The sequence below is a fragment of the Rhipicephalus microplus genome, chromosome 6, assembly GCF_043290135.1.
Source record: "Rhipicephalus microplus isolate Deutch F79 chromosome 6, USDA_Rmic, whole genome shotgun sequence".
Classification (NCBI taxonomy): domain Eukaryota; kingdom Metazoa; phylum Arthropoda; class Arachnida; order Ixodida; family Ixodidae; genus Rhipicephalus; species Rhipicephalus microplus.
This window is the reverse complement of record NC_134705.1, coordinates 161,508,719-161,569,666: the sequence shown is the minus strand read 5'-3', so window position 1 is coordinate 161,569,666 and position 60,948 is coordinate 161,508,719. Positions and strand designations below refer to the sequence as shown.

The 60,948-nt window shown below is 49.2% G+C and overlaps 5 protein-coding genes across 5 annotated transcripts in view; 4 read left to right on the top strand and 1 right to left on the bottom strand.

Moving 5' to 3' along the window:
- Nucleotides 1-939: 939 nt before the first annotated feature.
- Nucleotides 940-14,641, top strand: LOC119168379 (iris). Its single transcript, XM_075867891.1, has 6 exons — nt 940-985; nt 1,363-1,631; nt 4,299-4,430; nt 10,541-10,864; nt 12,494-12,766; nt 14,432-14,641. Exons 1-6 carry the CDS (start codon nt 940-942, stop codon nt 14,639-14,641), a joined length of 1,254 nt encoding a protein of 417 aa, XP_075724006.1.
- A 1,202-nt stretch (nt 14,642-15,843) lies between these two features.
- On the top strand, nt 15,844-26,213 carry LOC119168380 (iris). Its single transcript, XM_075865557.1, has 3 exons — nt 15,844-16,400; nt 24,577-24,765; nt 25,680-26,213. The coding sequence occupies exons 1-3, from the start codon at nt 16,122-16,124 to the stop codon at nt 25,989-25,991; spliced, it is 780 nt and encodes a 259-aa protein (XP_075721672.1). The 5' UTR covers nt 15,844-16,121; the 3' UTR covers nt 25,992-26,213.
- A 149-nt stretch (nt 26,214-26,362) lies between these two features.
- On the top strand, nt 26,363-30,374 carry LOC142766066 (iris-like). The gene is made up of 2 exons (XM_075867889.1): nt 26,363-26,669; nt 30,102-30,374. Exons 1-2 carry the CDS (start codon nt 26,481-26,483, stop codon nt 30,372-30,374), a joined length of 462 nt encoding a protein of 153 aa, XP_075724004.1. The 5' UTR covers nt 26,363-26,480.
- Nucleotides 30,375-47,333: 16,959 nt separating this feature from the next.
- Naa20A (N-alpha-acetyltransferase 20 A) lies at nt 47,334-53,190 on the top strand. Its single transcript, XM_037418665.2, has 6 exons — nt 47,334-47,489; nt 47,772-47,796; nt 49,776-49,866; nt 49,967-50,096; nt 50,514-50,650; nt 52,957-53,190. Exons 1-6 carry the CDS (start codon nt 47,437-47,439, stop codon nt 53,040-53,042), a joined length of 522 nt encoding a protein of 173 aa, XP_037274562.1. The 5' UTR covers nt 47,334-47,436; the 3' UTR covers nt 53,043-53,190.
- Nucleotides 53,191-57,270: 4,080 nt separating this feature from the next.
- Nucleotides 57,271-60,948, bottom strand: part of crn (pre-mRNA splicing factor crn) — a 15,531-nt gene continuing 11,853 nt past the window's right edge. The window contains exons 13-14 of the mRNA XM_037418666.2: nt 59,059-59,151; nt 57,271-57,664 (exon numbers count right to left, since the gene is read on the bottom strand). Coding sequence (XP_037274563.2) covers nt 57,479-57,664; nt 59,059-59,151 — 279 coding nt within the window. The 3' untranslated portion in view covers nt 57,271-57,478. The remainder of the gene's footprint in view (nt 57,665-59,058; nt 59,152-60,948) is intronic.

Below are 60,948 nucleotides of genomic sequence, written 5' to 3'. Positions count from 1 at the left end.
CGGAAGGTAAGTCTATAGCAAATTAGTACGACACGAAGGAAGGAAGAAGAAAAGAAAAACTAAGAGGGAAACCAAAAAAGGGTTAAAACAGCTTGAGCTCAGAGCGCTGACCCCCTGGTAGCACAGTAGAGTGTAGCTAAGTATATCCCAATAAACGAAATATATATGTTTCCGAAATGTAGTCCAAATTACAATACAGGCCAATGATGGTGGCGGTTTGGGCTTGTTGGTATGGCAGCATGATCATATATGGTAGCGCCGACAAAGGACACCGACAAGAGAAGGCACATCCTGTGTTGTCCTGAATGTGCTTTCTTTTGTCCGTGTCCTTTGTCTGCGCTACCCCATATTATCATGCTACAATACAGGCGTAGAAGAACAAATCGTAGTCGTCATATCACAACACTAATCGGAGTTGTTCCGTTATAAACTAGATATGTTAGTGTCATGTTCCTTTGTTGCGCGGTTCAGAAAAGTTAAAAGCTGAAGTTTTAACGTAACGATTTCCGCGATACGTTATATACACTTCAACATGTACCGCACTTCAGGTTGACGTACAGTAAACCACAAATGATTACAGATCACGCAAGTGCATGGCCAAGGGCACTTCGAGACCTCTTCGCTACGTGAGCGGCGAGCTATAAGCAGCAGCGCTCGCACGCTCAAAACGCAGTCCATCCCTTAATTGACGCTACTTTCCTACTGGCCACTAATATTGCTCACCTATCACTTTTTTGACGCGACGCTTACTTTTGCAGCCGTGGCGTACCGAGAAGAGTCTATGAGCATAGCTGTTATCGATCACAATCTTTCTCGCGAAGCGATATCCACTTAACGGCACACCGACGCACGCCGTGTAAGTTCCGTCTCTTCAATTAAAGTAGAAGTGTGACGTTCATGCGGCATATGAGCATCCTTCGTGAAAACAACGAACCAGTAATGTTCTGTGCAGCAGTACGGCGCCACGCGCTGGACATTGTAACGCGTAAGTGCGGTTAGGGCTTAACCGACTGAGGGTCGTTACCATGTTCGGCCGCTCGGCGGCGAATGTTGATGACGGGATAATGGCAACCAGCATTGCAACTGGGCCTGCAGTGCTTTCGGTGCATTAGTGCTAAAGGCCTGACCCCCAAGTCCGCGTTGCAGCCCGGCAGCGTTTGCCTTTTCAACGTTCTCTCCCTGTGGAGAGTGAGGGGAGCGCAGCTTTTCGTAGACGCGTACCCTCTCTCTCTCTCTATGTGGAGAGGGCGCGGCGCTGAGTCAGAGAGACAACGCACTGCAGCGAGTGACAGTGACGTAAAAACAGCACGTGTATATACATCTTCTCGGTCTAAAATGATGCATGCACGCGTGCGCGCGCAGCAGCAGCGCACCCTTCTCCCCCTCGTTCAGCCGAGCTGCAGCCCGTGCAGGACTGCGGTCGGCTGCTGAACCGGCTAGCGGTGTCCCTGCTGTCCTTCATGCTGGACGTGCCGTCTCGCCTCCAGTGGAACGTCCTCGTGTCGCCCATCTCGCTCGTCAGCACTCTGGCCTCGCTCGTCGCCGGCTGCGAGGGACTCACCAAGAAGGACATCTGCGACCTGCTGCGCCTCAATCCGCCAGAAGTCGAGGCCATAGTCGACAGATTCAAGGTTGTTAAACTGCCGCTTTTAACGGCGAAGGTGTTTTTAGTTCGGCGTAAAATGTCGTGAGCCGAAACTATTATGGCCCTGCAGCGGCAACGCACATATCTTAGTCATCTAGTGCATCTTCTGCTTCACTGCGGGAATGCGTACGTCGATTTTTCCACCATGACCCGCAATGACTCTGATGCGTGGGAGAACGAGTACAGAGCGATAGGAAAAAAAAGAGATACGGAAAAAAAGAAAGAGCTGAATCATCGCCACAAAAAATTTTTCAACAGGCGGGATTCAAACCCGGGTACGCTCGATCCGGAGGCGAGCGCCTATAGTTACTCGTCCATCCAGACATACTAACAGAGAACGGCATAGCCTTGCATGATGTAGTGTAGCAAGGGGGTGGGAAAGGGGAGTGATCGTGAGAAGAAGAGAGAAAAAAGGGAGAGATCTAGTGTAAAGCATAGGCCAGAAATAACAGATGACAAATAGGGAGAACCCCCCCCCCCCCACACACACACACACGAGAAAAAAAAAGAAAGGCAAGGAAGACCAATGAAAGAGTTCGAAAGATGTTGACAGAAAGAAAGGGATAACATACGAAAAAACAGACACGAGAAAGAGATAAAGATAAATATTTATATAAAGACAGACAAAAAATACATAGAAAAACACAGGGATAAAGACAGAAATACAGCAAGAAAGATGACTTGAGATACTCAGCAAAACAGTAAAATCCGGGATTGCATCCATGGGTGCCCATCAGCTCTGCTCTGTGTTTAGCATTGCGCTTTTGGTGCAAACTTCGCTAGTCCTTTTTTTTTTTTAGCTTAAGAGCCTTATTGTATCCTGTCCTTCAAAGGGGTAGTACAGTGGCACATCAAATCACTTTAGATACGCAAACTCTTATTTGAGAATGTTATTGCCAAAATTTGGCTGCCATGGGTTAATTACTAAAAATTGAAATATGCTTAAGTATCGTGACTAGAATATCGCGCACGGACCGCAGCACGCGAGTAGCAGTGCGACATCACCTAGTTGAAGTCTTCTTGCGTATTTTGGTCACATTGGTTCAGTGAAATTTTCTGAGACTAGCTGTACTTACTCTTTGTATTAAAAGCAATCATCTTTACAGACAGACGATTGCATGGGGCATAGCAGATGTCGTCAAAAGCTATGACGTCACGACGAGCTAGTGCGAGAACTTGAAGGCGGCGGCGCCACCTGTGCTTTCTTCTCGCGCGTGTTCATATGGCTTACCCAGGGCCCAGTCACGGAAATCGAGTGTAGTGTTCTCGGTATTTAGAAAACCGTAGCCTACTAAGACCTGGAAAATCGTTTTTATATGTATTTTTTCAAGGGCGGCAGGTTGTGCTGGCCACCTTGCTCGCATAAAACAAAACAGAACAAAAAAGCCGACTGACAGGATGTATGCATCACAGTTGCTTCTGTTGCGGCCATTATTCATAACATCCTGAATAAATAATCACGACTGAACACACGAGCGTCACTGACGCACGCTACGCAGTTCAGCATACGACTGCAAGGTCAGTCATGCATCATAGCAAACCTGTAGCGGTTTTTTTTTCTTCTTTAAAATTGAGGAGAAGCGTTCAACCATACATTACGCATGTTCGTGTGTGCGTTTGTATGCGTGTGTCTATACATGCGAATGTGAAACTGGTGATAAGTAACAATTATGTCTGGGGTATGGTAGCACAGAGGCCGCCGGCTTATGCAGGCTTACGTCGCGCTATGCACGATTTTTACTTTAAAAGCCTGCTCGTGCTTAGTTAAAAGAACAAACAAAAGACATTAGCTACAATTAGCAAAGAGTAAACCGGGCGGGGCAATCGCCTGCAAATTATGCAAGGCTGGATCCACCAGCTTTACAACATCCTAATCCTAACGGATTTCGGTTAGGTGGCGGGGGCGAAACCCCCGCAACCTTTCCCTCTACACCATGCAGTATATCGTTGCGAGAGATTAAGCGAGGGTCGCGTAGAAGCAGGACAAGCGCACCACTTGTCCTGTTTGTATGCGTCCCTCGTTTAATCTCTTGCACCGCCTTGATGCGCGACTGTTCCGCTGCTGTCTGATTGAAGTGTTCTCGTGTAGCATTCTGTAAGCGGCAACCGGCCAATTGGTCTCCAGTTCTTTTGTACGGATATTTAATTGTTGACCGAAATCAGTACTGACATGCTGTCACTTGTTGGTCAATATGAATACAAAGTCCTTGAATACGGCAGGACTCATGATCGTCACGAGATTTCAACAACAACAACAACAACAACAACAACAACAACAACAACAACAACAACAACAACAACAACAACAACAACAACAACAACAATAATAATAATAATAATAATAATAATAATAATAATAATAGAATATGGAGTACCGAAACCTCAATATGATTACAAGGTACGCCGTAGTGAAGGGATCCGGAAATTTCAGCCATCTAGTGTTCTCATAGTAAACTGACATTGCGCAGTATACACGGAGTCTCCACCGAAATGCGACCGCCGCGGCGGCGGAATCGAACCCGCGACCTCCGAGTCGGCAGGGGAGCAGCGTAACAGCTGATCCGACGCGGCTTCCTGTAACGGAGTTTTTGGCACGCGAAACCCGGCAGTAATAATCACCACGAGGTAATTACCACCGATTGGACTGGCGCAGACGGAATCGGCGGAGCACACGTTCTACGTGGCCAACCGGATGTTCCTGCAGTCCAACTGCCCGCTGCTGGCCACCTTCCGGTCGCTAATCGAGACCAAGTACATGACCACCGCTCAGAACGTCGACTTCGAGGTACGCGCGCGCACTCTATATAGGGAGTTTCGGAATACCGTTTGCGAGCGCTGCGGGCGTTGAGGGCGCCACATGAGTGTTAGAATAGCGTTTGCCCTGCTGCAAACCGCAGCGCACGATTGCAGCGACACCGTAGCCTCGAAGCCAGCGTTTGCGGGCCGCAATAACTGCACGCAATTTCGGATTTTCTGCGTGCGGTCCGCGAACGCCGACTCGCGTTACGACGCTTGCGCAGTGGCAGCGACCGCACCGCAAGGGCTCGCGGTGCGCTATTCTGGAACTACCTCTTATTACACCGTTAACGGCATTCTCTCGTCCCACTGGCTGAAGTTGGCGCATGCTGTAGCATGCGCCAACTTATACCGAACTATAGCATACGCCAACTTATATATACCGAAAAAGGAAATAATCGTCGCAACAACAGCCTCCCCCCCCCCTTCCAAAGAAAAAAAAAGCAGCGCGAATTTAGCGAAGATGCCTAAAATTTTTCATTCCTGAATTCCCGAAAATACCTTTAACTATACGCTACTCAATGTTGAAAAGTTACTTCTGTAGCGAAGCCTCCGAACTATGAAATGGGTCGAACTCTTGCGTACCTTCTAGTGGGGCTACCCAACAAGGACGCAGCTCGCGCTGGGAGCCCGTGCTTTGCTGTGACTGTCGCCATTGCATATTCTCGCTCGTTGCCGGCTAATAAACGCCTTAACAATTTGGTGGAGAGTGCTGCGATCCCTGTCTATGCCTTTGGAGCTACGATCACGTACCCTGCCATCTACTATGTACCAAGACGCTTCTCAGCAAACGCCTCCTCCAATGCCACCCCCTTGTCCCGGTGTCCCCAGAATCCGCGATCCACCCATCTTCACTGGCGCTGATGGCACTGACGTGGAGGACTGGCTCGCCATTTACGACCGCGTGAGCGTCCCCAACAAATGGGACGAGGACGGCAAGCTGACAAACTTGGTGTTTTACCTTGCCGGTGTCGCCAGTTTGTGGTACAACAACCACGCGTCCGATTTTGCCACCTGGTCCGATTTCAAGACCGCAATCGTCAACGTCTTCGGCCGCCCTGCTGTTCGCAAGCTGCAAGCCGAGCAGCGCTTGCGTGAACGTGCTCAGGAGGCTGGTGAGTCATTCACCAGCTATATTGAAGATGTCCTGGACCTATGCAACAAATCCAATCACACCATGTCCGAGTCTGACAAGATCCGAAACATCATGAAAGGCATCGACGATGATGCCTTCACGATGCTGCTCGCCAAAAACCCCGGCAAGGTGGCTGAGGTCATCACACTGTGCCAGAGCTACGAGGAGCTCCGCCGGCAGCGTTCGATGACCCGACGCTCCCCACCACGAGCTGCAACGCTTGCTGGCTTGGAGGCCAGTTGTGACCAAGTGGCGTTGATGGCAGAACTGAAGTCCTTTATCCGTGAGGAAATCGCGCGTCAGTTCTCCCTCCTGCCCTTTTCCCACCAACCTGCTGTTCAACAATCGGCTACTACCCTTCTCCCTCCCATCCGCCGAGCGATTGAACAGGAAATAGCGGAGGTAATGCCTGCTTACCACCCCCAACAGCCTCCGGCTCCTGCGTCCCTGAGTTACGCGCAAGTGGTCGCCAGGCCACCCCAAGTCGTTCAAGCACCCGCCCCTCTGACCTACGCTGAAGCTGCTGCACGACCTCCGTCCGTTGCAGCGGGTATGCCCGCTACGTATGTTGACGTAACCCCTCAGCCTCAGCTTCAGTCCACCATGCAGCCACCGTTCCGTCCATCAGCCCTTGCGACATGGGTGAGACCTACCCCGGTGAACAGATGGCGCACACCCGACAACCGGCCCATCTGCTTTGCCTGCGGTTACGCCGGTCACGTGGCCCGTTATTGCCATCGCGTACAGCCGGCTCCAATTTCTTCACCTGTTGCTGGCCAACTCAGCCGTCCTTATCGCGAAGAACCGCCGTCTATGCCCCCTCGATCTCGCCCAGGTCCGTCTCGAAGATCACCGTCTCCACGACGCCGTTCCCTGTCTCCCATGCGGCCAAGTGCGGCATCTCATGAGCGGGAAAACTAGTCGTCGCAGTCCCTGAGGCAAGGACTGCGACGCTATCGCAATGTGAAAGCCCTCAGAGCAGCCCCTCGAATGTCATTGACGTGCTTGTGGACGGTGTTTGTGCATCGGCTCTTATTGACACTGGAGCTGCCGTATCAGTTATGGACGAAAAACTCTGCCGCTTACTTCGAAAAGTGACGACGCCACTTTCTGGGTTATCCCTTCGTACTGCGAGTTTGCACCGGATTCATCCTACAGCAGGGTGCACAGCTCGCGTTGTCATCCAGGACGTTCTGTATGTCGCCCAGTTCATCGTCATTCAGGCATGCTCTCAAGACGTCATCCTGGGATGGGACTTTCTCTCCCGCCATGACGCCGTCATCCATTGTGCCGCTGCCGAAATTGAGCTCTCACCCTTCTCGCATTTGACGCCAGAAGACAGTCCCCCGACACTGAGCAAGATTCTAACGAGAGACGATACAACAGTGCCTCCAAACTCGACGACGGCTGTGTCTGTCTACTGCGCTGGTCTCTCCGACACCATTGGACTTGTTTCGCCATCTGACCGCGCTTGCAGCAGGAAAGGGTTGCTAGTACCTTTCGCGACCGTGCAGGTCAACCAGGGCAACACTGCTATTTTTGTAACCAACCCGTTCCCGTACGCTGTTACCTTGCTTCGAGGGGAATGTCTCGGCAGAGTGGAACCAGTCGACGACGCACAAGTCCTGGACGTACCCGATGACACGCGCGCTCCCAGGTCGTGTACCATCAATGCTGTTTCCACTTCTGATTCGTCGTCTGCTGATGTATTTGGCCCCTCCATCGCCGACAACCTTACGGCCGTACAGCGTTCCCAACTTCTGGACCTGTTACAAGAATATCGTTCTTCTTTCGATGTCGGGCGAAGTTCTCTCGGTCGCACGTCCGTTGTTACGCATCGCATCGACACTGGTGACCATCCACCTTTACGGCAACGTCCATATCGCGTGTCGCCTGCTGAACGTCGAGTAATTAATGATCAGGTTGACGATATGCTCCGACGCGACGTTATTCGGCCCTCCGACAGTCCATGGGCGTCTCCTGTTGTTCTTGTTGCGAAGAAAGACGGTTCTGTGCGGTTCTGTGTAGACTACAGACGGCTCAATAAGATCACTCGCAAGGATGTTTATCCACTGCCACGCATCGATGACGCGATTGACAGCCTTCATGGAGCCGATTTTTTTTCTTCTCTCGATCTGCGCTCGGGGTACTGGCAAGTACCCATGGCTGACGACGCTCGACCAAAGACCGCCTTCGTCACGCCAGACGGCTTGTACGAGTTTAACGTCATGCCGTTTGGTCTATGTAATGCACCTGCGACCTTTGAGCGCATGATGGACACCATTCTGCGCAACTTGAAATGGTACACGTGCTTGTGTTACCTCGACGATGTCATTGTCTTTTGCTCCGGATTTCTCCACGCATCTCCAACGTCTGAAAGAAGTTTTCGCACGTGTGAGCAATGCCGGCTTACAACTAAATCTGAAAAAGTGCCGCTTTGCAGCACGGCAACTCACCATACTGGGGTACGTCGTGTCCAAAGACGGCATTCTTCCTGATCCTGCCAAGCTTCAGGCCGTGGCCGAATTCCCCAAACCTGCATCTGTCAAAGAACTGCGTAGTTTCGTGGGCCTGTGCTCATACTTCCGACGCTTCATACGAAATTTCGCCACGATCATATCACCGCTGACGAAGCTCCTTGGAAGCAACGGGCCCTTCAATTCGTGGTCATCCGAGTGCGACGACGCGTTCGCGAAGCTCCGCCATTTGTTGACGTCGCCTCCCATTCTACGCCACTACGACCCTACAGCCCCAACGGAGGTGCACACGGACGCCAGCGGAGTAGGCCTCGGCGCTGTCCTGGCGCAGCGAAAACCCGGATTCCCTGAATATGTCGTAGCATATGCAAGCCGTACGCTCACGAGAGCCGAGAAAAACTACACCGTCACGGAGAAAGAGTGCCTGGCGATCGTCTGGGCTCTTACAAAGTTTCGACCTTATTTGTATGGTCGCCCATTCGATGTCGTCACCGACCATCATGCACTATGCTGGCTTTCATCATTGAAGGATCCCTCAGGCCGTCTCGCCCGTTGGGCTCTTCGCTTACAAGACTACGATATCCGCGTGCTGTACCGCAACGGACGCCAGCATGCTGACGCCGACGCCCTCTCGCGCTCCCCTCTGCCTGAAGGTGATGTGCTCTGCTCAGTATCCTCGGCTGCTGTTTCTGCCATTGATGTTGACATCATCGCTACCGAACAGCGAAAGGATAATTGGATCGGCCCGCTCATCGACATGCTCTCTGACCCATCCGCAACGCCATCCACGCGTGCATTGCGTCGTCAAGCTCACCATTTCGCCATTCGTGACGGCCTCCTACACCGACGCAATTACGACGCCGACGGCCGGCAGTGGTTACTCGTGATACCCCGCAGTCTGCGGTCAGAGATATGTGAATCATTCCATTCTGATCCGCAATGCGCGCACTCTGGGGTATTCAAAACCTACCATCGCATTCGACAACGCTACTTCTGGCGCGGGATGTACCGCTATGTGCAGCAGTTCGTTCGCTCTTGCCTCACTTGCCAACGCCGTAAACCGTCAGCCCACATGTCGCACGCCAGTCTACAACCGTTACCTTGCCCTGACCGTCCCTTTGGGCGCGTAGGTATCGATTTGTATGGACCACTTCCTCTGACGTCGGCTGGTAACCGCTGGGCCATCGTTGCCGTTGACCATTTAACGCGATACGCCGAAACCGCCGCTCTCCCTGCGACTGCTGCGCGCGATGTTGCGTCCTTCCTGCTGCATCGATTTATACTGCGCCACGGACCACCCCAAGAGCTTCTCAGCGATCGAGGCCGTGTCTTCTTGTCGGAAGTCGTCGAAGCCATTCTGACGGAGTGCCATTCTGTCCACCGCAAAACTACTGCTTACCACCCACAGACGAATGGCCTCACCGAACGCTTTAACCGCACCCTCGGCGACATGCTTTCTATGTACGTCGCTGCCAACCACACTAATTGGGATAATATACTGCCCTTCGTCACCTACGCCTACAACACCGCCCCTCAGAGCACGACTGGTTTTTCACCTTTCTACTTGCTGTACGGAAGGCACCCGTCGCACACCATGGACACGATACTCCCGTACACGCCGGATCCATCTGAGTGTACACCTATTTCCGAGACAGCCAGGCTTGCTGAAGAGTGTCGCGAGCTTGCCAAGACTTTTACGACGCAAGATCAAGAGCGGCAGAAGAGTATCCGCGATGGCTCCACCAATTCTGAGCCCATGTTCCTTCCTGGTGCGCTTGTATGGCTCTCGACCCCAACCTCTGCCGCTGGCCCCTCTTCCAAACTACGTCCCAAATACGAAGGCCCCTACCGTGTCATCGAGCGCACCTCACCCGTCAACTATCTGATCGAACCCGTTGAACAATCTTCGGACATGCGCCGCCGTGGGCGAGACATCGTCAACGTGGAGCGCCTGAAGGCTTATTATGACCCGCTAATAATAACAAGCTGTTAGGTCGCCAGGCGGCTCCCTCTTCGACCCCGGGGTAATTGTAGCGAAGCCTCCGAACTATGAAATGGGTCGAACTCTTGCGTACCTTCTAGTGGGGCTACCCAACAAGGACGCAGCTCGCGCTGGGAGCCCGCGCTTTGCTGTGACTGTCGCCATTGCATATTCTCGCTCGTTGCCGGCTAATAAACGCCTTAACACTTCAATTACTTTGTACAGCGCAAGCACAAGTATGAACGAAAGCACATATATTTCATTTTAACATCGTCTCCGAGATACAGTCTGCATTTGTTTGAACGCGCGTTTGCCAGCGCATGATTAACCTTTCTTGTTGATTCTCCAGAACGTGAGTTCGACTTCAGCACTCAGCTATACACTCCAAGCCGTCGAGAAACGCGCTGTTGGTGAACGCGATGATCAATAAAGTAACTATATTCGTTAGAAATCGTACTTTTCTCTCTCTCTCTCTCTCCTTTTTGACGCAACATGTGCACGCGCAGAGCCCGGACCAGACGTACGTGCGCGCCATCAACGAGTGGTGCAGCAACGCGACCAACGGCAAGGTCCCCGCCGTGGTGACGCGCAAGACGTTTGCCGGCAGCTCCTCGATGGTGCTCGTGAGCGCCGTCTACTTCCGGGGCCTGTGGAAGGACAGGTTCGACGCGAACGCCACGCACATGATGAAGTTCCACGTGTCGCGCGCCGACACCCTGGACGTGCGCATGATGACGCGCACGGGCCGCTTCGCCTACGCCGAGGTGCCCTCGCTGCGCATCAGGCTGCTCGAGCTGCCCTACCGGGCGGGAAAGCTCGCCATGGTGCTGGTACGTCGCGGGCCATTTCGGGACGGTCGTCCTGTCGCGCGTGTATTAGTGGTGGGAAATAACAAAGCACTTCTATCTGTCAAGAAGGGTATTCCCTCTCCCACACCCGGCCTTGTGCCGGGCGCAGGCAGTCACCCTAAGACTATTGCAAGCCAGTGCGTATCGTAACCCTGCGGTTCTTCATGCTATCTACCCTGAACTGTATCCAAATGTGGATTGCCCCGCTTGTGGACTGTTAGCCATATTCAATCATGTGTTGTGGGAATGTGAAGCCATCGGCCCCGCCCTCAGCGAGGACAGGTGGGCTGCGCTCTTACGCAGCCCCGAACTTAAGGATCAAACCCTGGCCGTCCAGAGTGCCCGTGAACGGGCCGCCAAGCTCGGCTTGACGGTCCCAACGTGAGATTAGCCGGGTGGCGCGGGGTCTCCCCTGCGTCTTCTCAGGACAAAAATAAAGTTTTAATCAATCAATCAATCAATCACGGGGTGGGTGGTACGATCGCCGTCGCCCCAAAACTTGCGTCAGCCTCATCATCCCTTCAGATACTCCAAACCGTGCATTGTTGAGTGGTGGTCACTGGTGGGTCCAGTGAGTGGGGGAGGGGGGTGTAGAGGCGATCTCTGCCCTCCTCCAAGAACTCTTGTGTAAGACCCCCCCCCCCCCTCAACTTCAGTGCCTCCGACTCGTACTCGTATCGGCCACTCAGAACCATTTCTTAATGAAAGCTTAGAGCAGCGAAGTGCAGCCAGTTATTTGTTTTCATTGTACAAGTTCATTACGTTTGGAAAACCGATTAAACAAATGAGTGGTACTCCTGAGAACACCAGTTAACAGTATTCGTGCTGTGATGGGGTTTTTGTGACAATGACTACTGAAAAATAAACAAATTAGAACTCCTCCCCCCCTCTTTACTGGTCTTACAAGGTCACAGGTTCCGATTTCGCCCGTGGCAAGTTATCTTTTCGTCCACACCTTTTCCTTCACTCCCAATAACACCCCATATACTTAACTTGACCGTATGGTTGTGAGCCGTAATAGTTTATGAAACAGAAACAATGTGTTTGTTCTCTTCCACCAAGATTGCCGACGTTTCGACCGGCGTCTCGAAGGAACCGCTTGCCGAAGACGTCGGCTACAGGGACACCCCGTGCTCAAGAATTTCGCATCTCTTCACGCCTTACACTCCTTCCCCAGAACTTGCCCTTTATTGAGTCGCGACTGTGCCTATATAGTTCGGGCATTTAGGAACGCAAATACTTCGTCAGCTGGGCCTCGTAAGTTACGCAAAGCGGGTTGTCTATGTATGTCGGAGTATAGCCTCAGGAAAAGCGTTATGAAGATCGCCTTTGGGTTACCTATTGAACACTCCTTACACGGTATGCAGCTCTTCTCGTGCCCTTGATATCATTTAGTATTTTCTTTTAAATTTCATTACCTAGCTGTTGGCTATATACTTTCTTGTTTCTGTATTGTTCCACTATATGTTTACGTGGTTGTCAACCCCGAGCGATGTAAGAAGGGTAGGGGGGTTGCATCTGCCTCTTCATCCCGCACAAACTGTCGAATTGAAGTTTGGAAATTCAAATTCGAAATGTATAGTCACTCCGGAAGTCTGCCGTGCCGCGCAGATCCTGCCCACGGAGGTGGACGGCCTTCGGCTGATCCAGCAGAGCCTGCTGGCCGGCGACACCCTGTGGGAGGTGACCAAGCAGATGCGGCCGCGCGCGAACGTCCGACTGGGCCTGCCAAAGTTCGTGCTCACCGCGCGCAACAAGCTGCGAGACCTGCTCGAGCATCTCGGCTCGCACCGGCCCTTCGATCCCGAGCAGGCGCAGTTCGTCAACATTTCGGGTTTCAAGGGCCTGCACACCACCGAGATCATACAGGCCGTCACCGTTGAGGTAGGAGGTGTGTGTGTTGTGTGTGTGAGAGAATAGGGTTTTCTTCTTTTTAAATCTAGTGACATCTCTTTATAGCCATAGAGTTTCCCACAATACTTACTCGAGGGAACTCTGGCGCTAGTGTCTATGGGAGCTGCAACGCACGGCGCTTGAGCCAGCATGGGAATGATGGGTAGTACACACATTTGTCTCATTTTCGTACTTCTGGCCTGCTTCTGGCTCCGTGTGTGTTCGTGTGGCTTGGAGCTGTTTTTTCACGACAAGATAAATTAGCAAATGTTCACCGTTTGTGCTTCACAACCTTATTCTTTTAAGCTTACTATTTTGAATCAAGTCCCTAAGTTCAAAAGGGTTTGTTCTTTCTTCCAAAACAAAACCAAAAACAGCAATAAACAAAGCCGCAAGTACGATTCGCCGCCCGCAAGTATGAAGACTAGGCAAATGTGTGTACTACCCATGATTCCCATGGTCGCTGAACGATCGCAGCGCCAGAGTGCCCTCTAGTTAATTTTGAGAAACTCTATGTTTATAGCTATAGGTCTACTGGAAGTGGTAATACGTCTTCTTAGGGTAGGTGGACCTAAGTAATTAGAAGATTGGGATGGTCTGCATGGCAGGAATTATACGACCACGGATGGTAGTACAATTACCACTACGAATGGTACCTATCTACAAGGCAGAAACCTGTAGGTTCACAAAGAAGGATAACAGCGGAGCGGGTTCAATTTCGATTGAGGCACCATGCAGTGAACCATAAAAAGAAAAATTATGTCATTTGTCCTTACGGGACAAACGACAGGGAGAAATCAGAGTGGGTCGGGAGACAAACCACGTGTTTAGAATGTCTTAATCGAAGTCAAGAAGTAACATGGGTATATGCTGGTCATTAAGAGAGTAACATGCCGAGTTCTAAGAGAAGGTAAGCGCGCGAAGAGGAGGCAGAAAGTTTCGCGGGCAGATGCATCAACATAACACTCAAGGCAATATGATAGTGGCCACAACAAGCAACTACATATACCGGATACTAGCATCTGGTTAACCCCCCTGCCTTCCTTTTTTCTCGTTTCTTTCTCTACATATACCGAACTCAGCAGTTATGTCGGTGATGATTATGATAGTATACATTACTGCAAGTCAACCTGAAACTAACGAACAAGCGCGATGCCAGGCGTGTATATGCTTTTCGATGCGGAGTAGTGAACGCGCTTAGAGCGTTTCGATTAGGCCAGTTTCTCAGAGGTAATTGAAGTGCCCGCCACTCTCGGCCAATGGCTCACGCCCAACGCAGGCGATAAGCGAAGAAACTGACCAGTTAAAGCAATTGGTCGCAGCTTGCGCGTCACATGCCGGCCCTCCACCCCGTGCGCATACCACTGCCCATCACTCTTCATTTTTGTGCAAACATCAACAGAATGGAACGATCTTCCTGCTGACATCGTGCACCACTCCAGCATCGCCCATTTCAAAGAAGCCATCGAACAAATCATCTGTTTGTGAACTGTCTACCTCCTCATGTAACACCCCTTGACTGGGGCCCTTGAGGTATTATAAATAAATAAATAAATAAATAAATAAATAAATAAATAAATAAATAAATAAATAAATAAATAAATAAATAAATAAAGACGATCGTCTTTTGTCTTCGTCACCACGACGACTGCGCAGGTGTCGGAGGACGGCAACGAGATCACTCGCACCTCGGCGCTGGTCAACGAGGTGGTGTCCAAGGTGGCGCCCACCACGCACTTCATGGTCGACAGGCCGTTCCTCTTCTTCGTCCGGAGCACGGCCACGGGCGCCATCTTCCTTTTCGGCTGCGTTCGACAGCCGCTCGAGTGGCGACCCGAAAGCCCCGACACCTCGTTTCTGCGCTGACCGGGCTCGCCTCCTCCGCGCAGCAAAGCCCGGTGGTCCGCGATATTTCGGGGCTCCGACAAAAAGAAAATCGGCGCACGCTCAGTGACCTGCGGAGCGCGCCGTGCTCTTTTTTTCTTTTTTATAATTTAGTACGTTCATTAAACAAACTCGCATTTGCTACTGTCTCTTCGTCTCTCTCCTCTATTTTACAGCAAAAGCAAAGGGGGAGATAGCACCTGACCAGACTTGTATAAATAAAAATTATGTCCTTTGTCCTTACGGGACAAATGACAAGGAGAGAGCAGAGTGCGTCAGGGGACAAACCATGTGCTTAGAATGTCTTAGTCGAAACCGAGAAGAAAAAATGGGTATATGCTGGTCATTAAGAGAGTAACATCCCAAGTTATAAGAGAAGGTAAGCGGGCGAAGAGGAGGCAGAAAGTTTCGCGGGCAGCTGCTGATTAAGAAGTCTGCGTGACCACAGCAAGCACAAGACTGGATTGACTGGAGAATGGCATAGGACAAAGCTTTGCATTGTAGTGATTGTCAGGCTGATGATTAAGATGACGATATTGATGACGTCTTCAAGGAAAAAAAGTTTGAATTTACTTACATTGCATTTACTACTTACATCCCCTGGACAGTCCTTGACATCACTGTTCATTAGTTAGTCATTACTATATTGACTGCACTATTAAGCCACCACAGTGGCACGGTGGCGTTCGGCTGATGACCCGAAAGGTGCGCTCAAGTTGCCGGTCAGAGCGGTCGCATTTCGATGCTGCAGGCGAAAAGCTAGATGCCCATGGACGTTAATCCTTTTTTAACACGATAGCCTTAAAACGCTCGTCTCGCGGAAATTCCGGCGTTGGCGAGGGCGTCGTTGGTTGTATAATTTAGTGTACGACCGAAATTATTGAAAAAGATGCAAAGAAAATAAGTAATAAAAATTTCCAGGTTCTAGTCAGGATCGAACCCGGAACGGCCATCGCTATTTCTTCGTATTTTTGGCCCAAATTTGTCACTATCTCATTCAAAAAAAAAAAAACCATGATAGGCAGACCGCTCACGTGCTTAGAACTGCCATTTATTCCGATGTTTTATTTCCAGTCCACATTTCCAGCGTAATTATTAGCTTCATATGTCTCTCCTATGAACATCCCGCCGCCCGGTTTTTGGCCCGTCACCTTTATGGTGTGTGCCACGGCAACCAGGATGATGATGATGATCCTTGTAATATTGGCGCACACCCACAAAGAGGGATCGGCCAAGAACCGGGCGGCAGAATCATTACATTAAAAGCTTATGGAAGAAGACATCACCGCCGTCCTCTTCTTTCGTAGCGGGCGCGAGCCATCGATGCGGAACAAGAACAAGAAGACACGGAACGCGCGCGCACGTCGCCATCGCTGCGCGGTGCCCGAGGGACAAGGCCAGGAAGGTGCGCAGCCGAGACTTAAGGAGGAACCTCGACGTCGCACTGTCACTGCAGGCCGCCATGCCGGGCAGCAGTCCCCGGGACAACGTCAAGCTGGCGGTGAACTGCTGCAACAGCCTGGGACTGGACGTGTACTGCCGGTACACGAACGCCAAGCCGCTGGAGAACATGTTCTTCTCGCCCTTCGCCCTGGCCGCCGGACTGTCCATGACGCTGGCCGGAGCCAGGGACGCCACCGCCGAGGAGATCATGCGTCTCATGCACATCGACCGGGGCCTGTTCGAGACGCAGCGCGAGATGGTGGACCTCATCAAGCAGATGAGGAGCGAGACCGGAGACGTGAGTACATCGTCGCCGTCAGCCTGACACGTCCGTCGCAGGACAAAGGCCTCTCCCATACGTTTCGCCAATCAACCTGCGATCCTGCGCCTTCTGCCGCCACGTTATATCCGCAACCGTCTTATTCTCATCCGCCCACCTAACTTTCTGTCTCTCCCTATAACGCGCTTGCCATCTATATGAATCCAGAGTATTACCGTATTTACTTGACAGTAAGGTGACCATGACTGAAGCGCGAAGAGTGACTTTTCGTAGCGTCCAGGAAAAAAAAAGTAGTTATTTCAGCATTCAACTGTAACGCGACGGTTCACTATATGTCGTGAAAATCCGGAATAAAGTGTAATTACATTCGAGTAAATACGGTATTGTTAATGAAGAGCGGTTATTTCGGCATCAAACTACACGCTCTGTCCACGAACCTTTCTTCTTGGTTTCCGCAAAGAGGCCCTTAACTAACGAACAACCCGACTGTGTGAGCACTCGTGCATGGTGTGGTGATTTATTTCATCGGCAGCACGTTTGAAGGACGACATACGCATTTCATTTAAAAAAAAACCCAACCACTGCGACAAGTTTTAAGCAGTACGCTGCAGTTTTCGATCAGTGGTACGTGGCTATATATAATGTGCATGTAGTCCACGGCGGACTCGACGGTTCAAGTTGTGGTTGACCCTAGCTGAACGTTTCACCCTGTGCTCCAGGCGGAGCTGGACTGCAAAATCGGGAATTCACATCAGGAGGAGGTATGTGCATGCCTGTTACAACGGAAGTCGACAAAATTACACTCCTAACACTGACATGATATGTCAGCTTTATAACACAGCCAAACACACGGGAGGTGTTTGTCCTTCAAAGATTGCGGGTTCCAAAATGTATGCAAGCTTCAACTGGTCAGCGCCTGGTTTATGCGAGAAACGCTTATAGTATCAGTGGCCCAAAAATAAGGGTGGGGGGAGGGACAAGGATTGGCAGTGATGTAATTGGAGTGCTTACAAATTTAGATACACTGTCATAAAAACAGGGACTTTATTGTTTCAAGCAAGTAAATTACACTGTAAACAAAAACTATGATTATCATCGGGGTTTCATGGTCTGATGGGCCTCCCACTGCGTTTTGGTTGTTTTGGAAACAGCAGGCCAGTATAGGCGTGCAACCGTCAGAGCAGTAGTATATACCTCACAATATAGGTCCTCCCCTATAAATTTTGTAGGGTTGGATACTTTAAAAGCGGCGAGAGGAGTGGAAGTGTATAACAGCTACATGCGTTTTTTTAACTTCACACGTTTCCGACACACATCTGCATTTCCTATCAGGTCCTTTATTGCCGACATCTATGACACACGTAGAAAACGGAGGCGACAATGCCTGGGAGCGCTGCAACGAGGTTGCCGATCTTTGAAACCACAAGGCGACGTGTTCAGACCAGTGACGTGAATCATAGGGGGGTGTATACCAACCCGTAAAATAGTCTATATGCTGGGGTCTAGGCGTATAACGAGTGACACTTCGAAACTCAAGGCCATGCTTTCTCGGAAAGTCTTTGAAAATATCTTCATTCCAAACATAATTACAAACAAAAATATTTACGAAAAAACAAAGGGCAGCCATGACATCAAGATGTGTGTCCTCCCTTGAATTTTTTCTGGATTGACGTCACATGTTGAGACAACGTTCTGCATAACCCGCGTGTATATCGGATGGAACGACTCTCGGGCATCATGAACGCGCATTTGCACCTGGTATAAATTAGGTTCCTCAGGAGCGAGTTTCTGTAAGGGTCAAAGAGGCGAGTCAGAGCAGTATTAAGCGGTCTATCGAAAGCAGTGGGCGGTGAGGCGGAGCAACATTTCCATTACTGCCCACCACATAATTACTAAGTATCAATTTAAAACAGCGACGCTATTTAGCAAATCGTTTCTTGCGAGTCGATCACGGTAAACTACCACCTTAACGTGTACGTGCGACTGGTAACTCGTACGTGACACATACAGGCATGCGTAGCAGGGAAGTGTCCCCACCCCCCTCCTAGCCATCTAAGAGGAGGGGTGGGGTTCAAGGTCTGCCCCATACATTGATGTAATGGGGGAGGGTGCAGTGAACCGAAAGCGCAACGGCGGCGAGCCGAAGACACCGAGTACGTGCAACGAGATAATACGGGAAGTTAAACGGCAGCTATTCATACGACAACATGCCCGTAGATTGCAAAAGTTTGGTTTCAGCGCGCGTTTCTGTCGTTGGAGTTTAGACAGCTGCAGTGTTAGTGACAACCTAGGATCAGGGGGGGCGCTGCGAGCGCTCGATGGTGACGGACGCACTCCACATCGCCTCCGTAGATTTTATGCTATTTCTGCGGACATTCACCTTGGTACCCCTGAAACTTGGATTTATCGTCACCGCCAAGTTCTCCGCTTCGCCTAGACAACACCTTCGTCCAGGTGGGTCCAGTTTTGACAACTTGAGGGACGTCCTTCACTCCCGGCTACAACGCCGCCTCGCTAAGGGCTCTCAGCCCGGCGATGGCGGCCGCTAACGTGGTTACGGGCTATGATCCTACCTCAAGCCAAATGCTGTCCATGGAGATTTCATCCTCCGAAAACACTATGCCATCAGAAGATGAATACCTCGACGACATGGTGAGACTGTGGCAACGCAAGCAAGCGAAATCGAAGTCTGCGTCTCAACAACAACGAGACGCCACGGCGGGCCACCATTCCCCAGCCTTGCAAGGAACGCCGGCGCGCCATCCCTCCGGTGGTGTGCCTACCTCTGCTCCGTCCTCGCAGCCAGCGAAGCAACGCAAGTGGCGTCCGCGTCAAACTCCTCGCCTCTCTCGCGACGACTACATCGTAGTAGTTAAACCTCGCGTTCCCTGCGAGCTACGCACATTTGTCCCGGCCGATCGCGCGGGCGACGTCATCCGCAGCTACCTCGGCGACCGGACTACCACGCAAATTCAAGTGTGGCCAATCTGGGAACAGAACATCTTGGTCTGTAGCACCACCATTTTGCCTATGGCACAGCGACTCCTCGGGTACTTCCAGCTGCAAGTGGGGGATCAGCAGCTGCCCGTTCGAGGCCACGCCAAGGCACCAGGGGATACATGCAGGGGCGTCATCAACGTAAACCCCGCTGAAAGCCCGGAAAAGATAAAGTCTGAACTGTATTGGCCTCGAGGTACTATCCTTGCGGTCCGCAAACTCGGAGATTCCGCGGCGGCGGTGGTGACTTTCGAGGGCACGAAGTTACCCCGCTTCCTCTTCTACCACTGCGTGGCGACGTACATCCGCGCCTACAAGAAAACGGTCCCGGTTTGCACCAAGTGCGGTACCATCGGCCATCGACCACCTCAGTGTCCTCACCCCGCTCCAACGCAGTGTGCCAAATGTGGAACCCCCGCACCTGCAGGTCTCAATGCCCACGACTGCCACCCCAAGTGCCTCCTCTGCCACGGCGCCCATGAGACTGGGACCACTGGCTGCACGGCAAAATATCGAAAATATCGGAAACGAAAGCAGCCCTCAACATCTGCTCGAGGGACCACATCATGTTCGTCACAGCCAGACAGCGGCACCAACCTACATCAGTCGGCTCCACCACTCCACGCCGACACTCAGGCATTCCCACCGCTCGAAGCACCAGCGGTGGTACCTCAGGTGAGCAGTTGGGCAGGGAAAGCTGCTTCTAAGCCTCTCTCACCCCCTTCTGTCGATCCTCCTTCTCCCGAACTTGCGGCCCTTCGCCAGCAAGTTGCGGCACTTCAAAAGCAAAATTCTCTTTTAACTAAACAACTCGAACTCTTAAATAAGCGACTTCAACCCCAACAACAGTGCACTGCAAGGCCATCCGGTATTGCCTCCTCTGTCCAGGTGGCTACGCCAGCTACATCCAAGCTTAGTCCTGGCGCTAAGCCCACTCCCATTAAACCGCCGGTTCAAGCAACCATTTGTACTCCAGCACTCGGAACCGGTGCCACATCTACTCCAGAAGCTCTTGAGGCTCCTGGGGCACCTCAGGTTATCTTGCCCGCTAACCAAACTCTCCCTAGCGAAGAGCGCACCCCGCGCGTAGAGGAACGCCTCACGCGCGTCGAAGCTTCGATTAATCACCTCCTCACCAGCTTCTCGGTCCAACGCATAGTAGTAGAGGTTACCCAGGCTATTCAAGCCTGGGCAATCACCCAGTTTCAACCCAAGGCATCGCGTTCTCGCTCCTGCTCGGTGAGCAGTGAGGGTACAGCTCCACGGCGTCGTCGTAAGGTGGCTACCACCACCCGCCGTCGGACAATCCGGCCTCCGTGCCCCTCCCTGCCTCTGAGGATTCCGAGCGGGACATGGAGGACCAAATATAAAACCTAGGACAGTCACGATGGCTACCAATCGTACGTCCCGTTCAAACATTGCGTCTAAATTCGAGATCATACAGTGGAACCCTGGAGGCTTCGGGAACAGGCGAAAGCGTTCACATCTTTCCCTTTTCCTCAGCTCACTTGGCTCTCAGCCGGCCGTCTTGGCGCTCCAAGAATCTGGCCCTGCTCCATCCCTTTCTGGATACTGCTCCTATGTAGGCGGCACCACCACATGCCTCCTCGTGCATAAAGCTTACACGGCGGTACAGATTGACCTCGATCTGGATCTTCCTTACGACTACTGCATGATATCAGTGCTATCTCAGCGGAGGGGCCAACCATCAATACATATATTAAACGTGTACTGTCCCCCTCGCCTTGCAAGGGCTTCGTTTGCGCATCTCTTCCACCGGGCGCTGCGTATAGCGGCCCGACAACCACTGGTGATTGTCGGGGACTTTAATGCCCCCAGCCCTCACTGGGGTTACCACTACGAGAAGGCCCGGGGCAGAGAGCTCAAAGAGCTCATTTCCTCGCTGAGCCTGACGCTTCTTACCGATCCGGCACAACCCACACGTTCCGGTAACTCGGTCACGCGAGACACATGCCCCGACCTCTCCCTCACCCGTCACATCCGCGATGCTACATGGGAGAATTTAGGCGAAACCCTAGGCAGCGATCACTTTTTACTCCGCATTTCGTTCACACCGCGGCAGAAAATGCGCCAACACTGGGGCCAAGCCCGTCTCACCGATTGGACTCAGTTCAGAATGCAACCATTCCCCGCCGGCCTCTCCTCGACCGAATATGCAGCGTGGGCATCATACGCTCTTCATATGAAACAAGCGAACACTCGCACCCTTGCAACCTCTAATTTGACTCCTGCAATCGATCCACACCTCCTACATCTTTGGCACGCTCGCCGCGGGCTCATAAGGCGCTGGAAACGCAACAAACTTAATCGGAAACTTCGCGCTCGCATTGAGGCGCTCACTGCAGAGGCGGCCGCATACTCCGCACAACTTTCCGATGCTAACTGGGCAGACACCTGTTCGAAGGCTGCAAAGCAGATGAGCTCTAAGAGTGCGTGGCGACTCTTTAGAAGCCTTCTCGATCCCTCCACCACCAGGGGAGAAACGCAACGCCAGCTCCACCGTGTTCTGCATGCCTTTCAGGGCACTACGGATGAACTCGCGCGAGAACTTTGTGACCGCTAAATCTGCCGCACAATTGATCCCGCAGGCCCAGCATATACGTATTCCGGCGCCCCGAACACCGACCTCGACGCCCCATACACACTTTCTGATTTACGATTTGCACTCACGAAAATGCGACGGGGCACGGCCCCTGGACGCGACGGAATCACAGTATCGCTCCTGGCAAATCTTCCCGACCAAGCACACCTCTCGCTACTCCACCTTATAAATTCGATATGGGACGGTTCTCCGCTTCCAACGGAATGGACCACATCGGTCGTGACATTCATTCCCAAATCGGCAAAGTCCATTAGTATTGAGGCACTGAGACCCATCTCACTTACGTCTTGCGCAGGCAAACTCATGGAAACCATGGTTCGCGAACGCCTTTCCGCCTACTTGGAGGCCAGGAGGACCTTTGCCGACACGATGTTTGGGTTTCGCCCACATCTGTCGGCGCAGGACGTCCTGCTCCAGCTTCAACACGATATCATAGAGCCGACTACTATGCGCCATAACGATAAAGCCGTGCTCGCTCTCGATCTCCGCGGGGCGTTCGACAACGTCAAACACAGCACTATACTCACTAACCTGTCTACCACAAACTGCGGGCAGAAGACTTTCAACTACATTCGCGCCTTTCTATCGCATCGCACCGCCTTCATTCGCCTTAATTCTACCGAACACGGCCCTTACTTATTAGGCACGCGGGGTACACCTCAAGGGGCAGTCCTGTCTCCTCTGCTTTTTAACCTGGCGATGATGAACCTCCCCTCTCTTCTAAGCGAGGTCGAGGGAATACAACACGCACTATATGCGGACGATATCACAATCTGGACCAACACCGGCTCCTTAGCGCAAATCGAAGAACGCCTGCAAAAGGCTGCCCTTCTGGTGGACACCTACGCAGGTTCATGCGGCCTGGAGTGCTTTCCAGCTAAATCGGCTCTTCTTTCAGTCTCTCCGCTACCACCGCCTCAAATTTTTCTTCCGTCCGGGCCCGTCCCGTCAGTGCAAAATATTCGGGTTCTTGGCCTTCACCTCACATCGTCTTTGGATCCAAAGGGCACAATAGCAGGCCTCAGACGCACCAGCGAACAGGTGAGCCGCATGATACGGCGAGTGTCTACCAAGCGAGGCGGCCTCCGCGGGTCTCAGTCCCTCCGATTGGCCCACGCGTTTGTGACCAGTCGCGTCCTCTACGCCTTGCCTTACCTTCGCCTGCGTCGTCGACACGAGCACCAGCTGGACGTCCTTCTTCGTTCAGTATACAAACGCGCTCTGGACCTACCTGTTGCAACTTCCAACAGCCGATTCACGGCTCTGGGGGTACACAACACCTTTGCAGAGATGCGCGAAGCTCATCGCGTTAACCAAATCAATCGACTGTCGCAGACGCCTTCAGGGCGCCGTCTTCTACACAGACTTGGCCTTAACGCGATATCTGACCAAGACCCTCTGGAGCCGGTACCAGAGCTCTGGCGTCAAAAGCTATGGGTGGAACCTCTACCCCGTAATATGAACCCCGACCTCCATCCTGGCCGTAGACTAGCACGCGCCGCGGCCCTTCATACGCGACACTCCGATCGTCCTGGTGTTTTCTACGTGGACGTCTCGGGTCACTCCCCCTCGGGTCACTTCACGGCTGCCGTGATTACAGAGGGCAAACACGTAGATGGCCTCTCCTTTCGAGCAGACACAGTAACGCACGCTGAAGAGGTTGCCATAGCTTTGGCCGCCTCTCACCCTGCTTCACGCACCATCCTGACGGACTCGCGCTCGGCCTGTTCTCAGTACCTTCAGGGTTCCATTGCCCCGCTGGCGGCTAGCCTACTACAGGCAGCCTCTTGGCGCTTTAACCCTCATCCCATTCGTATAGTCTGGACCCCAGGCCACTCGGGCCTGCCCGGCAACGAGGCGGCAAATGCCGCTGCCCGCGCTTCTCCTGTCCGGGCCGTTGCTCCTCCATGTCCCGAGACGGAATCTGGCAATACCAACCTGACGCGCTTTCGCGAAATTTTGGCTTATTACCGGGCTTCACGCCGCCTCTACCCGGACCCCGCACGCGGTTTGGAGAAAGCGGACGAACGACTGCTACGCCGCCTGCAGACGAACACCTTTATCAGTCCGGCGGTCGCCAGGCACTTTTTGCCGGAAATCAATGGCACCTGCTCGACCTGTCATGTCCTCGCCGACACATATCACGTCGTAGCATCGTGCCCAGTTAATCCCGTCCCTTTCTCATCCCCTTTTCCTATCCCAACTAGAGAGGCTTGGGAGGAGCACCTGCTCGGCTGCTCTACCTTGGCTGCACAACGCTCCTTGGTGGAGCGCGCGCGGGCAGCTTCCAGCTCCACTGGCGTCCCGGAATAGGGTCTTGCCACTCTAGCACGCCGATGGGCCACGTCGGCACTCTCTAGTAGACTTTTTCTGAAATAAATGTTTTTACCACCACCACCACCACCTAGGATCAACCAAGAACATGCGTCACCTAGCTAAGGCTACATATTGGCACAATCTATAGAAGCAACCAGAGTAGTTTTCATAATCTTCCAGTTTCGGTGCTCCAAGCCTCGCATAGCTTAGTGTGCAAGCTTCTCGCCCTTCTTCATTCATCTTTTTTTCTTCCGCCAGATGGAGCTCCGGCTGGCGACGGGCGCGTTTGTGCGCACGGGCTACCGGCCGACGGACGAGTACTGGGCCACGGTGCGACGCGTGTACGGCGGCACCGTGCACGAGGTGGACTTCGTCGAGGACTCCGAGATGGTGCGCCGACAGATAAACAGCTGGGTCAGAGAGCACACCGACCACCAGGTCAAGGAGGTGAGACTCCATCTACGACCCGTACGCCAGGTCATTAAACACGGGCGGTGTTGACGTAACAGGTGGCTCATACATGCACAGTCTCGATACAACGTCTGTCCGGCATCTATCTTCAAAGAATAGGCTCACACGAACTCGAATATATGAAATATAATAAACGATAGACAACAGCTGATTCAGCGAGCCAGCGTCGCCTTCCTTTTGTGCTTCAACTATATACCGTTATATCCGGTTTTTCGCTTTAACCGGAAGATTTTTTTTTTTACATACGGCGTACGTGCAACACATTCATTTTCAAAACACTGTCGAACCTGCGGCTTCTTCTGATTTTGACGATTGCGGGCAATATGGCTTGCTCGACAATTTCATTGACTGATTGAAACGTGTCAATCTCCACGACGCACTTTGTGCTTTCGAGATTAAGGCCAAGGAGTAATAAGGCGGCGTATACGTGTCAAAAATACAAGACTAGCATTTCTTTCCAAATGTATACAAAAACGAGCCATATCAGCATGATTGTTCCCGGCTTACTAATGCAGTAGTAAATCAACTTCATGGGAGCATGGGGGAGGCCTTTGTCCTGCAGTGGAAGTAGTCAGGCTGACGATGATGACAATAATATCAACTTGAAGGACATGGTGCAAGGTTAAAAACGAGTAGAAGAGCTGAGACAGGAAACCTTGAGCCACGTCTTTCACATAGTTTAGCACTAACCAGCACGACATAGCGTAACGTTGTAGCATAGTCACGTGGTCACTAACATAGCGTATTGTGGCTTGTTCACGTGATCATTAAGACATTGTCTCATGGCATATGTTAACGTTGTCACTAACATAGCGCATTGCAGCATGGTCACGTGGTAACTGACACGGTTTATTGTGGCGCATATTCACGCGGTCCCTGCTCGCGCCCAGATCCTGACCCCCGGTGCGGTGACGTCGGCGACGCGGCTGTGCATCGTGAACGGGGTCCAGTTCCGGGGCGTGTGGACGGAGCCGTTCCACGAGACCGAGCTGCGGCGGCACGAGTTCCACGCGAGCAACGACGACGACGACGAAGGCAGCGAGGTCGAGGTCGAGATGGTGGCGCGCATCGACGAGTACGGGTACATCGTCGACCGAGAGCTGTGCTTCACCGCCGTAGAGGTCATCCACAAGGCACGCGCGCCGCCCCTTCTTTCGCCACACAGATCTCTTTCTACGGACACGTTCCGTGGTAATCCATAACACTAACGCACGCACACTGCAGACTATACCGAGGACGACACGGGACAAACGTTAATCAGAAACCTAGCAGCCAAGTGTGAACTGCTTCACTAAGTCACCATATATACCGATTGGCCCAGCTCAATGAATCTGCGTTATCGCCTACACCCTTCGGTGCCAGTTTTCACCTACATCCTTCAGGATTGATAAAAGCACATCGGTGGCTGTTCATGCCACTTTTACACCCACCTGAAAAGAACATAGGATAGAGCCGCATGGACTAATTAAATGCACGGGGAGGAAGGGGTGCTGGGAGAAGGAAAACACACATTGCATTTCGACTGTTTGTCCTTGTTAAGGCAGGAGGAGGGGTAACGAGGCAGGCGAAAATGTGCTGCAAGAGCAATTTGCGCCCCCCCCCCCCCCTTCCCTCCTTCTGGCACCACCCGATTGGCGACCGAAACGACTACGCCACACGTGCAGGGCGACACGACCTCGCTGGTGATCGTGATGCCTCACCAGCGCCACGACTTCCACGCGCTGGAGAAGCGCCAGAACCTTGACAAGCTGCTGGAGCTGCCGCGACGCATGACGCGCACGCCGGACGTCGAGCTGTGCCTGCCCAGGCTCAAGCTGGACATGGGCATGCGCTTAGAGTCCATACTCTACTACATGGGGCTGTCCGACCTCTTCAGCGAGGTGCGTTTCGAACGTGCGCTGTTGCGGGTGTCTTATACAGCGAGAAGACTGAAGGTTGGGTTGGGCTAGTCGGTGCTACATTAGACACTTGTAGTATACCGGGCTTACCGGGCGTACCGTGATACCGGAATCGAAGTGCGCATGCGCAGATACGTACGTTACCCGTACCGCTTACCGTGGTAGCGTAAGTGTACGCAGTGTTCGTAAACATGGCGGCACTCTCGGATGCCCGCTTCGAAGTGATTTTGGCGTAGTTGTTGAAAGATTCACTTTGTTCGCAGGAAACGACGGTTTAAAATGGCTTCGCTTGCCTTCAGTTAGCTTCGATGAGCGAGTACTATTACGGATAAGTTGGCGTAGTTTTTGAGATAGGCCTAACTACAAGATCAATGTAAACAAATCGGCAACATAATTTCTTTTGCGTTCGGTGCGTGGTTCATATTTATTTTCTTTCATTAGTAGTAAAACAAACTTGTAACAATGCTTCGCGCGGTGGCATAGGCAAACATTCTCGTTTTCTTTTTCCTTTTCACTGTCTTTAACTTACTGACCATTCGATGGGTGGCGCCACCGTCACAGCTGGGGCACGTAAACGCTATACCGCTAAACTATGATACGCTGTCCACAACGAACGTTTGCTGCACGGTAGCGCCATTCCCTTAACCTCCGCGATCGTGTTAAAAACTATAACTGTCTATTAAAGGCCTGACCCCACGTATCCGTCGCAGCGCGTGAGCGCAATGCTTTTTGACGCGCCGCCACACCCTCTCCCTACAAAGAGAGTGGGCGCGTGGCTGCACGAAGTCAGGCGCTCCCTCTCTCTCCATGGGAGAGGGCTCGACGCCATGTCAAAAAGACGCGCGCCGACGCGCGGCGACGGATACGTGGGGTCAGGCCCTAGGGGCAAAAACAGCGCGCAGACGAACGGGACGAAGACACGGTTCCACGGAGAGTTTACGAATGAGAGTCATGCGCAAGCCAATCATAGATATATTTGCATGAAAAAAAAAACAGTCAAATTAATAGTTTGTTTGACACGACTTGATCTTTTCTCGCGCCTGCGCAGTGAAGCGCGATTTTTTTTTCATATTTGTACCGTTACGATCGCTCGCCAGATCCTCTGCGCATGTTCATTGTGTTTCGCGCAAGTGTTCAAATAATCTGTATATTGTCACGTTCCTTTCTTCAAGTTTTGTTATCGTTCCGTTGCACTATGTTCAGCGCAAACCGCACCTACGGTGTTAGAGAAGCTTCGAGGCTGCAGTAAATCATTTCGTTGAGATTACGTCCACTAATTGTGAACCTTCAGATTATTCTGGAACCTACGTCACACCTGGCGATAATTACGCTAGAACGTTCGATGGCAAGTGTATATAAATCCCGACACGCTTCGCCGCTTATTTGATCAACGGCCGACGCCCTGCTCACCACGATCAGTGCCAGATTCTTGCTGTGATATGACTTTCTGCATTTTCGGTGGAGGCGAAAATGCGGTATACCCGTGTGTTCAGATTTGGGCGCACGTTAAAGAACCCCAAATGGTCGAAATTTCCGGAGCTCTCCACTACGGCGTCTCTCATAATCATATCGTGGTTTTGGGACGTTATACCCCACATATCAATAAATAAATAAAAAATAAATAAGTAAATAGATGTTATTTTCTGTTTATGTGGCCACAAATTCGGCCCGAATAAACAGTTTATTATTCGACCTGCAGTCTGATAACAAAATCGGGATTCAGAAATAAGAAACATTTTTATTTCAACATCAGACTCAGAAAGAACACAGATGTTGAGGTTCGTGAGCTAAAGGCCACAAAACGGCTTGACGAGGCCCACGGTCTCTTGTACTTGGCGCTAACAGAAAACAAGAACACGACGGAGCAGCAAGAATACACTACACATCGCCCTCCAACTAGAAGTTATTTTCGCATACATAAATATACATGTTACCTATAAACGAAGCTTAACCTACGGTGCAACGTTATTTAAAAAAAAAATTATACACGGAGTTTTAGAATACCGTTTGCGTCGAATACTACGACGTCGCTCATAATCGTGCTGCCGTTTGGGACGTGAAACCCCAAACAATTGTTATCACGCATACTTATTGAAATATCCCATATTACCTCCCAATGCAGGCTGTAGCATCGCGTTAATTGCCGGCAAAAGGAACTATACCGTTTAGCTGCGGATTCGGATATAGAAGCGGCCGGCACACACGCCCACACGTGCTATACGCAGATCTCCACGCACGCGCGCATGACGCCGCTTACGCTCACATGTTTACCAAATATTAGGGAATTTTAGAATAGCGCACCACAAGCCCTTGCGGTGCGGTCGCTGCCACTGCGCATGCGTCGTAACGCGGGTCCGCGGCCCGCCCGCAGAAAAGCCGAAATAGCGGTGTGCACCCCGCAAACGCAGGTTTCGAGGCTATACGGTGTCGCTGCGATCGTGCGTTGCGGTTTGCAGGAGGGCAAACGCTATTCCATGCGCTATTCTAAAGCTCATATGGCGCCCGATATGCCCGCAGCGCCTGCAAACGTTATTCTAAAGCTCCTTTATTGACGCAGCGTTCATGACTTTCGCAATCTTTTCGGCTGCCACGAGGGCAATAACGCCGGAGCACCGTGATTGATTGATTGATTGATTTGTGGGGTTTAACGTCCCAAAACCACCATATGATTATGAGAGACGCCGTAGTGGAGGGCTCCGGAAATTTAGACCACCTGGGGTTCTTTGACGTGCACCCAAATCTGAGTATACGGGCCTACAACATTTCCGCCTCCACCGAAAACGCAGCCGTTACAGCCAGGATTCGATCCCGCGCCCTGCGGGTCAGCAGCCGAGTGCCTTAGTCACTAGACCACCATGGCGGGGCCGCAGTATGGAGCAAGCACGCATGGGCGTCGCCAGGATATTGTCTTGGGGGTGCGAACCCGGATAGCATCGCGACTTGAATTGGGGTTGGAGGGACGGTGCGGTCAAGTACCCCTTTTGCAGCCATCATGCCGACGCCCGCAGGAGGGAGCATTGCGCGATGCAGTAGAAAGTAGTGCGTAGAGCACGCAGACGCAACGCTTAACGTCCCAAAACCAATGGATAATTATGAGACACTTCTTAGTGGTGGGCTACGGACCACCTGGGGTTCTTTGACGTGCACTGATATCGCACAGTACACGGGCCTGTACCATTTCGTCTCCACGGAAACGCAACCGCCACGGCCGGCATCGAATCCGCGACCTGCGGGTCAGCAGCCGTGCAGCCTATGGCCGCTACACCACCGCAGCGGAGCAGACACAGAACTTCGCTCGTCCCTATTTTTCGCGAAAGACCAGAACTCTTATAATTTCCTGTTTTTCTGTTAAATGATGTCACGCGTGTTTCTGAGCCTACGATTGATCGATATGCACTGCATGGTGATTGGCAGCGTGCCAACCTGTCGGGCATGTTCGGCCACGGGGTGAACATGTACGCCACGGAGTGGATCCACCACGCGGTGGCCGACATGGTCAACGACCCGAGCAACCCGCGGCGCTACTCCTTCTGCGCCACGGGGGACTCCACGCCACCCGACGTTGCCGGCCGCTCGAACGAGGAAGAGCTCAGTCCGCCGCCAGGTGCGCACATTTTAAGCTGCACGTCAAAGAACTCCAGGTGGTCAAAATGTCCAAAGCCCTCCACTATACGGCGTGTCACCTAATCACATGCTGGTTCAGGGGCGTCAAACCCCAAATATGATTATTACTTTGGACTATATACTTGGTGGATGTTCGTAGTTCTCCGTTGCGCACCTGCTAATTAATAACTGTATTCCTACTTGCCCGGCTGCTGACCCGAACGTCGCTGTTTCGATCCCAGTCATGGCGGTCGCACTTCAATAATAAAACCGAAATGGTTTACAATCTTGGTATTGCACTAGTTGGTACAACATTTCTCAAAGTTAATTCGAGCGCGAACACGACACAATCACTCACCCACACGCACACACACCCAGGCATCAAACACACACAGCGCTCACTTCCAACTGATTTATTCATAGCTCGAAGGCTTGATTGAATATATACATAGGACACATGTGCGCACTAACACCGTAGAAGGCCAACAGCATACGTTATCAATACATACAGTTAATCAATTGCAGAGCCGATAAACTGGAATTCGCTTGGTAACAATGATATCGACCTTCGCTATAATTGTTAACAAGCGAATGCCAGTTTATGGGCTCTGAAATTGATTAACTCTATGTATTGATAACGTATGCCGTTGGCCTTCTACGGTGTTAGTGCACACATGTGTCCTATGTATATATTCAATCAAGCCTTCGAGCTATGAATAAATCAGTTGGAAGTGAGCGCTGTGTGTGTTTGATGCCTGGGTGTGTGAGTGTGTGGGTGAGTGATTGTGTCGTGTGTTCGCGCTCGAATCAACTTTGAGAAATGGTTCACGCCCGCGAACTGTAAAATGACGTTAGAAACCACCAGACGGTCAACATTTTCGGAGAGCCCTGCAGGATACGGCGTATCTCGTAATCATATCGTGGTTTTTGGGCACGTAAAGCCACAGATACTACTAACTTTAGCTATTTCAACTGCGGGGCTGCAGCTTAAGGGCACTTCACCGATATCATGCAGCCTCAGCGATGGCCCGCCCCCGCAGCGTCGACGAGTCGCCCGAGCCGCTGCGCCGCCGGGGCAGCGGCAGCGCCACCCCGCCCAGCTGCGCCGCGCAGCCCAAGAGCAGCTGCCTCAAGAAGGAAGGCAAGAAGAGCAACAGATCCAGCATCGTGCGCACGACCATCCCATTCGTGGTGAACAGGCCGTTCATCTTCTACGTGCTCCACCGTGAACTGTCGCTGCTTCTCTTCATGGGCGTCGTCAAGAGGATCGCCTGAGCGCGCGGACGCGCCCACGCTGCGCGCGGGCGCGCCCACACTGCACAAAGTGTGCAGAGCACACTCTGCTCCCTTTCCATACGGCCGGCGCCAATCCCAAAGACCACGTCCCGTAATACCTATCACTAGCATGCATTGCATAGCGCATCGTTCGTCTGCGTAGACCGTGCCGCGCTTTCGAGTTTGCCATGTTCACCGCCTTCCCTCGTTAGGTTTTAAATTTTTTTGTTCGGTTCGGTAGGACACTGATGCGAGCACGTACAACGAACCAGTGCCCGTATACCGCGCGTTTATCGCGACCATATTCGCGGTCGACTTGACTTTAGCCTATATGTGTTTATTTTCTACTGTACTTAGCGAAATCGCCTTTTCCCGCCAAATAAAATCCTGTTTTGTGTCGACGTGTCTCGCACTCATTTTCGTGATCATCATTCTCCTCATACTACTCCTAATCTTTACCTGAAGGCGATGCCTACTGTGTTTTTTCTTAAAGATTTCTTTCACTCTCTCTCTCTACCGAAGCGGGGAAAGGCAGGTAGGATGAACGATAGGCAGGAAGGTTAACCAGGGCTGTGGCCGGCTGGCTATTCTACACTGGGAAACTTGAACAGAAAAAAAAATAAATAAAAGCGGCCGTTAACATCTGTGACCTTCGTCAAAACTTTGGGACCGCAACCGATATAGGTTTTCTGCAGTCTGCGGTATGACTGTTACTGCGAGGTTAATATAACAAACAAACGTCGTAGTGTATACAGTGAATATGCAAAAATTAAACTCGGCCATCAATGCATACATACACGCGTACTATGCCCTATTCCTATGACCGCTGCCTTGTAAGGATCCTAAAAATTGGTTAATATCGTAAGAGTTTTTGGGTGATTGACGGTAAATATTTACCGTCGCAGTTGCTAAAATCATGCTTATAAAACAACCCGGAAAAAATAATTGCGTAATTATAAGAAAAAATCTGGCCGGACGGTCCAGGACTGGACTGGTGGCAAGCCATTTCCAGTGTCGGTGGCCCCGAGTTGAATATTGGCCAAACTGCGACGCTCCATGTTGAGCAAAGCGCAGAGACACAGTTGCACGAAAGGCGTCAAATCAAGACGACGCGAGAAGTATAGGGGGCGCGAAAAGCGATGCGCTCTCCGTTTAAGGGCCAAACCTCATAAGCGCGAAAATGCACGCGACAGCGACGAGCGACGCTATGAGCGACGAAACAGGGCGTTCGCGCGACGTGTCGCGTGCTCGTTTTCGCGCGATCGCTCGGTTTTCCAGATTTGGAAACCGTCGCTCATCGCCCGGAAGTGCTGGGCTCAAGCAGCCAATAGCGAAATACCGGAAAAGACAAAGACAACATAGGTGCACGTGACCCTGCCCGAGTCACGTATGCGCAACAAGAAATAACGCAATGTTTATTACGCATGTGCATATAAAAAGTGCTACAAGGCAATAATAAACACTTTCCGTTTCATTACACACACAATATATCCTATTTTCAAATTGCATACCGTTCGCTACGCGGTTTTCTTGGTGCGAGTAGACGGCCTCATGCCAGCAACAGTGGAATTCGCTCGCCGAAGCCGTCGCGGGAATGAGGTTTGCCTGCGCTAGCGACTGATCGCGCGAAGCCGATCTACGTCGCGTCGCTTGTCGCTGTCGCGTGCATTTTCGCGCTTATGAGGTTTGGCCTTAACATACGGCAAGCGACTAGGTGAGGCGAGCGTCGGGACGAAAGTGAAACGATAGAAAAAAATAAAAAAAATACATAGCATGCAATAAAGGACGGGAAAAAAGAAAGTAGAACAAAACAGATGTAAAGAAGTATGACTCATAGTCGAACAATACGAACTAGAAAGAAAGAGAAGAAGACGAGAAAGAGCCACTCATAAAAGGGGAGGATTGAAACCTTTCCTTCCTCCGTGGATTGAAACGACGACGGCGCAGCCGCCTTGACACGCGCGCTGATGGCGCGCGCTGCAGAACGAAGACGCCGTCGCAACGAAAGACGCCGCCACCAGCCTGGCGTCGCCAGCGAGTCGAGCGCGGCGCCGTTGCGCAACGGGTAGCGGCGCACGCGATATTTTACATAAGGCTAGGATCGTCGTCGCCAGAGCTCATTGCCGTCCCTCTCCCTCCCCTTCGTTCTCGCCAGGTCGCGAGGACAAACACACTTGCGTCGCACTTCGCGAAGCGCTTGTAGGGTGCCTTGATGCCCGTGCGCTCCGTTCTAAGCGGGGGCGCGCGCATCGAGGCACTCTAAGAGCTTGCGAAACAAACCGCCACCTCTCGTCGCATTATGAGCTAGGCAGCGAACGGCCCTCCGTTGGGCGTGCTGGTACACGCTCAAGACGGTGAAGAGCAACAACAAACGAAGGCCTAGATATCAGCGCGAACTACGAAAACAACGATTCGAGAAGTAAGCGGGGGAAAACAGAAAGAAAGGTCGGGCGCTAAACTTGAGCCGTTCATTCGAAAGGTGAAGTCCAGGAGAATACAACTAGCTGTTCGCGTATGCGTGCGTTAGTATCGGCAAAAACGTAATCGCACTGACCTATCAAAAAGGATGCGTCCCGTATCGGAAAAGATGGGAAGAAAAACAACTGACACATCTCTAATGTGAAAGAATCCAAATCGCCGCGTGGTTACGCTACCTTGACGTCATCTAAGCCACCATGTTGGAGCCGTGTTTTGCGTCTATGTCACATGCAAGCTATCCGTAGGTAACTCTTCTTACTGTTCCCACAGCTGAGGTTTGACACTCAGATTAATTGCTTTTCGTTACTTGTTTTTCGTTCTCGATCAATACTTTATTTAAAGGGATATTACGAGCTATAATGTGGGCACGGGTAACTCGAAAATGAATGAGTAATTATCATGAAGTTAATCGCTCGATGTAATTAATTACATTAATAAATTAATAGTCCACAAAATTGATTAGTTACATTACCCCTCACAGCAAAACAAAAAAATATTACTCTTAATTCATTACTGTTAGGTCAGGTATAACCGATGACATTTAGCTGAATCTAACAAAAACATGGCAGGTGTAACATACGGATGTCGCACGTACAGATATGTGTTGATACACGCATTTCGCGAGCTGCAGCTCTGAGCCCGTCCAACAGTAATCGAATCGATGATTGTTCGGTATGCGGGGTTATTTGCGGCCAAAGCACGTCATTAAGCGAATTCCATATATTGTGCAAATGATATACAGCTGCGCGTCCGCGGATCCGTACGCAGCGCTTCACTGTGATTCGTGAGCGGGACTTACTTCGGACATCTTGACCATCTTGTGATCCACCATCTTGGGCCCTTTGCCTAAACGAACAGTGTTAGGGTAGACTCGTGCGCATAAAGACGACTCGGTTAGTGCGCACGGTGTTCCATGGCCTTATTGACTTACTTCGCAATATACAAAAAGAGAAACAAAACATCCGCTTAACTGCCCAAGACGGCGCGGCCCAGGTGGCTTATAGGTGAAATAAGTCCACTGACCACAGCGGCGGGTGCAGCCCAATCACCGAACCCTCTGTGGAAGGAATCACTCCGAGCGTACAGTGCATGCATGCCGAAATACCGTCGAGAACACTTACAGATCGCCTGCTACACGATAAAGGTGCGTGCCAAGGCAGAGCACGGTTCGATAATCGAGAAAGGCATCCGTGCCTTACATTCCGACGTCACGCAGATAAAAAAAAAAACAGCTGCACTATAGCTGACACACATCACCGGCGCAGTCGGGCGCCCAATTTCGAAACTTCGCAACGCTCTTATATTCGCTGAATGATTTCCATTTTCTTACTACATACGCGTTTCCTATGTATGGTCTTTTTTTTATTTTCGGAGCAGTGTACGTGTACTACACGGAGTTCTCCAGTCATTTCCCTTAGGTTGGTTTCGCAACAGACCACATTTTCTTTCCCCAGCGGTGCTGTTATGCGCTCATTCCCAGCGAATCGCTCTGTGCGTGGACTATAGCGCGCAGGTCGGAAACAACGGCACGGTTCTGTCACAGGGCGCAACTTTAGGCGACAAGAGAGGCCCCCAGATGATCGAAGCGCAGCGGTCAATTCGCTTCACGACTAGAAAAATAGTCCCTCTCAAAAAATATTGACTGGTTCTAAACCACGTATTCCGATAAGCAACGTCCCTCAGACATCATGCTATTTTGAGAAGTGGCATAGATACACATTCTAATGCTGGCATATCTGAATTGAAACACTGTTGTTCCCTGATTATAGTTGGCGAGCTCAAAATGCTCATTCGGGCAGCCAGACCTTCAGCTATATCTTATCACACCGCTGCCAACGATCGGTAGTTTGCGCGTTGAGCTGGAAACAACAAAGGCAGCACGTTCTCCGTCGGCAGGGTCACCGGCCGTCGGGCTCATGACGTCACCTGAAGTGCGCGCCTATTGGTAGAGATTGATTGATATGTGGGGTTTGACGTCCCAAAACCACCATACGATTAAGAGAGATGCCTTAGTGGACGACTCCGAAAATTTTGACCACCTGAAGTTCTCTGACGTGCACCCAAATCTGAGCACACGGGCCTACAACATATCCGCCTCTGTCACAGAACAAGCGCTAAAAAAGAGCGCGCCGCCAAATCCTTGCGACAACGGGCGGCAGAAACGCCGCGAGGTAAAAAGAAAAAAAAAAGAAAGCAAACATCCAGGGCTCCCGGGCGCGCGCTCTCCCCGCAGAAGCACGGCTTCGCAGACGATCCTCCTCACCCCACATCGGCGGCCCAGCAAGACCGCGATTTTTCGCGAACGAAGGAGGCGGGGTCAGACCGAGTGAATCATCCTCGGGAGAGGGCAGTCGAACCGTCTCGTGCCTCTCCCCAGCCTTCGCTGCGTATCGCGCCGACGAAATGACGAGAAACATCTGGAAAGTCGCGCGCAAGGTATTTAACCGAGCAGCCGAGACGAGAAATCAGGAGGTGACGGAAGTTAACGCCAGAGCGCGTAGGAATTCCGCCGTGTAGTCGGCGAAGGTTCTGCCCGTAGTGACAGGACAGGAGGAGACGGAAGTTAGCGCCAGAGCGCGTAGGAATTCCGCCGTGTAGTCGGCGAAGGTTCTGCCCGTAGTGACAGGACAGGAGGAGACGGAAGTGAGCGCCAGAGTGCGTAGAGATTCCGCCGTGTAGTCGGCGAAGTTTTTGGTCCGTAGGGACGGCTCGAGCTACAGGCAAGAGCGTGAGTTTACCGCTATCGAACGAAGACGCGGGCAACAGCTGCGTGTGTGAAGCCGACGTTTTCCGGCGAAGAAGTTGAAGTTTGAAGAGTGGCCAATTGAAGACGGGAGGTTTCCTGGAAGAGAAACTTCAGAGGGCGCGGAACGACAACAACGCTGGACTTTAAGTGAGTGATTCTCGGAAGAGTATCATTCAGACTTTTGTTCCAAGGACTTTGGACTGAATAGGTTATCTATCTCTTTAGTCCTTAAGTGTCTTGGTTGTTCAATGCATGCGACTGCATTGTAGTGCGTATTGTTGTCTGTGTCCGTTGTTTTGAGTGTGGCTGATTGTACTGTGTAGTACATTGTCTGTTTGGTGACGTATGGTATGTAACTATTGTGGAGTGTGCATACGTGTGTATTGTTTTTGATCTGCCGTTAATGAGAATATAATTTTGTTTCTTTATCAACTCTCGGCTCTGTCTTGTTCTTTGGGCCACAGCCGGCGTCCGCTGGCGCACCAATAAGGACCACTTCTAAATTGTCCACGCTTTCGTGGTGCGGTTCGGGGGGCCGATACTTCGGCTCTTGGAATTAGCCCGGCGATCGCCTCCCTAATAAACGGGACAGGTGCGACAATTAATCTGGCGTCCGCGACAGGACCTTTTGGTGCACAGTGTGTCCAAAGTAGTGAGAAAGAGCCTCGAGTTGTTGATAGTGCTATCGGAACGATTTTGTGTGTTGTTCAGTGTTCTCGTTAACGAGTGCAGGGGAGTGTTCCGATAGACTGATCTAGGCAGATACTTTTGCACGCGGCAAGGTTTTATTTGCGAGACACAATGGATCTCGAAAAGTTAGTTGCTCTTGGTGAGAAGATGGGTCTTTCTGGCGCCGAACTGCGGAAGTGGGTAAGCCAGAAGGAGAAAGAGGCGGTGGAGAGAGAGAGGTTGGTAGCGGAGAGAGCCAAGGAAGAAAAAGCCGCTGAGTTAGAACGAGAGAGGTTGGCAGCTGAGAGGGCCAAGGAAGAAAAAGCAGCTGAGTTGGAACGAGAGAGGTTGGCAGCTGAGAGAGCGAAGGAAGAAAGAGAGCAACAATTGAAGTTGGAGTTGGAGAGAGAAAAGCTGGCAGCTGAAAGGGCGAGAGAAGAAAGAGAGGCAAAGGAGCGACAGCTGAAAGAAGAAAGAGAGGCAAGGGAGCGACAGCTGAAAGAAGAAAGAGAGCTGCAATTGAAGTTGGAGCTGGAGAAAGAAAGACTGGCAGCTGAGAGGGCGAAAGAAGAAAGAGAGGAAAGGGAACGGCAGCGTCAGCACGAGATGGAACTCGAGCGGCTCCGTTTGCAACAGCGAAGCGAAACTCCCGTCCAAGCTAGAGTTGAAAGCAGCGAACGGGAAGATCACGGCTTCCGCTTGAACCCAAGCAAGCTGCTCGTAGCGTTTGATGAAAGGAAGGACGACCTTGACGCGTACCTTCACCGATTTGAGACGATTGCGAAGAGCCAGAATTGGCCGGAACATCAATGGGCAACTGCTTTGAGTACTTGCTTGAGTGGTGAAGCGCTCAGTGTGTACGGTAGGCTGACGCCGACCGAGGCAGCCAACTACGCAAAGGTGAAAGCTGCTTTGTTGAAGCGATTTAGATTCACTGTGGAAGGATTCCGGGACAGATTTCGGACAGGAAAGCCAGCTGACGGTGAGACAGCTACGCAGTATGCCGCCCGACTTTGCCATTATTTCGACAGATGGATTGAACTTTCAGGGACAGCGCAGGAGTACGATGAGCTTAGAGAGCTCCTAATTAGAGAACAATTTCTTACTAGTTGCCACCCAAGCCTGTCGCTGTACTTGAAAGAGAGGAAGGCCGAGTCACTTGAAGGAATGCTTGAATTGGCTGATCAATTCTTGGAAGCGCAAGGTGGCACTAATTTGGCCAAGGTCAAGAAGGATTGTCCCGATGATTCGAAGAAATTGGCTCCCGAAGAAAAGAAGCGTGCACCAGAGAGCATTCCGCGATGTTTTCTGTGCAACCGAGTGGGTCATCGCGCGAAAAACTGTCGAACGATCTTTACGAGCCCTACGGTTGTAAAATGTTTCAAGTGTGGTCAGACTGGGCACAAAGCAGATGCATGTCGGAACGGAGTGAGTCAAACTCACCAGGTATCCTGTGTGCAAGCAGCACCGAAATCTGATAATAATGCCGTCACTGATGGATTCGTAGAGTTGAAGAATGGGGAGAAAATTCCTATTGTGGGTGCTGTAATGTCAAAACAGCCAACCGGTGTTACGAAAGGAATGCCAACGCTGCCTGGAAAAGTTGCGGGCAAAAAGATTACGGTGTTAAGAGATACCGGCAGTTCCACCGTTATCGTGCGGAGAAATTTGGTACAGGAAAGTGAGTTGACAGGCAGAACGAAGCCGGTTTGCCTAATTGACCGTACGGTTCGGATGCTTCCCGAAGCAGAAATTGAGGTTGAAACCCCGTATTTCAGCGGGAAGGTTACTGCTTTATGCATGACCCCCCTGTATGACCTTGTCATCGGAAACATCGACGGGGCGCGAGGGCCAAGTGATCCAGAATGTTTGGGAGAAGACCCGAAGATAGAGCCCTCGCCAACACAGCGGCCGCGAGATACAGTGGAGGAGCAGCCCGTGACGGATCTCACTAGAGCCCAAGGTGAAGCCGCGGCCCAAGAGACAGCGGATGAGAAGATGATCGTGTCGAATAAGTTCGCGGGCCGAGCAACTGGACGTACGTCGGCACGACCTCGACCGACTGACAGTGTAAAGGAGACGGAGTTGGCCAGCCGGGCAAAATGTAGAGGCATGATCAAGCGGGTAAATAAACAGACAGGACCCGTCGAATGTAATGACGCGTTAACGGTGTCGGAAGAGACAACGATGGCTGAGACGACGCCGCAGATATCGTCGTTGGAAAGGGCTCGCCGAAAAAGAACGTGGAAGCACAAGAAGAGACCGAGCGAGCACCGCAAAAAGGGGCGCAAGCGCTGTTCGAAGTACTCAAGATAGGTGCTGAGGTGGAATCAGAATGTGTTTGGCAGGGCTGAGTGACATATGTTGTGTTAATGTTCTTGTTATCCTGTGTCTCAAGTGTATGTCGAGTGAGTCAGTGTTCTGTGCGATGGTGTGATGTATAGTGTTGTATAATTGTTGGATAGACAGAACTTTGTACGTTTGTATTGTTTAGAATGTGTGATGAAGTGTTGTAGGCATGTACCTGTGGCTATATTTCATGTGTTGTGGAATTGAACTACAATGTACGATAGTATTGAGAGATATATTGTGAATGTGAAGTGTCATGAGCGACGGATTGTGTTACAGTCTGTGAGAATGTGTGGTGACTGTTCGCGCTCGTTTGTGTGGTTTTGAATATTATGAGATAATATTCTTAAAGTGGGGGGCAGTGTCACAGAACGAGCGCTAAAAAAGAGCGCGCCGCCAAATCCTTGCGACAACGGGCGGCAGAAACGCCGCGAGGTAAAAAGAAAAAAAAAGAAAGCAAACATCCAGGGCTCCCGGCGCGCGCTCTCCCCGCAGAAGCACGGCTTCGCAGACGATCCTCCTCACCCCACATCGGCGGCCCAGCAAGACCGCGATTTTTCGCGAACGAAGGAGGCGGGGTCAGACCGAGTGAATCATCCTCGGGAGAGGGCAGTCGAACCGTCTCGTGCCTCTCTCCAGCCTTCGCTGCGTATCGCGCCGACGAAATGACGAGAAACATCTGGAAAGTCGCGCGCAAGGTATTTAACCGAGCAGCCGAGACGAGAAATCAGGAGGTGACGGAAGTTAACGCCAGAGCGCGTAGGGATTCCGCCGTGGAGTCGGCGAAGGTTCTGCCCGTAGTGACAGAACAGGAGGAGACGGAAGTTAGCGCCAGAGCGCGTAGGAATTCCGCCGTGTAGTCGGCGAAGGTTCTGCCCGTAGTGACAGGACAGGAGGAGACGGAAGTTAGCGCCAGAGCGCGTAGGAATTCCGCCGTGTAGTCGGCGAAGGTTCTGCCCGTAGTGACAGGACAGGAGGAGACGGAAGTGAGCGCCAGAGTGCGTAGAGATTCCGCCGTGTAGTCGGCGAAGTTTTTGGTCCGTAGGGACGGCTCGAGCTACAGGCAAGAGCGTGAGTTTACCGCTATCGAACGAAGACGCGGGCAACAGCTGCGTGTGTGAAGCCGACGTTTTCCGGCGAAGAAGTTTGAAGTTTGAAGAGTGGCCAATTGAAGACGGGAGGTTCCCTGGAAGAGAAACTTCAGAGGGCGCGGAACGACAACAACGCTGGACTTTAAGTGAGTGATTCTCGGAAGAGTATCATTCAGACTTTTGTTCCAAGGACTTTGGACTGAATAGGTTATCTATCTCTTTAGTCCTTAAGTGTCTTGGTTGTTCAATGCATGCGACTGCATTGTAGTGCGTATTGTTGTCTGTGCCCGTTGTTTTGAGTGTGGCTGATTGTACTGTGTAGTACATTGTCTGTTTGGTGACGTATGGTATGTAACTATTGTGGAGTGTGCATACGTGTGTATAATGTTTTTGATCTGCCGTTAATGAGAATATAATTTTGTTTCTTTATCAACTCTCGGCTCTGTCTTGTTCTTTGGGCCACAGCCGGCGTCCGCTGGCGCACCAATAAGGACCACTTCTAAATTGTCCACGCTTTCGTGGTGCGGTTCGGGGGGCCGATACTTCGGCTCTTGGAATTAGCCCGGCGATCGCCTCCCTAATAAACGGGACAGGTGCGACAGCCTCCATCGGAAATGCAGCCGGGATTCAAGCCCGCGACCTGCCGGTCAGCAGCCGAATACCTTAGCCACGAGACCACCACGGTGGGGCGCCTATTAGTAGAGGCTTGTGTGCATCCGCCTTTGTGAGGAAAATATCACTGCCTTCTAAGGTAGTACTCAACTATAGTGGTTATTACAATAGGCGTGCCCACGAGGGAAGCGGCTGCCCCCCCCCCCCACCCCCCGCCACCCTTAGGTGGGGTGGGGCAGCAAGATTCGACTATACTTAATGTGTTCGTGCGAGCGTTTGGATGTGTGCGTGTACATATACGTAAACTAAATTGAGAAATTCCGGGGGAAAGGGGTCGAACCCTTCACGCCCCCCCCCCCCTGCTACGCTCATGACTTCATGTAACGCGTCCACGCTCAAAATTAAATGACATGCCTAAACCAAAGCTAGCGATGCTCAAAACCGGGTCAATGTAAACGAACAAGGTCCAGAATATGATAATCAGCAGAAATAACCAACAAGGAATCGCATGTTTAGCGGAAGTAAAATGTGCCAACAAGACGAACACAAGAAGTGGCATGGACGAACGACTTTCGTTTCGTTGCGTTAGTCCACGTCACTCCTCGCGCTCATGTCGTTGGCGCCTCGTGCCTCCCTGTAAACATGCACGAACTACCCAATAAAAGCTTCTGAAGGAATTGCATAATCAACTTGGTCAATGCGGACGACTTCTACGCACCGCGCAAAAAAAGCACACGGTTTCTCCGCAACCGGCACTATACATCTGAAGAGGGAGACCAATCCGATGCATCTCGCTGCAGACGACATGTATACACGTATCTCAACTGCCGTAACAAGCTAAAGGTCGATAAAGCGCTGCAAAAAGTAGCACGCATGCCGCACACCAATTTTGCGAATCACCCTCACAAGATTGCACTCGTGGCAAGGAAGCTCTCCCTGTTACACCGACGTCGTCAACGGTTTGGTAGACGGAGCAGTGCTAGCTCACCAAACGGGAATCGTTAAGTGCCCGTGCTCCTTCAGGTTTCACTGCCGCTGCATTTAGCGCCATATCTAGAACTACACCAATAACTGCTCAAAAACGACACGCCCCCCCCCCCCCCCCTTTTGATGATGCGTGTCAGCAGTGAGAGACAAATCTTCCCGACGCCTATGCGATGATACAGTTGTTTCTCAGTGACAGTGACATAACGCACAGTAGGCACGTTATGTCACTCGCAATCAGGCCGTGTTATGGGTAGCCCACGTACGTTGTGTTCCATTCTCGTGCTCTGTTCCATTCTGGAACCCACGACCTCCGGGCCAATCAATGGAGAGCTAATCATCAAACTCATCAACAACCAAAATTTTCAATTATGAACATCAATAACCAACAACGTTCGCTCTCCAAGCCCACATACAGCTCTCCCTTCACAGAGTAGATGGACACCGATATTTTTCCGTTTTTTAAAGACGATGTACCTCAACGCAAAAATTTGGATCTGTCTGTCTGCACATTTGTCTGTACGCCGAAACGATACCCGGAACGGTCAAAATCCAACCCCATCCGCAGCGCCCACCACAAGTTTCAGCGTTCATATTTGTGCGATTGTAAATTAAAAAAAAAAGATTAATATGTGAAACACAACAACAACACGTCAATATTCACATATTCACGTCAAGGCACACATAAGTAATTCTAAAGAACGTAGAGTTTATCACGCTGAGCTGACAATGCAACGCTATGCACAAAAAGGCGTTTCCAACGCACGCTTTGCAAAGACGACACGGTGGTGGCGCCTACCCGTCGCTTTGCGTTTAACGCCTTATCACCTCCGAGACAGGCGTGCGCATCATCCTTCGTTTTCGAAGATAACTGCCAGATAGCGCTCGTGTCTCACGTGCCTCGACGAGCTCGGTCGCCACCACTGAATGGCCCGAGACACTCTAACGCATCGCCTCCGGAATACAATTCACCGATTTTCTCGCGTAGAACATCAAATAAACGTTTTGTTCACTCTCTCCAGACGCAAGTGTTTCGACGACATTTGCAGTGAAACATGCAGATACGGTGCCATTTTTTTTTTCAACACGAAAGCGTTTTATGCCAGGGTCCACCACGGCTCCGTGACATGTTGTAAAAAATATAAACAGACAGACGGCAAAGAAAACAACGAAAAAGAAAAGTTCCGCAGCGGGGCGTCGAACCAGCGACCTCCTCAGCGCGCGACGATAACCACTAAGCCACAGAGCGATTCTTCTCTAACACGTTAACGGCGAGCCATTTACATAAAACATGTACCACTGGAAGTCCTCAGAGCTTGGAAACTTCAGCGCGTTTTCGTCATCAGTAGCGAGATGACAGCGGGCGCGCGTTGAGCGAGGCGCGCCTCCACATGGCGTGGTCGTCAACGTGCGCATAGATGTTGTCTAGCGCGGTGGCTCACTCGCGCGCACATCACGGGATCCGGGCAATTTATACCTCTAGTGCTTCCACCACAAGTTTGCTTTGAAGTTACAGTAGTTAAATAGAGCACGAAAGGACGTCACTTCGCTCGCTGCCGCGGCCGCTTTTACGAAAGGAGCGCGCTGCCCACACACGAAGCTGAAGTAAGAATTGTGACCGTTGTTCGCACTCGTCCAGTGTATACCTGTGCGTTCTTTTTGTGTGCTTTTCTTTCTGTTGCTAGTTGTTCGTCAGCGCTCGTCCTGTGTTTGCTCATTTTGTGCGTGCTCTCTGTTTGAGGTGCGCGCTGCAAGTTTCGAGCTGCTCGCCGTTCTTCGCGTGACACTGCAATTTGTTATTGCAGCATTCATTCCTTCGCCGTTGTGGCGAAACAATGCACACTGAATGCGCAACTACCTCTACGAGGTCACGTTTCACTTTCGCGTCATCCCAATACCCAATAAAACGGATCAACCACGTTTTTTTTTAACCTTCCCGCAGCATCGCATGTTTGTGCGCATAGTTTAGCTACTACCAGTAAATCAGATTGCTCTCAATATATAAATTCCTCGGTATTCGCTAACGCACAATCTAGCGCAAAGAAATAAAAATAAATAAAGAAGCGGAAAGGAAGATGATTGGCAATAACACAATAAGAATTTTGTGCGCCGTGTCGCAACTACTGCGGTGCACTGGAGCCGCTACTATCTCTCATTCGGTCGCTCCGCCTGTTCAACCCCCTCTCTCTCATTTCATGACAACGTTTCCCATTACAGTCATCGCGAAAATCGCACGCACGTTTGCCCCGGGAAGAGCTGTCTAAACACCGTTTCACAATCGATCATCACCGACTGCAGCCAAGAGAGCAACCGGCAACTCGGAATTATGAAAAAAAAGAGAAAAAGCTTCGACTCGTGTGCAACTGATGGAACGCGTTCAGAGCAAACGCTGGTTGCAACACCACATGATCGACTCCCTATTTCGATCTGTTATCTATGCTATTATAGAAATATGCCGGAATGACGCGACAACGCGCGCTTCAGCGATTTCAAATTAGTTCCGAGTTACACATGTAACGTCATTTGTGATGTTTTGAATTGACAAGCGTGAAAGCAGTCCGGCACAAAATTAAAAAAAAAAAAGCATTGCAAGCCGTTTTGTCTCATTTCAGTCTAGTTTAGCGTGTTATAGAACCAAACTGCAGCACCTGTGTGTTGTGTTTAAGGTCTTTAAGCGCAAATATTTCTATTGCTGAATTTTTGTTTTACTTGGCCTCCACACGTACATTTTTTCCAAATTTTCAGACCCCAATAACCCTCTACAGCCGAAAACGTATTCATTGGGAAATAAATAAGAATATGCCCATTTTATTCTACAGATATCTATGTATTCAGACGCGTGCTAAAGAAAAAAAAAACATTTTTATACATTGCATAACTGCTGCGTTCAGTCGTAAACATCTTATGCTTCATAATTATACATATGAAATTCTGAATTTTTGTTTCCTTTTTCAGTGTACCAAGATACAGGAGGCCCCTCCTGTGATTGTTAACTAACATTCTGAACCACTAGCAAACAATGATATGTTGAGTGACTGCCTGCCTGATTGATTGATTGATTGATTGATTGATTGATTGAAGACGAGCGACATGCGCTTGGAAGGCCGACGAGCGCGAGGATTTTTTTTTTTATGCGCTAACAGGCAAGCGCGACAAACTCAGAGCTACAAAATGGGACCAGTGAGCAAAAACAGACAAACAAATTCTTGAGCAAAGAAGCAGAGTCGAGGAACGGAGCTTTTCGTCTTACCTTTTAACGCGCACCTCCAGGCACTACAAAGCGAAGCTAGGTAAATTCCAAAGCGAAGGCGACCAGGCTGTTAGGGATAATCCACTGGTGAGCCGCGAACACACACAAACACGCACGCACGAACGTTGTTACGGCGGAGAGGCCTTAATCCGCAAACTTCCGTATCCAAAAGTGGCACAGGAGCTCGGCGAACCCCGGGATAGCGTATTTCAACAAGTACGGAACGTCGATATATCCCGTCTTGCAAGCAGTAGCGCGCACCGAACACTACACACAGCTGCGTTAAAACACCGCGCACTTCGCACACGCTCACTCGGCTGCGGCCTCGCAGTCGAGCGAACCACAGAACACCTACCAGCTGAGCGAACTGTGACGGAGAATCTCTTTCTCTCTAACAAGAAACTGAAACCATTAATAAAACAAGAGTCGCGGAACTTCAAGCAAAAACCACTGCATCCAAAATCACTGCAGTGAAGTCATTTTACAAGTTGTAGCGCCATCTGTTATCAAAAACTTTTACAATAATTTACACTTTTTTGGTAAATTAAATTGAGATTAGGTTGAGTTTGTTGTTGAAAAGTGACGAGTTAATCGGTAGTTTAAAAATTTAGATAATCAAACAAAACAACTTGGAGATAAGATTTTAGGTTGAAGTGTACCTACTAAAACGTTCTTAAACTACAACTCAAATATACGTAAGACGTTCGACGCGCCCCCTTGCACAATATACACAAAGTGAATTCTAATGTTTTTTTTTTTTTGCAAACAAATGCTGCTCTTTTAGTGTTTATAGACCCTGCTTACTATTGACGGTGAAGAGTAGTTGGCTTTGCTGCATCCTTTGCGTTTTCTTAATAGCGATCACAGCTTACAAAAACTAATTTCAGAGGCCATGTTTTCCAGCATATGAATCAGCGAAAGTGATTCCAGTGCAGAGAAGATTGACGTACCCTTTACATATCTAAGCTTTAATAGTGTTCAGACGTGTTCAAATCTGAGTTCATCAGTCACGGTAACCAGTCATTTAAATATTTCACCCATTATAGCTGCTATAACTCTGATTTGAAGCGTGATGAGTGTGACGTGTTTTCACTACTGCTGTAACTACGTTCACTACCAGAGTAGTTAACTAAGGTTTGATTATAGGTATGGTGACCAGCGACGTGTCAACGTTGACGCCCCGTCACACAAGTTGATATGCAAACTCTAAAGGTAATTTGTATTATTCTCGAAGGCCGTGCTTTTACGAGGTTCAAATGCTACTGGGCGCTCTCTCTACACAGTTCAAAACTTGTACCTAAAGCTAAAAAATAAACAACTTTTAACTTCATTTATTAACAAAAAATAAGTTTTATTGCTTTTAAAATTAATATTTAATAAAAAATTTAAGCCTTCAGGATTGTACAAAAGTGAAAATCTCAAAGGCCATACATTGTTGGTTTGGTTGACAACAACTCCTGAAGACGTCACTAGTAAGTAGTTTAAAGAGGATTAGTGTAGAAACTCAAACAAATGACTGATATAACAAAGTTTTGACGGCGATGGCCGCTTGAGAACAGCACAGTAGCTTGCCACCTATCATGACTTCCGGTATTTTTAGTTTCTCCCGGTGTTCTCTACCCCGCTTGATTTGCGGCCTGAAGCGGTCGGTGATCGTACGTTGCGTTCGGAAGAGAAAGAGCACGTGGAGACATGACGACCATACGACTATTTACGTGCGACGATCTCTTCTTGTTCAACAATGTGTAAGTTGCGGCGCTCGACCGTTTTTGTGACTTAGAAGTGTGGCAGCTTGGGCTAGTTGGTATGGCATGACGATAGTTATAGCGTGAGAACAAAACGACGACACAGAGACAATAGTTATAGCGCGAGAACAAAACGACGACACAGAGACAAGAAGGACACGAAAGACGAAGGCCTTCTTGTCTCTGTGTCGTCGTTTTGTTCTCGCGGTATAGCTATCGTTTATGTGAATTCTTTCGACTCGCAAGAGTTGTACTGATGCGTTCCATTGTGTTGCTTTTCAGCAACTTGGATCCTCTCACCGAAACCGTATCCTTTACGCTGTTCACGCTGCCCGATTTCTACGTAACGTTTTACAGGGCATGGGACAAACATCCAACGAACATCCCGCTTTTGTTTGTTTGGTGACTTAGTTGCTTTAACTGGACCACACAATGCCACGGCCGTTGCGTACAGAGAAGTTGTACACCACGCTTGAGAAACGCTGGTCGCCCGACCCAGCGTTTCGAGGATTTGCTGCTTGCTTCGAAACGAATCTTGCAGAAGTGGAGCCATTCGGCCTCTGTGAGCATTTCATGTAGATTTCAGGTTGGACAGTACCGACTAGTCGGCGAGTTCAAAGGCACGTAATCAGCGATGCATCATTCGTAACGGCACCAATTAACACAAAATAGCACAGAGGACGCTTCATCTCACCTATGTCACACGGGCCCTTGCGATCTTCATTTACCTTTGTTACGACCTCACGGAGCGCGAAATTTTCGGGATCAAAGCGTTCACTGTGAATAACCTCTAACCTCGCCTACACAAAGCAGTCTTCGAAGCACGCCAAACTTCGATTAAGCGTCGTACCGATTCCTCGTGTGGGCAGTTTCGATTTCCATAAAATCGTTTCAGGGCATCGTGGAAGCCCTACCGTTCTCGCACAGACGCTTTCTTGAATACCAATCTGCTAGAATAGCACGCGTTAATGTTAACTTTTTGTTTCTGCTCTGTCGCCATTCTTAGCAGCAGATTGAAACGTGACGAGCTGCGTCTCCGATCACAGAATTGTTGCTCACTCTTGGTTTATGCGTTGGTTGCGCTCTAAAAAAGGACTGTATCTGTCTACCCCAATTATGATTGAAGTTTGTATTTGGCAGGATGACATGATGCAGCTATGTGAACCTGTTGTTGCTGCATCTTGGAATACCATTGCAGCACATACATATAAGCACATCAGAAAGTTGCACAAACACATGGACACAGCGTTTTCTAATGTGTTTTCGTTTCCTGGCGCGACATAATATTCCTTCTCCTGTCTCCTCTCTGCATGCACCATGTTAGCATGCCGAGATGCATTATGGGGTCACTGCTTAGAGCAGCAGGATCTGAGGATAGCATATTAAGGAACTGATATATAGCTGTGCTTTATCCACCGAGTGTTCGGGCTGCATTATCTCAAGCGAGCTAGAGAGAAAAAAAAAAGAGTTCATGAGACAGCCCTGTAACTCATCCAGATGGAGCACAACCTTTTAAAGTCCACTATTATTCACAAAAGTTTGATGCCATTCTTGTTGGGGTAACAGCACAACTTGTTGATATGGACAAAGGAAGGGAAACACACCACGGCACTGGATGAAACAACTGTATTATGTCGACAGTGGACGCAAGTGAACGCAATGTCACCAAGCTGGGCCATAAGGTCAGCAAAAGAAGTTGAGCTCACTGACTCACTCAAGGAATATGTTTTGTGCGTAGGACTCACTCAAACTCACTTAAAGTTTCCTCAGCCGAATCCACTAAATATATATCTCAGCCATACTCATTGCAAAGTGTTACTCGCTCATACTCATAGCTCAGTCTCGGCAAGTTGACTCATGGACAGTGGTGCAGCCACGCGGTGACACAGCGGCCTGTGCCCCCCCTCCCACTCTAAAATTTTTTTTCGCCACACCATACATAGTGCAAAACAACCATATCTTTTCCTGGGCCCACCCTTCAGATCAAGGAGGTGCCCCCCCCCAAATTTCTGCCCCTGTTTATGAGCGAGTTTGCCAATCTATGAGCTTAGCACACTCGGAAACCATCAGGTCAAACCTGACGGCCCTTGCGCGAGCCTTCTGGGCAGTAAGGATTTGATAAGTACAGGCACGGCCAGGCAGGACCTGCTTGAAGTCCACATAACCGCTGTGCAGGCGGCAGTTACTGCTGGATAGTTTCACTGTTAATGCTAAGTGTGACAAATCAAAACCAACTTGCTCTCTTGATGCCATCAGGTGCTGCACTTTACCTTAGCTGCTTTGCAGTACGGGTTGTCGTTCTACCTCCAGTACCTGGCTCACTGGCCGGAATACTTCCAGGTCGCCGAGTCTCCAAGCGGCGACATCATGGGCTACAGTAAGGTCCCTCTTCAATATGTGTCCATTTCTTAACTACATAGATGGCATCACTCACCCTCTCGTCATAACTGGACGCGTCCGTCTTGTTTTCCCTGCAGTCATGGGCAAGGCAGAGGGCGTCCAGGAGAACTGGCACGGCCACGTGACGGCTCTCACCGTTGCACCTGAGTACCGGAAGCTGGGAGTTGCGGCCATGCTAATGTCGGGTCTGGAGTATATCTCTGAAAAGTGAGCCGCTTGACCACCGCTCCCAACCGTGTTAACCTGTTAAGGGTCAGGGCGATAGTTCTGCTAAATATTTGCTGTGAATGGTCATCAGACAAGTTTTTCGTACACCTCACAATCTCTGCTTATCTGCACTTTCACAGAGTGCTAAGGGTGTAAAATAACTGTAGTACAAATTGTCACGACTTCATGCTCTTTGCATCCTGTGTTCAGTCAGTTTCCGAGCTATGTTGCACAGCCGACTGGTGAATTAAAGGTCAGTATTTATGTTTGATCTGAAAGCATTTATATTGCAGTAAATGTGCGGAACGATTCAGTGCTAGTCTTCTTATGCAGATCTTGATGGCCTCGCCCACAAGTGTCAAGCGAAACTGTTTCAACTGAAGCCCACTCATTAAGCGCACCTGCACTTTGTTTCAGGAAGCAGGCGTACTTTGTAGATTTATTCGTTCGAGTGTCCAACAAAGTTGCTGTCGACATGTACAAGCGACTGGGGTACAGCGTCTACAGGAGAGTTCTGGAGTATTACTTCGGTGACCCCGACGAAGACGCTTTCGGTAAATGTGGTCATGAGTCTGCTAACAATACTGGTGTTATAGAGAGTGTTTTGTTTTGAGCTTGTTTGCATGATGCAAATTGATGCATTGATGCGTTCGCAAAATTTCCTGGTGTCAACGTTCGCAATATCATAGCAAGCGAACGTGCGCATTGTTAGTGAATTTCTATGGTATGCTTGCTCAGATAGTACATTCTTGCCATTTTTTAAAAAGAAGTGTCAGTGAGGTTTTGCTATACTTAAGGATGCCAAAGACTGCCATTAAATGTTTATCCATCTTTCTGCAGCCAGACTGACTTTTATTGCAATAGCAATTAAATGGACATTCTCGGCTGGATGTCGCCGCCGCCGCCAACGTCGGCGCCAGTATAAGACTCTGGCGCAGGGAATCGAACGTGGGACTTCCGTGTCGTCAATACGAGGCGTTAATCACTGAGCCACCAAGGGGTACCTTATTTAAGCTATTCATATCTACCACTTACCGCTGTTAGTGGGCATCTAGGGGGGGGGGGGGGGGACTATCCTGTTTTCAGCGTTATCAGCAAGATAACACAAGCACGCTGCGGCTCTCATCTCTCACGCGTATTTTGGCCCGTGAAAAGGAGGGGAGTGGACGATCTCTCACTCGCCCTTATATCCTGGTGGAGAGGATCATATGTACTGGCTGGCATTGGGCTTGACTAAAACGATTCTGTTGTAGTTACGGGGCGCGCAAAGGTCTCTGCAATCGTTGCAGACAGACAGAGCGAAGTAACAACTGAGACGTTTATTTGCGATTATCTGTGTACCTGTGAGTACACTTCCTGCGTCATTTGTGCGCGAGAAACGTGAGGCACGTTTCGATCTACTTTCCATTCTGCGCATGACCTTTGGATTTGTTGCTTCGGATCTTAGCGGCAAAGCTATGACTTTTTGTGATTGAAGAGTGCAGCTCACACTGCACTCTTCATTGCTCTCTCACCTACATCAATTGGCACATTTATGAAGAGCATTTAGTGATGTTCTTAAGTGCAGTAACTTGATGGAAGTACTAAAATGTAACAAATTATTTTTTTTTGCTCTGCTGTCACCTTTCATTTGGGTTATGAATGCTTGCTTTGTTTGGCTTTCCTGATTCTTGCATTTTCAGCCTACTAGGTTAGGTATCATTGGGAGTTCTTGCACTCCCGTGAAAGCCCCGTATCCGTTAATCTTTAAGTGAAGCTAATAGCAAATTTCAGTGGTAGTGCCGTACACGAGAAACCCAATGCCGACAGCAAACAAAAATGCGGCCCTCGGAGATGTGCAAGCCACTCGCATATTGCTTACGCAGTTTTTTCATCATTGACGGTCCTCGATCATAGGCTTGTTGACGATTATTTATTTCTAATATGGCAATCTGATCTATTACCGAGTTCTCTTGTCACTACAGTTTGCCATGCTTCACGGTTGCGGGATGACCATTGTTGCTGCCTGTCTTGCACTGATAAGCATGCGGATGAAAGTTCGAGGCAACACTTAGAAGGGAGCACTGCGCAATGCAATAATAAAAAAAAAAGAAAAACGGATGTCAGGCAAGTTCTTGGCGTACGTCGTTGCATCACCGAAATTGGCAGCTCACAACAACTTCTCTTAAAAAAACAAAAACACCAGGCCTTTCAAAACTCATTGGGTAACTACTGCAAGTACACTTGCTTGATACCCACTCTGGCATTAATAATAAAATTTTTTGAGTAGTAGGCCTGCATTCCCTGTGCTATTTTTCGTCATTCTTAGGAGAAGCGTGGTGTTCGCTAAACACTTGCAAAGAATTTTGTGCCAATTATTGATGCAGTGCCTGACGACGAGGAGGAATTACAGCTGAAGTGGGCATGCACCACAGTTAATAGGGGAACAAGAACAAGCTTTTGTAATGGGTTGGAGCACTGGACGACCCACTTGTTACGCTATTCGCATTGTGCGACAACTGGTTGTTCTTTCGCTGTTTTAAAATGCTTTAAGCCGTATTAACGCGATTGCTTTTCCAACATCACGCCTACCTAAGGCAAGTTTGCGAACAAGTAGCAAGCACTGGCGTGGCTGAGTGGTAGAATACTGGGCTGGCACCCAGCGAACCCGGGTTCGAGCCCCACTGTGTCATTTGTACTAGGTTTTTTTTTCTCATTTCGCGTAATGCGGTTACGGACACCGGCGGCGGCGAAAAACTGCGCGTGACCCGAGTTGTGATCTCAACAGCTTTCACTGTAACAAAATAAATAAGGAAATCGAACATTGAAATGGGTGGTAATGACTTGTTTTTGTGCACTTTTGTGCTGCTTCTTTTTGCAGACATGCGCAAGGCACTTTCGAGAGACATCCTGAAGAAGTCAGTGATTCCCTTAGCGCACCCTGTACGTCCCGAAGACGTGGACTGAGTTAGTATTTGTGGAATAAAGTAAGACGACGGGATTTTCTCTTCAGTGAGAACGCAACAGGAACGCAAATACGGGGTCCCGAGAAAACTGAGGGCATCGAACCACATTCCAAGGGAAATGCAAGAACGGACCTATGTTGCGGTGTAAATCCTGTCGTATTGCTTTCTATGTGCCTCTGGCCATTTATATATTGGTGCATGGAGTGATTGCTTACTATTGCTTTGTAATTAGATCCCACCGTACTGTTTAGACAGTACTTAAGACCTGTTATTTTGCATTATTGCGTCGTATCTGCTTCCCTTTGTTGCTGGGTAAGATTTACGTGGTTCGAAAAGTTGTTCTGTCTCAGTGTTGTTCCCAAAGCTAGTTCGGGAACATTGCTAGCCATTAAAAAAAGCAACAGTGAAAATTGCAACTCGGAGAGTGGGTATGGGTATTAATGAGAGCATTGTTACATAAATTTGAACGTGAAAGTACAAAGAACCACTTTTGTCTTCATCACAAACATTCTATGTAAAATCTTAAATCTAATTCTAAAATTGGCCACATTTCGTATGAAATGAAGCACTAAAACAAAAGTGGACTGGAATTTCCTAACTGGTAGTCACTCTATCACTCTACACGATTGGCTGAATTCCTGTGCTTGCCTTGTTTAATAACACCACTAGCGATTTCGACAAACATTTTTAAAAAGCACTGACATCAAATTTGGGTGAAAACGAACTTCAATAAAATTTTAAGACTACGTGCAAAGCTCAGTTTTAGATATGTGCTAGGTGCTACATTTGAAGTGCAAGCGGGGTATTTTGAAAATATTGTAATAAAAGAAAATGTTGACATTCTCGATTCCAACACTCCAGAGCATGAGATTACGAGTACTCGCTGAATGTGACACAGAGCCCAGTGTTTACAGCAAAACTTGCCTCCAAGATTTTGAATGGCGTATGCAGTTTGAAATCTTGAGGCCGTATGCTGTGGTGTACGTCTTGTCCCTTGACTATCAGCCACTTGTGCCGCTACCTTAGGTGCTATTTAAATGCTGTTAAGAAGTTAGGCAAGTAATAGCCCTGTAAGTTTGTCATGATCGCTCCAAGATGATGTGGTACTCCCTGATAGCAAATGCAAAATTTTTTTCTATTGTATCTTTTAGGTCATCATTTTGTACGAATAATATGCCTTTCCTCACTATATAGGCATGCTTATTTATGAACATTATGTTATACCAGTGAAATTATCCACAGCTTCATGATAATTTGTGAGATAGATACGAACTACTGTTCACTGTCCCTTTTGATTTCAGCTTTGTAATGTGCATAGCGTGCTTGCTTCGCAAAATATAACCTATTTCCTGCTCATTTTTAGACATTTGTACTTGATCGAACGGGCTGTAACTCGCAAATATTAGCAATTTTCAATTGTCATACGAGTGTGTGCAGAATGAAGGCATCTGTACGAATCTTTAGCCCCATCATTAAATTGTGAATCCCATTGCATCCTCGTTTCTTCCACGTGTCAAATTGTGTTGAAGTATGCAAGGAATTTGTGCGCTTTCATTCTGTCTGATGCGATATAAGGTCACTTGCAAAATAAAAAAAAATAGAGATGGCTTGCAGAATTGAAATGTTGTGAGCCACATATTGTGTGGCGAAGAGAATAGCAGGGGCAGTACATGCCACACATGGCACATTACGCTGCTTATTAAGTGGAGACCTGCTTCAGATAAGTTTTGTTGTTGTTCCTGAGCAGACTTTTATCAGTCACAGTTTACATACTTTTATAAGCCCATTTTAAACTGGCAGTTATTGCTCTAATAGAACATGTAGTTTTCAAAATATTAAATAGTTTTTGTATTATTGCGAGCAATACTCATTTCTAAACAGTTAACATGACACAATAACCTGAAATGAGTATTGTATGCAGTAAAACAGGAATGGAAGTTTCAAACTCACTTGAGATAAAGTTATAATACATTGGTACATTTGTATAGAAATAGATGCGAAGCTAGGGTTTTGCTCACGAAAGTTCAACACGCCACTAGTTCAACATGAGTCGTTTTAAGAAAGAACGACTACACTCTCCAGTCCACATAGTACATGTGATGTGAGCAGAAACACTCAGAGAAAAGCCACTGGATCAGATGTGAGTATCTATTGCATTTAACAGAGTGTCGGGGAAACAAGATTAATTTGAAACACCGACGTGTAATAATAATAACACCGACGTGATAATTTTTAGGCAGTCTTTCACGAATAGTTGTTGACGAGAATTCTGTGAGAAAGTACGGTATACAGTAACTTACTTAAACAATAATCACAATAATTGCCCACTTCAATTTAAAACAATTTTTCAGACAGGTGCGATGTCACACATGGCAGGCAGCGATTTGGGTGAAGCGACAAGACTTTAGCAGCATTAGATATCACTGCAACGTTGCCCTGTCGCACAGTGAAGCATACCAACAACAGGACGCATGGGTGCCAACAAAATGAACGGAGCTGACTCGGAATTGTCCAGAAATTAAAATTTTTGCTCAGTGACCAATGAAACTCACTCGGTGTAGCTCACGCTGACTCGAAGCTTCTACTCATGGAGTCTCACTTGAACTTCAGCTCGCCAAAATTATGCTGCACCAGTCTCTGAGTCATACTCTGGTGTTGTTCCAAGTTTAAGTAACTCGGAGCGAGTTTACTCAACGTAAGGGGAATGTCATTTCTGTCAAAGTGTAGCAGAAAAACTGAACAAATGTCAATTGACACACAAATGACGACCAATCGTCTCGATATCACCACCCATCTTCATGTCATTGTAGATGTAGTCGAAACCAAGCATAACGATACCAGTTTTAACAATAGAGCAGCTGCTGCATTGTAAACTTTAATATGTTTTTATGGTGAAATAGCCTGTCTGCAGCAATGCCCGCATGCCACATTATTTATTATAACAATTCTGACAGTTAAGTGTTGTGGCACTGCGGCAAAGCTGACTTGCTACAGTGCAAAGCGCGAGAACGGTGGTGACTTGTGTTAAAACGTTCAATCTGCGTTGAAAGTCGAGGCTTACACCAAGTTTGAGCATCCAGAACTTCAAGAGTTGTCATAAACAGGCTCTATATGGCTAGTGGCGGTCCCGTGAGAGCATCCAAATTTTGAAACATGTGCGAAAAATCGGCATCTTTGTCATCCTTATCATCGATGTCTGTTAATTTCTCCCGCTCGTGGCATTTGAGTGTTGCTGTATGAGGGTTCAACTATTTTTAAAGGGTCTAGTGTAAAACGTTTATAACAAGAGTTCACACTTGAAGAGTGCCGCTAAAACTTGGATAATGACAGTATAGTTGGGAATGACTGCATGGGCATACGAAAAAGAATGTGGGGCGGTGGGAGAGCTAACTTCCCTCCTTAATTTCGGGAAAGATTGTTTTCACGCACTAGCAACAAGCGGCGCAGCCTGATAAGCACAATCAAGTCTCACATATTTGTGTGAGACGCACTTTAGGACTACGAGCCAACATTTTACGTCATAAACTATGACTAAACCTTGCCTGTCGGGTCACGATAGAGAAAGAAAGGCTTTTGTGCTGGATGCCCCCTTTACCTGAACTTCTGAGGATGTCTCTGGACGTCAAACAGAAATGACGTCATTTGCTTTAGTTGCTATGACAGATGACGTACAATGACGTCATTGTACATTATGACGCCGTAGAAATTTGGAAGTTCTGGCAGGTGCATGATGATGCATGAAGACGCACGAGCAGCGAAACTTGTGGACATGCTCTTTCGTAAGATATTGAATCATTCAGTTTCAAAAGCTCAGTTCGTTATGACCATATCTTATTGCTCAGGTCATTTAGAACACTACCGTAAGGTACACACCACTATTCCCATTACTAGCACTTTCTAGTTTTCTCCAATCCCACGCACGTCCAAAGGTTAGAACCACTTTCGCTCTGACATCGTTTCTATTTCAGATCGTGGCTTGTTTTGTTGCACGTTGCACAATCATTTACTTGACGACATGTAAAGTGTGCGTTTTATCACTTTTAAATGTTTTGTTTGCTATGTATTTCCCAATGTACCTGCATTTGAATTCACTTGTATCGGCCTAGCATTGCATCTTCATATGTGTTGTACTTATTTGATAATATTTTTGTTTGCTCTTTGTTATCTTTATGTACCCCACTCTCTTCTGCAAAGCTCTGTGCGATTGGGGGTAAAACAAACGAAATAAATGAAATGAGCGTTTCTGCTATATTTACACGACCGTAACGCGATTCCCACGATGAAATGTATAGTATGTACAAGATGACGTTGCTGGCTGCCAGCAGCAGCAGCAGAGTTCTGACAGAATGGCACGCGACGCTTGGCGTGGGGTGAACGCAGTGTCGACTCTGGAACCGGCGGAGGTGCAAGACGCCGGTCGAGCCCTCCTCCGCGCTGTCACGCTTCTGGTCGGCCAGTGTCTGCCAGGTTGTCCTCGTCGTCGCCCTCGTTCCGGTCACCCTCCTCGTGCTGTTGCTTTTGCTTCTTCCACTTCTTGGCGATCTCCAGTAGCCTGAGGTGCGGCTTTGCCGTCTCGTCCGTTGGGAAGATGTAGTCGAAGTACTCCTCCCAGCCGGCTTCCGACTGCGAGAAATGGCACGGGCGCGTAAAAAACAAATACAACGTTCGCAGGAAAGTGTGGAAGAATGAAAGAATATTCATTTATTTACTAAATGCAAAAGCCTCGTAATCTCTAGTGAGCATGTGTTTTTGGTCCAGCTGGTTCACCATGCATGAAGGAAGAAACAGAAAGGAACACTAAAGTAAAAAACAAGATAACTTAAATTATACCCTCATTAAATGGACTTGAAGGGACCAGGAAGATACGTATGTTCTGTTTAACGGTAATTCCATTTACCGAGAGATAATCAGAGGGTGCAGAATACAAGAATTAAATTAATCTCTTAAGAAGCACTTGTTCCATTCAGACAGCAGTTCCGTTCAAGAGACTTCCGTTTACTGAGCGTCTTCTGTACTTATGAATTGCACTGTGAAATCTCTAGCGTCTTTAATTTCACTGCCATAGACTTGATAACAGATAAAAATGTCTCACTTTTGAACATAGACGCCATATATTTCAATGTGTATCACCAAGATTCTACTGTGTATGCTAACAGAATGATATGCCATATATTTGAATTAACCATTACAGTGAACGGTGTGAGAAATATGCTTCAAGTGCCATGTACCCGACATGTTTATTCGACTTTTTACCTCTTCGGAAGTACTTGCTTCAACGCATTTGTCGTGCCCAACTACAGAGATATACATACCTGCCTCCCTGAAACATTACAGAACTTTTTAAAATTAATCCTGTTCTGGGCCCTCATCGACCGAGCCACTGCTCAACGAAGAAGCAGGCTGTAGTGTACGCGATTCCAGATAAATTTTAACCACCTGGGGCTCTGCAACGCGTGTCTCAAACTAAAAACGAGGGCATCTCTTTTTCTCTTTACTCTTGTTTTTTTTTTTTGCATTACCCTTATCGAAATTATGGCCGGGAACTGAGTCATGCTAAGCCGCCACTCAGGTCGCATAAAAATGTCAAAGACAAGACACCCAAGAAACAGCAGACGGGCGAAAGTACAGACTGAAATTTTTTCCCCCATAGCACGCCTCAATCACCTACATTTGCAAGTAATGCAATACACACGCAACAACAATCAAACCTCTAGACATGGTGTACAATTAGCAACAATCTTGTAACAGCAATGACTAACAAGCCACACAATAATATTAGATTGTAGCAATTTCTCCAGGAACGCTGTTGTTGCTAATTTTAAACACATAAAGACTTCGTTAAAAGCTCGTCTCATTCTGCGAATAAACAAAGTTCGGTACAGCAAATGGGCAGAAAAACTGCCACCGTTCTCGCACATTTGAACAGGAGCTGTTGAGGCATGAAGGTTCTTCTAAAGTGGCTTGCCGTGAATACGGAATGCAGAGTTAACATCATTCAGCGGGTGCAAAACACTTACCCCATCTTCGTTGACGATTCTCCTTCGCTTTTTGACCTTCTTCGGCATCTGCTTGGCAACCGACTCCTGGCTCTGCTCATCGCCATGGCTGGCCTATGAATTGAGAACACGCGCTAAATTACAACCCTTCTACCTCAATCACTCATCCTGTCTACCCAGATGTAATAAATTTTAAAAATAATAAGGATTACTGACGTTGCTGCACATGAAAAACTATTAAGCCCTCTCATGCTCTGTGTCACAAAGTGCGAGGTCACATGTTCGATTTCACATCCACAAGGCTAATGCAAGAAAATATACTGGTGTTTCAAGAAATGTGTCCAAAATTCACAAAAATAAGGGAAATGTGATACACTCAAACCTCATTATAACAAAGTTGCATCTTACACGAAAATAAATTTGTTATATCCGAAAAGCTGCTATAAAAGTATATTTCTAACACTACATCTATTGCAAAAATGTTTTTCGTTTACAGTAGAACCTCGTTGATGCATTTCTGAAAAAAAAAAAAAAAAGGAAAGCAGAAAGTAAACGTACGATCCGGGAAGAAAAAGTACGATCTGAATCCAGCAAAAATTGAGGCTGACGAGTTCAAATAGAGGTGTAAGGGCAAAAAACATTTATTCCCCCCCCCCCCCCCCCAAAAAAAAGAAAACTACTTTTCTGTGGCTGCCTCTCACCCTCGGACAAGAAAAGCTCTTTCTGCACACATTGTAGACCCTTGTATGCTTTTTCACTGTTTTTCGTGCAAAAGAAGCTTTGTAAAGCTTCCAGTCTAGCAAGGGTGAAGTAAGCCGGTCGGCGCCTGCTTTCGTTCATGCCATTGTCTTCCAGTGCCTTGTCCCCAACCTCCTTTACCGCGTTGCCCCACACTGCCTTTGTGACAATCTCGGCAACACTTTGCGGCTCGCAGGTTGGGACATTGTCGCCTATCAAGACAAACGGGGCGAATGGTGCATCGGCGCCAGTGGAGAAGAATTCCTCATTGATGTCATCGTGGACGTCAGATGCGTACGCCACAGGATCGTCTTCCCTGCAGTCTGTATTTTCCGAGCGAGCTGCCGCCGAAAATTGCACTTCCGGAAACATCTGCTAACTTTTTCACTTGTCACACTGTCCCAAGAAGTGCTCAAGTAGTGCATCGCGTGGAGAAGGGATAAGTTTCCAAGGCCATCACCACATGATATGCGAGCAAGGAAGCGTCGCACAATACATTCAACGCACGGAGCCCCAACCTAATCCAAGCTAAGCCAAAGTGCCAAGTGTTCATTGCGGCATGTTAGTACGTTGTGTTCGTGCTGCAATTACGCTTTTGGGCAATACAGAAGCTTCACGGCTGCTTTCAAGCTGAAGGTGATTGATGATGCACTAAACAATGGAAACAGGGCCGCTGGTAGCCAATTTAGAGTGGACGAATTTTGTGTTCGCTACTGGCGACGGCAGCACGGGCAGTTGAACGCCACCAAGATGCATTGGGCCTTCTGTGTGCTAATACTGGGATGGACGGTAAAAGCTTATTTCGACGAAAGGTAACTGCAGATGGTTCTGTGTTAGATGGCCGTCATCCCAAGGTTGACGTCGTACGCTAACCTTTTGCAGGCTCCTGTTAAGACAAACGCTACCGCTATGCCCGCAAGCTTTGTGTACGGTATTCCAAAACTATTTGCTAGCAACTTTTGTGCTTCAAGTAAGTCTTGCCTTGTGTGAACCTGTAGTTTTATTGTTAAGGTAAGTCTTCATTAGTACTCCTCAAAGCTTTCAGTTAGTTGCGAGCGTGAGCATCCCGATTTGTGGTCATGTCGTTTTTTTTTGTTGTTGTTTTTGCATCGAACGTTTTCGCGGAGAATTTTCTTGCCATAATTCTCACACTTCCCAACTTTTTGTCCACTT

Bases quoted from the DNA above. Each gene is read 5' to 3' on its own strand.
- LOC119168379 (XM_075867891.1), top strand. From the start codon at position 940: ATGTTCTGTGCAGCAGTACGGCGCCACGCGCTGGACATTGTAACGC. The intron at 4,431-10,540 runs GTACGCGCGCGC...GTGCACGCGCAG, and splicing joins CTCAGAACGTCGACTTCGAG to AGCCCGGACCAGACGTACGT. The intron at 10,865-12,493 runs GTACGTCGCGGG...CGTGCCGCGCAG, and splicing joins GAAAGCTCGCCATGGTGCTG to ATCCTGCCCACGGAGGTGGA.
- LOC119168380 (XM_075865557.1), top strand. From the start codon at position 16,122: ATGCCGGGCAGCAGTCCCCGGGACAACGTCAAGCTGGCGGTGAACTGC. The intron at 16,401-24,576 runs GTGAGTACATCG...TTCTTCCGCCAG, and splicing joins TGAGGAGCGAGACCGGAGAC to ATGGAGCTCCGGCTGGCGAC. The intron at 24,766-25,679 runs GTGAGACTCCAT...GCTCGCGCCCAG, and splicing joins CCGACCACCAGGTCAAGGAG to ATCCTGACCCCCGGTGCGGT.
- LOC142766066 (XM_075867889.1), top strand. From the start codon at position 26,481: ATGCCTCACCAGCGCCACGACTTCCACGCGCTGGAGAAGCGCCAGAAC. The intron at 26,670-30,101 runs GTGCGTTTCGAA...GGTGATTGGCAG, and splicing joins TGTCCGACCTCTTCAGCGAG to CGTGCCAACCTGTCGGGCAT.
- Naa20A (XM_037418665.2), top strand. From the start codon at position 47,437: ATGACGACCATACGACTATTTACGTGCGACGATCTCTTCTTGTTCAAC. The intron at 47,490-47,771 runs GTAAGTTGCGGC...GTTGCTTTTCAG, and splicing joins CTCTTCTTGTTCAACAATGT to CAACTTGGATCCTCTCACCG. The intron at 49,867-49,966 runs GTAAGGTCCCTC...TTTTCCCTGCAG, and splicing joins CGGCGACATCATGGGCTACA to TCATGGGCAAGGCAGAGGGC.